The sequence below is a fragment of the Lontra canadensis genome, unplaced genomic scaffold (assembly GCF_010015895.1).
Source record: "Lontra canadensis isolate GAN:19392208 unplaced genomic scaffold, GSC_riverotter_1.0 scaffold47, whole genome shotgun sequence".
In the NCBI taxonomy this organism is placed as follows: Eukaryota; Metazoa; Chordata; class Mammalia; order Carnivora; family Mustelidae; genus Lontra; species Lontra canadensis.
Window position 1 is genome coordinate 7,211,852 of NW_022631041.1, and position 72,089 is coordinate 7,283,940.

The window sequence follows — 72,089 nt, forward strand, 5'->3', positions numbered from 1 at the left end:
ATCCAGGCATAAAATTTGTTGCTACGTTTCATGGTGACTTTGGATCAGAGCTCCAGAGAAAAGCAAGCAATTCTATATTAGTCAATAACAAGATGTAATGGTAAACAAGGGTACCTGAGCACATATTTCAATGGTCTTAAAGACACTTGCTTCTTAATAACTTCCTTGCTTTGTCCTGAGTTTATCTTTTATGCTTCCAGCCATCACTGTGATCAAACCCCTCACCTCTCACTTGTTGTCAAGGTATCTCTCACATCTGCTCATTGGAAGTTTATCTCATAGAAACTATCTTAACAGGGACAACAGTTCTGCTTGGGTTTCTAAGTCTGTCTGAGATGTATAAGAAACATTCGGAAGTTAAACTCACAAATATATCTTTCTAATGAGGATATGCCTTACAATGGCATAAAAATATTAACAAATCAATCTACTCTGTTGAATGCCAGTTTTTGATATTCCTGAAGGGCTTCAGCTTTTACACAAATGGGCTAATTTCTTTGGAAACCACCCAAAGTATCACATCACTGATCAGAAACAGCTAAAAAATGGTTAGAGTAATTGCAAAAAGCAAATAAGCTTTTCTGCTATTTTCTGCAATGATTTAGGATAGAGATCATTGCATTTAGGTAAAAAGTGTTAAATTCTGCAATTCATGTAAGTGGACTAATGAGATTTAAGTTTCAGGGACCCCAAAGGTATGGGTCCCTGCCAAAGCCACAGAAGGTATCTTCAGAATTTTATACATTGTTTCTAACTTTTTACAAGCTTCAGCCCCCATAAATCTAAACGTACCTCTGGGTGCAGTGATGAGGTGTCTAAGGGATTAATATAATAAATGTCTATGTTTCTCGTGCTCTAAAAGATAACAGTACTCTTGAAGAATTAATGCACATCAAAGAACCATCTGTTGTCATGTGAAAGGTATGGGGTTTAGAGTCAAGACATGAATTAAATATCCAAATCTCAGCTCTGCCACCTATATTCTGTTATGTGATTACAGACAAACTGTCTTCTCTCTGTTCACACAAAAAATAGAGACCTGATACTTAAATGACAGGAACGTTCAGAGGATTAATAAAACTAAATATGTGAGTGCCAAATGCACCACATTCACCATGTCCATGTGAATGTCATTTGAATCATTAAATCCCAAGTTGCATGGGTCCTTAAAGAAGGTTTTATTTAACCCTACCCCCTTCTCAATGTTTGGATTTTCTCTACAATATCCCCAAGACATTGGTATAGACATAGTATAGACAACCATATCCCCAAGACATTGGGGATATTGTAGGTATGGTTGTCTATACTCACCTTGAATACATACAGTGAAAAAGATAAGATAGTTCACTTCTTATCATTAATATCTTAAATATATGGCATAAGAGTTTGGGGGGTTTGTTTTTCAGTTTTGTTTGTTTGGTTTTGGGTTTTTTTGGTGTTCAGGTATAGGTGTGTGATTCACATTAAAAAGAAAACACTAGCACTGAGGATTGAGGAATAGGCTAGAAATTTCCTTTTCTGAGTACTATCATGTGTGTGATAGTCAAAACCAATGCAGCAGCACATGTCTCAGCAGGGGAATGAGAGGTTCCCTGGGATGTAACCTTGGACCAATAAGGAATTCACAACAGGAAAGTTGGAGAAGCCTAGGAAGGAAGGATCAGAGAGAAAAGATGCAACCAGCAGAGAGTAGTGTTGTGGAAACCCAGAGAGGAAAAGGAGGAGAATTTGACATTAGTAATGTCAAATGTTGAGGAATTATTCAAAAACATGTTCTGATTATTACAAAACATATTTGGAATCCAGGACATTGTTAGTGAGGTGGTGGAAAACTGAATGGGAATGACTTGCAGGAGAAGAGAATGGACACAGAACGTGTGCTCCCTTGGCCTTGCCTAGGAAGCCCAGGTCAACCTTGAGCAATTAAAAGGATGTTTCTGCTCCTGAGATTATAAGCAAGGATGAGGGGGCTGGGTACTAGGTAGACAAAAATTGATAGATTTGGAGATAGAAGCCAAGAAATGTCATGTTTGCAAGTCTCAGGTGGGCTCAGAGTTTTTAAGTGTCTACTAATACAAGGACAAAGGCAACAACTGCAGCCAGTGTCTGGGGGTCCAAAGAGAGCATTACTGAGAGCTTACCCAGAGATAAAGCTGAAGATGGTCAGGTCCAGCAGGTTGGGGGTAGGGAATATTCCCAAAGAGGACTCTGTCCTGGTTTTGGAGGTGGGAGATACTAAGGATACTTTCCTCTAAACTTTATCTTCTAAATATCCATAAAATTCCATAAACTTCTCTCTACCCAGACCTACTTAAAACTCCACTCTTCCTTTCTATAGACAACTGACTACAAAATGCCTCCTCACTAGTAATTCCCATCCACTTTTGATGCCTCCTACTAATGAGTTACACTATAGTCAGACTCATTTTTAAATATACAAGTCTGGTTATGTGTCTTTTTGAAAAAATATATATATACATAATTATATAAATATATATACAATTGTCACGTTGCTCTTAGAATGAGGAAAAACCCTGAACATGACATGCAAGGCTATTCTCAATCTGATGCCTTGCCTCTGACCCCTTTCCTGTCTTACCCCCTGCCTCCTCCCTGGTGAAGTTCCTATCAAGTTGGTCTTTTTCAGGATCACAAAGCATAGTATGTTTTTCCCCTACCTCATGTGTTCTCTTGACCAGCTCTGCCCTAGGCAAACCCTACTCATTATTCAGACTAAACCCAAAATTCATTTCTTGAAGGGAACGTTTTCAGTACTTTTCCCATATACTGTTATAATCTCTATACTTTCAAATCTTAAGTTTACCATGGCTTATAGTTATCAACTTTTATTATTATTATTTTTAGAGTAAGGGGGAAGGGCAGAGGGAAAGATAGAGAATCTTAAACAGGCTCTGTGCTCAGCACAGAGCCAGACTCAGGGCTCAATCTCACAACCCTGAGATAATGACCTAAACTGAAATCAAGAGTCAGACACTTAACCAGCTGAGGCACCCTGTGCCCCATCAACTTTTATTATTAATTGATTAATGTTTGTCTCCTCAACTGGACTACAAGGTTTTTTGAGAGCAATGCTCAGATCTGGTTTTGGTCATCATTCTGTAGAAGCACAAACAGTGCCTGGTGCATAGTAAACAATCAGAAATATTTGTTTCATGCGTGCATGCATGAATAAGTGAGTGAATGAATGAATGAATGAATGAATGAATCGGTGTTAGCACCATGACTTTGAGATCTGAGTCTTTACCTAATGGAAGAGCACAGTTTCTCCTTTTCCTATTTCACGACTTTCTTATGAAGATCAATAAAACTCAACAGAGGAAAGTCTTTTATATATTATTGTCTTTATCACGGTTACAGAGAAGACACTGACAAAAGCGTGTACTTTGGAAAAAGGAATTAATTTAACCAAGATAAAGAGTTCCGTTAGGAATCAAGCTGAGACTTGTAGTGTGCTCTCTCTTCTGGGTCTTTTCTCTCTGTTCCTTGGAGCATGAAGGCAAAGGAGTTTGATTGATGAGTGCCTTTCTGCTCACATCCTGATGGCATAAAATGTTCCTTGGTAACATCAAAAGATACTTCTTTTAGCCCACTGGCATATGAACTCAGAAAAATTTGAGTTCCCAAGTGAAGTCAACTTCAGTGTAACAGACATCTGTTTATGTAACAATTTATGTAATTAGAGCTCGGGAAAAGAACTTGTGAGCTGGTATGACAGAATTTTCTTTAAAGCTGTAGAACAATCATTTATATGGATGTTCCAACCGTTCAGAGAAACAGTCATCAAAACATCCCTCATCAAAACCCTTTGAGTGAAGAAAATAAAACAGGAGCAACAGTCTTGTTCCAGAACATGTAAATCCTGCTCTGTTTGATTTTCTATGGCTTGCATTTTGATGTTAAAGTCCAGGCAAGCCTGAGAAAACTATAGAGGAAAATGCTTCGAAGTTATGCCTCCAGCTACACCATCTAAGCAGTGAGGCTGGCTAAAGACAGATCTGATTATCAGGTAACGATACTCAGACCTGTGGAACAGACGCGGCCACCAGCAAGGACATAGAGGACTACTGTCCAACACCTGTCCTGGTCAACTCCCAGGTGGTGCAGTAGTATTTACCAGACTATTCAGTAGACAAGACAGGGATGAGAAGAGGAAGTTGTTTTGTCAGCTGTTTCGGTGGACACTACTTCAAATCTGCTTACGTAAACACCTGGCTCCTGAGATCTCTGGACCTTCTGTGATAGATATTTCTGGAGCCCTCCTCTGGTTCCTACAGGCTCAGACTCCTATCTTCTAAGGATGAACAGAATTTATAAAATTTAATCCGGCATGGGATAAAATGACTGTAAACTATAGTGAAGCCAAGCGTAGTGGAATGTGGAAATTTGTACTCAAAAATTAGTTGCTCACACAGTTTGCCTTGACTTGCCTTCTCCCTTCTAGCAAAGATCCTTAATTCTAATAAGGCTGAAAAACTGAGAAAGGGCCCATACCTGCCGCTCCACTTCCTTATAAAGATAAACAGAAAGGAAACAAAGGAAAAATCAGAGTAGGCTGGCTTTGATGAAAGCATTCAGAGTATAGAATCGTCACGTGGTTCTACCAGATTCTGTGTAGCCTGAAGTTGGTAAACTAGCCCTTGATGATGGGGGCTGGCACAGGTTTGGTTTGTGGGAAATGTTAAGTAGCTGATATATGCAAATTCAATTTATTGGTAACTGTGTAACTAAGGATGATAGCGTGCTCTGACTGGGTTCATCAAGTGTTGGGAGGAGCCACATTTCACATGTGGCAGGATTCAGGGATGCATCTGACATTTGTGATAATAATAACAGCTCACCTTTTCTGAGCACAGGCACTGCAGTATTTGTCACTTAACTTTTCTAAGTGGATGTTGTATCTAACAATACAAAGATTCAGACTCCCGTGACTACTGAGTCCTAATAAGAATCACAACATTTTTAATATTCAGATGAATTTGGAACAAATCTGATCAACAATAACAACAACGACAACAACCAAAAAAATCCTGAAACATCCCTTTGTGTCCAAATTACAGATCTGGCAACATTCCCGGGGCACCAAAGAAGGTTGTACAATACTCAACCTGTGTGGCCATGTATTTCAAGGTAGAATAGCCAGGAAGAGTCACATGTTTTCTTTCCTCTTGTCCTCTTTGTTGTCCTAATTATCTTACTTCCTGAGAAGCTTCTGCCTGTAGTATATTGTGGCCATCTGGTGGAACTCAGAGCCATTGCCTCTGGCCATACTGATAGAAAAAATTGAGGTAACTGTAGACCCATCTGTCCTAAAGCACAAAGTTGAACTTCACTCCAGAAACTCTGGAGGAGTAACTTTCCGTTTGGTTACAATTATTTACAGGGTGCCTATTATTGCAGAGTGGCAAAGAGTAGAGGAGGAAGGCTTAGTGAGAGGCTTTGTTCTGTTCGGTAAGAACTTATCTACACAGGGCTTATGAAAGTTTTCCACTCTGTGGGAGCCTATAGCTATCACCGTCTATCACCTACCTTCTGAGACATACAATAAAGTCAGTGAAATCTCCTAGTTGTTTACTGAGTCAACTTAGTTTACTTGTGTCTGATCAAGAATCCCAAGCACAAGGTCCTAAAGAAGAGAGGTATAAGTAGAAGTAACTGTTGTAATAAAAACTTATTTTTATTTTACAGATGTGAAAGCTTAGGCTGAAAGAACTTAAATACTTGCCCAGGGTCTTCAAGCTGGAGTAGAAGAAAGAATTTGGAGCTGAGCCCTGAACCACCGAACTCTTGCCCCCGGTCTCTGAAAAAAGATTTTTATTACCTGATTTAGCACTGAGGCAGCCGCCTTCCAAGCAAGACAACAAATGCCTGAATACAGGTCAAGGTAAGCCTTTGAGAGTGGGATAAAGACCACAGGAAAAGCCTTCGGAGTCAGTGAAAGGAGGAGCAGCTGTGAATTGAGATGATTCAGGGAAAACTTTGGAGTCAGTAAGTGTCAGGCTAGATTAAGATGGCCAGGAGAGAGATGGGAATCCCTCTGCTGTCTGAGCATCTCCTTGCTGTCCAGGGTTGCCAGCCAGACTGAGTAGGGCCAAGCCTCTTGCCTTTCATAGCTGCCATCTGCCACACAGCTCCAGAGGCCAAACTCAGCCGGCATCTTTTCCAGAGTTCTTTGCTTTTGCAAAGTCATCTGGAGGCAAGCCACAGAGCAGTGTCCTCTAAATGATGCACAGCCCCAAATAAATGAATTTCCTGAAGAAGAGATGACAGCCAGCCCAGCCGAGGAAGCTGCTTTCAGGGAGGAGGTGCACGCACGCTCACCTGCGCTCTCTTCATACGTCCCCAAGCAGCACATGTCATCCGCCCCCTCCTCCCCATCTGGAAGAAGGAGGAGAGGGATGGTAGCCTTATTAAAGCCTGGCACAGGGCCAGCCTTGCTCAAGCTGTCTTTAATATTCAGTCTTTGGAAAGCACCTTGAAAATAAACAGTGACTGTCTCCTATCACGTATGTAGCACTGAGCAAATTGGAAGTGCTTAATAAAAGCCAATGAACCCAACATAAACCCTGACTCTTAATATATATGTCCGACACACACTGAACGTGCAAATCATTAAGAAAATTAGCGTCTTGAAATTTTCAGGATTTCACTGAATAAACATTACATTGAATTGAACAATGATTTTAATGCAGATTTGTGGTAATATTCACTACAAATATGCATTACAATGATTTCTGAATGCATAATTATTTCACAGAGCACTGATTCTAAATGCAAGGACAATTAATTTAGGCTTTAGCCTTGTCACATCTCATTTAAATGTTTCTAGTGATGCTCCCATTATCATGATAGCATATAACTTAAAAATAAAAATCTTTATTGCAGACTATCATATATCATTTCTACTAAAACTATTAAATAAATGCTAGTATTAAAATTGTGCAAATAGGTAGAGGAAAACTTTAGTGTGGGAGAGGTTTTTATTTCTGATCATTGATTATTTTCTTTGTAATTTTTATTTTGAAATAATTTCAGAAAATTTGCAAGAATAGACAAAAATTCCTGTATATCCTATACCCATATTCCCCAAGTGTTAAACTTTTACCATATGCACTTCATCTCTCCCTGTATATATGTATGCGTATGTACATATATGTATATATGTACAAATTATTGCTTTTCTGAACCATGTCAGAGTAAGTTACAACTCATTAAATAACCACCATAATTACTAAAATCAGGACATTAACAGAATATTAATCAATTACTATTATCAAATCTTCAGACCTTATTTATATTTTACCAGTTGTCCCATAACTACCTAAAAAGCAGAAGAAAAAATGAACGCTTACCTTCATTTAAAAAAGTCTTAGTTACATATTATATCTCTCTCAGAAACATGTGGATTAATATAAAATAGGATTCAACCAGGTCTCATTGGAGGACCATATAAGGATTGAAACGTTAAGCAATGTGATCATTTCCTTAATAAAAATCTCAAAACATTATTTTGATTGAGTCCCTCCCTCCATTAATAAGTGTGGTTGTAATAAATGAATGCAAGACAAAGTAAATTAAAATTTGATGATGCTACTTTATTTTTAAACATTTTAAATTATCATCTGCTTCTAGAGACAAAATCATTTTCAAAAATCTAACATAAATCTCCAGTTGGCTAAAGGTAAGTGAGAAAGAATTACATGGACAAAGGCCCACTGGAAAGAGATCACACGAGGAGTAGGTTGGCTTTGACCTCTGCCATGAAATCAGCTTCCTACCCGTGGCGTTATTATTTACCATGTGCAACCTACCCTCAAGAAGACTGATGGAAAATGCAACAGGCCCAGAGGCAGCATACTTCACACGAGAATAGTAAAATAACTTCCAGCACCAGCAACATGGCATGATTCATGCTTTAGCAGCATGTAGAAGGTGATGTTTATTTTTACTTTTTAATGAATTCCTTGTAGTATGAAGAGGGGACTCTAGTCACTGATTTTGGCATAGAAATTATCAGATCACTTTCAGAAAGAACTTGCAATATTTATGCATCAGCCTTATCCCTTGATCCAGAAATTCCACTCCTGACATGCTTCCCCCAAAATAGTCTTCTCTCTCTCTTTTTTTAAGATTTTATTTATTTATTTATTTATTTGAGAAAGACAGAGAAAGAGCGTGTCTGAGTCGGGGGAGGGACAGAGGGGGAAGGAAGAGAGAATCTCAAGCTGACTCCATGCTGAGCACAGAGCCCCTCCTCAGGGCTTGATCTCACAACCCCGAGATAATGACCTGAGTCAAAACCAAGTGTAGGGCACCTAACCAACTGGGCCACCAAGGTGGCTCAAAATAGTTTTAATTATAGCAAAATCTTAGACACAAAGTTGTTCATTACCTCATGACCAACAGTAGTAAAAAAATTAAAAAAACTAAAACTAAAACAACAAAGGGAAAAAAAAGAAAACCTAAAAGTTTAAAAGTACAGGAAAGGCAAGGCAAGTTATTATATACTGTAAGATAAAAATGGGATACAGATATAAATAAAGAGTGTTAAGTAAAAAGACAGTAGCAATGGAAAGCATATAGGTTGAGAAATATAGTAAAAATTAGTTTCAAAATTGAATATATAACATGATCTCAAGCATATGAAAAACAAAAAAGGCATGGAAAAGTAAGTCCACCTGCTAACAGGGGTGGTACCTGGCTTGTCCAAACCCTCCACTGGCAATGAGCAGGATTTAGTCCAAGGGGCCTTACCACCCAGAGCATTTCTGATCTCCTTTCAAATTCACCTAGTCTTCAGTTCCAGGCTTTATGAAATAGAGGAAGAGGAAGCAAATCAGAAACAAGAAAGTAGGCTCCAGGATGCTTCCTTCTAATACCACAAAGAGTGGCCTTAAGTGCTGGGTGGGTGAAATTGTTGAGCTTGTTTATAGATACAGAAACTTGATAGACGGGGTTGGTGTTGCAAATACCTTTTCCCTGTTTTCATTAAGTTCCAATTTTCAAGGCAGAACCATTATTAGTTTTATAATAATAATTTATAAAAGATTTAAGAAAATTAGCCCTTTGCTAAATGTCTTTATGGTACATAAAATGATGTGAATTGTAAGAATAGAAGAAAAAAATTATCTATTGAGTTATGATGCAGCTGGAAGTGAGAAAAGTACTCTCACAAATGAAATATAAATACAATCTCACTTAATACCATATTCTATTTCTGTATTTTGATTATATGCCATGCATACTTGCTCGAGCCTAACATCTACAGCCATTTATAAGCTCCCTTTTCCTAATCCCTCCATTAAATCAATTACAAATGCTGCCAGTTTGATATTAATTTTTTCTAATTTTCCCTCTCTTTTTCATCCCCGTTTTGCATCCCTCATTATCTAATGAGTCAGTTGGCTCTAGGCTAGGCTGGGTAAGAAACTAAGTCTGAAATCTCCTTGACATAAGAGAGTACAGGTTTATTTCTCTCACGCACGAGGGCCAGTGGGAGAGAGTTAATTTTCGACTGTTGCTGTCTTCCGTGTCATGACAAGGGTTCAGGCTGCTTCCACCTTGGGAGAATTTCATCTCAACAGTGGTACCCACAACTGCTCTGCAGAAAAGGAAGAGATAGGATAGAGAAACTGCACTCATTTTTCTCTGATTCAGCCTCGAAGTGACAAAGTTGACCAAAACTGGTCATAGTCACATGGTCCTAACCTAAATGAAAAGGAGGCCAGGAAGCGAGGGAGCGAGGGGCACTCATGGGCATCCAGTGAGCGTCAGGTACCCCACCACAGTCTCCTCTGTGTTCTGTCTTAAATCTCCCTTTCACGCTGCTGCTAGACTTCTCTCTAAAATGCAAGCTGACCAGGTAGGTCTTTTCTTGATTACAAAAACATTTGGGGGGCGCCTGGGTGGCTCAGTTGTTAGGCGTCTGCCTTCGGTCCCAGGATCCTGGGATTGAGCCCCGTGTCATGCTCCCTGCTTGCTGGGAAGCCTGCTTCTCTCTCTTCCACTGCCCCTGCTTGTGTTCCCTCTCTCGCTGTGTCTCTCCCTGTCAAATAAATAAATAAAATCTTTAAAAAAAATTTTTTAAATACTTGTGTATTATCTAGAGTAGAATTTTTCAAGCCCCCATTATTTGGTAGAAGTAAATTTGTCCACCACTTGATCTGAGTACACACATGAACACATAGATACATTTAAAATATTTTAAACTACTAAAAATGCACAAGCAAGTATCTTACATACAGTTTCTTTCTTTTTTTTTTTTTTAAGATTTTATTTATTTATTTGACAGAGAGAGATCACAAGTGGGCAGAGAGGCAGGCAGAGAGAGAGGAGGAAGCAGGCTCCCTGCTGAGCAGAGAGCCCGATGCGGGGCTCAATCCCAGGACTCTGAGATCATGACCTGAGCCGAAGGCAGCAGCTTAACCCACTGAGCCACCCAGGCGCCCCTTACATATAGTTTCTTATATGAAAGTTTCTGTTTCATAAAAATACACATTATTCTCATTGTCTTCTGAATTATATAAATGTCAAACCTTTTAAAATATACTAATAACATTTCATTTTTATTGGGTTTACACACTTGGCATTCTAGGTTGGATTTTATTATGTGGTGAGGAAGAGGGTCAGAGAGTTAAATACAGTTGGGAAGCACAGACCAGTGCACTGAGCTCCAATGGGGAGAACAACTTCTGCTTGCTTCTGCAACCTAGCACCTTGCCCTTTTCACCTTCCAACATTATTCTCCAAAACTTCTGAACTCCATGTAATTTCTCTAGGGCATTATACTATTTCCTCTTCCTAGAGCAATGCCCTCTTTTCCCACCACACTTTACCTAGAAACTTCCTGACAATTTTTCAAGACTCGGATCAGATATAGTTTGGGCTGCTTCTGCATTCGGATGGCTCTCTGTATACAATGCGTTCAAAATTTGTGTTTATAAATTTTCCCCCTACTTTCTTTCTATAATTCCTTAGGGTCATCTTTATTCCTTGTACTATAGTCCAGAGCTGGCCGACAGTGATCTTTCATCTTTCTAAGATGCTGAAGTGCACATTTATTTAGTCAGTCGTTCAATAAATTTTAGTGAACACATCATATTCCAGGCACTATTCAATACACTGTGAACTTGGGAGTCAAATAGACAAGTCCATTATCCTTGAGAAGAACCTAGCGTAAGATGGCAACAATCCTAAGCATAAAACATCCTCCATATCAATCATTTTTATCATGTACAGCAAGCATTTAAAATCTAAAACTTTCTCCTAGTCAATAAGATTTTAATAGCGATTCACACATCAATAGATGCAGGAAAGTAAACAACCGGTATTCACAATAAACCTAGAACAGAATACACAGGGAAATACTTGGCAAAGGTTGGATTTCACAAGTCAATTGGCAAGTCAATTCCATCTCCGATCTAGAAAATTTCAGAAGTCTGGGAACCATTTCTTCTCCCAGAATTCTTTGCCAGCAGGATTCCTTAGATGAAGGTTGCTTCCCCTGACCATAACTATTTGGTGTTAGAAGGGATTCTGGGAAGTAGACCATCAGATTTAGGCACCTAGGACTGTTTATCTAACCTAGTTAGATTTGAAGGAAATGATGACTTCAGCACCAGAAGAAATATGAATGTTGATCGTTCACGGCATGCAAGTGCCAAAGTACTTAGTTAAATTATCAACTGTAGTTTCCAGGAAGAAAATACCTACTAAAAACCTCATTTGTCAACAGAAGCTAGCCCTCTCCCCTATCTGATGGGGCTTCCACTCCCATCACTGAAAACCCTCAAACGGCCTCACTTGATTCATAGGGACAGGATGGGCTATGATGTAGTAACAACAACCATAAGACTTTAGTGACTTAACATAACAAGAGTGTGTTTCTCTTTCATGTTACCTGTCTCGTACAGATAGCAGGGACTTTGTTCCACACAGACGTTTACAGCCCAGATTAGTTGAAGCTCAATCAACTTGCAGGGGGACTGGTGGAGCACATGGTAGCCATTGGTGGGGAAGAGGCAAAGGGAGATGCCCAAACCAGCTCTCAAACACCTCAGCCTAAAAATATCACATAGTCCTCCTTGTTAGTTCACAGCCTCAGGAAATCAGAAATCTAAAACCACCTCCTTACAAGGAGGGCAGGGAGAGGCCAAAGGAAGAAGGAGACCACTCCAGATTGGTAAGTGGCAGGTTTAATAAGCAAGGGAACTTACTATGAGGCTTGTCTCAGGTGGCCACAAGATGAGTAGATCTCCTCACTCACATGCCAGAATCTTAAAAGTTTATATAGAGGCTTTAGCTGGGTTTGGTTATATATACTGTCCAGGTGATCCCAAAACTACCTTACTATCTCAAGGTGGGTCACTGGGCAGCTCCCACTTGCAGAACAGTAGGCAGACGATACATTCCAAGGACAGGTAAGGGGATGAGGAGTATCTGATTGCCCAAGTTCAGCTCATGGGCCAACCAGAGGTCATGTCCTCACAGTGACCTCTTCCAACACTTCTGTTCACAACACATTTACCAGAACTAGACACACCATTGTTGCAAGGAGACTAAAAAGTGTGATAGGGCATGTAGTTATTTTGTGAGAAAAAAATATCTCTTCCACATCACCAGAAGCAGTTTCCTTACAAGGAGTAATAGTGTTTCTCTGGACCTACCTACAGCCCTCCAGATTGCCTCTGGATTCCATAATTAGAGTCAGATACCAGCAAACCTCAAAGCCTTGCTTACACATTTCAACCAAAGAGAAACAGGTTATAGGTGGAAATAATTAAAAGATTATTCCAAACTATATCAGAAAAAATATAGGGAGTATGATAAGACTGAACTCTAAGTGTAGTAGACCAGGCAAGAACAAACATGATGTACTAAGTCAAATTTGTTGGTATACATACATTTACTAAAAAAATGTGGATTCAGTGTGTTAACTGAAAGGGCCAGATATTTTTAACAATTTGCTGTAATGTTTTTTTTTTTCTCTGATGCCTGGATTCAATGATAATTTTCTTCATTAAAAAGAGCAGTATTTCTCAACCAGGGAATATTTTGCTCCCCTGGATCCTCCCCATCGGACATTTGTCAATGTCTCAAGATAATTTTGATTGTCATAAACAGAAGGGAGGAGCTACTGGCATCTAGTTGGTAGAGGTCAGGGATGTTGATAAATATCCTGCAATGCACATGGCAACAAACACAACAAAGAATTATTTGATCCAAAATATCAGTCATGCCAAGGTTGAGAAATCCTAATTATAGAGAAATTTGGAAGGTTAGTGAAATTGGGAAGCAACGAAGAGGTTAGAGCAGATTTATAATGGAGAACACTTATTTATTTCTAACTATGTCCCCTAGGATGGCCCAGAAGACACTGCCTACTCCAAGGCATTAAGGAATACATTGCTGGGAGCATGGGATATTTGATAAAGCTCTGCACGGGCTGTCTTCTGACAACTGGCAATGACAAAGGGACAGATTGCCACTGAGAGGGGCTTCCTCTTTTTTTTTTTTAAGATTTTATTTATTGATTTGACAGAGATCACAAGCAGGCAGAGAGGCAGGCAGAGAGAGAGAGAGAGGGAAGCAGGCTCACCGCCGAGCAGAGAGCCTGCTATGGGGCTCAATCCCAGGACCCCGGGATCACGACCTGAGCTGAAGGCAGAAGCTTTAACCCACTGAGCCACCCAGGTGCCCCTGAGAGGGGCTTCCTAATATCAGTGTGGATGATGGGATCCTGTAGTGCAGATGTCACTTGATAGCCAGAGAAAGAGAGGGCATGGGTAGGGATGCAGCAGCAGGACTGGGGTAATAATCAGGGATCTGGTAGTGACTACAACTGATTGTGGTGTCTAGGACTGAAATTGAGGGGCAGCCTACTAAAATAATTACATAGTTTGTAGACACCAAAAATTCGAGCTACTGTAAACACAGCTGAGATTGAGGCCCCAGTTTTTCCAGCCTTTCACCAAATTCTCACACTAGAGCCAGGTTCCCTTGAGGAAGGAACCAAAGGCACTGCCTCATGTATACACAGTAGGCTGTATAAACGTCCTCCTAGGCTTCCCAAAGGAATGTGGATCCATTTCCCAAGGGACTATGCATAGGTGAAAGGGGACATAATAATATTTTTGAGGTTTCTTGAGCATTGGCCCTGAACTGACACTCAAACACTCAATGATCCAATGTTAGTAGTTGTTAATCAGAGTAAAGTTTCACAGACCCCAGTTATAACTCCCTTTCCTAACGGGATAGCCGACCAAATGTTACTGTATTCCCAGGACAACTGCAGTGACTACTGCCACCATCACTGACTTGCAAGCTGCATGGATGGTGATTCCTAACACAGTGCCATTAACTCACCTAACTGAATGTATGAATGAGTTTTTTATATTGATGGTGAAGTATCATAAATCCAATCAGGTGGTGACTGCAATTATAGCTATTGTTCTCCAGGCAAAGTCCTGGAGAAGGTGAAAGAATTTCCAGGAGAGGAACTGAACCTGTAACTAAGTAGAATATTTCAGAGACCTGACTAGAAACTCTCCTTGGCTTTCTGAGGACCTACAAGCCTAGATCAGCTAAGAGCCCAGTCCATACCTAGTGATAAAATTAAGGAGGTTAGGGTTGGTCAGAAAACAATAGTTATCCCTAAAATCTTAGTGAGGACAGAACAACAGAAAGCATCAAAGAGATTAATGCCACTTTACATTTGTACCACCATTGTAGGACTATGAGAACATAGGGCTCACTTAAATGTATGTCATGTGTATCCAGAGATTCTCTCACCTGCAAAAAACAAATATATATGTATAGAGTCTCTGGGAGACTGTAATAGGGAATGATGTGGCCAGATAAGAAAGACCAGGCAATAGGGGCACCTGGGTGGCATAGTTGGTTAGGTGGCCAATTCTTGGGATTCTTGGTTCAGTTCAGTTCATGATCTCGGGGTCATGAATTCAAGCCCTGCACTAGATTCTGTGTTCAGTGGGGAGTCTGCTTAAGCTTCTTTCTCCCTCCCCCTTCCCCCCCCCCCCCACCCGCCCCAGCCATCCATGCCCTCAAATAAATACATAAATCAAAGGGAAGGAAGGAAGGAAGGAAGGAAGGGAGGGAGGGAGGGAGGGAGGAAGAAAAAAAAAATAAGCAATGAACTTTGGTTCCAAAGGTCTCAGCTTCAGATAGCCTTGTCTCCCAGGAAGGGGCATAAAAGGGTTGACTTAGGCAAGTAGCAATGTATACCTATCTAAAGGAACCCTGTGCTTGGGGGCTCCCCAAGGAATATCTCGTGTTATTATAAACAGAGCTGCCCAGAAGTGACATTCCCAAAGACTTTATTATTTTCATATAACCCATTATCACAAGCAACAGAGCTTCAAAAGGCATAATATAGGAACTGTTTAAATGGCAATATATATAAATTATGTCTGTCATTGCAAAAACACTACCTAATTTATATGATTGGTAGGCAATATCTTTAATATGCTCACTTCAGCGGCATCTGTGGAAGGGAGACAATGAAGCATTAAGTGGATAGTGTATTATCCCCCGGAGTCAGGCAAGCACTTAAAGATGCACATTAAAAAATTCCATGTCCTATTTGGACAGAAATATGGGTCTTCTAGGATTATGGTGGATTATCATAAACCCATTAGGTGGTGTCTCCTACAGAATCATGTGCTACACTACCCCAATTAGATTTCTACATCATCTATGAGATATAAAAATAAAACTTGGAACATTCACTTTATAAGAAGTCATTTTGGTATCCTATGGAGAAGTCCCTGAGGCCACTCCAACTGATAAACCACTTAAAAGATTTACCTACTATTTTCATGTAGATACAAAGCCCATAAACTATGCATAACATTAACTCAGTGTTTCTCCAAAGGCTTGAAGGACTTTGTAAATTGTCTTAAAATCACAACTTACTACTAGAGAATGACCTAACATGAAGGTGAATATGGTAATGAACCATATATCATTTTTCCAATATCCTAGTTACTTACATTAGAAGGTTTTGGTTAGGACAAAGGTCAGTGTTTTGTGTTCTCAGCAAGAGAACTTTAGCTGATTCCAGAGAAGTGGAGAAATGTACTTTGTTATTGGTGCCATTTATTTTGGGCACCTTGAGTTTTAGACTTCATTCCAAAATGGACTCATCTTGTCATTTAATAATATCCTACCATTCTAGCTGCTCAGCCAATTCTGAGAAAGGACTAATCCATTTCAGCATCAGCGGCAAGATGGACACTCTAGTAGAGCAGATGTGCACTCTTCTTTGTAATTACTTTCAGCTCTTGCTTTGCCCTTTACTGTCTGTTTGAAATTTAACCTTAATGGAATCAAAATGGCATTTACCCAGGGATCAGCTCCAGATTGTATAAAACTCACAAAAACAAAGGTTATAACGTAGTAAGTCTACTAATCACTTTCTGTGACTAAAATTGACTAACGGGCTTCTTTGAGGAGAAGAAAATAAGAATACCACATATTTCTCTTAAGGTAGGAGAAATTAATCATTCCTCTTCTCATTTTGCCCTGGGCCATCAACCACCATGTTAGCCTGTACTATGATCTCAGAGTAACAGTCCAGGACTCTGACACAGCATAAAGGATGGCCCATGCTATTGAAACAAATGGTGTAACTATGAGATGCTAACCTGATAATCGGAGGTAGAGACTAAGATGGCTGCTGGAAAGGCAGGGCTGGAGCGTCAGAGAATACTAAAGATAGAGTGTCCAAACACAGCAAACATGGAATCAAGAAGTGTTCCAAATCTTCCATACTCCGCTGCCAGAGCCCAGACTTAGATGAGAACTAAATGCTCATTTTCTTTTTAACAATAATAGCTAGATTTGCTTACTCAAGTACTTTACAAATGTTGCAGGAGAAAAAAAAATTATTATTTAAATAGCCAACAAAAGTATAAGCCATATTGCCCTAGAACTTGATAGGCAGGTAGGTCTCAGGTTGACATCTAAGTAGAGAAACCATCTCATTCAATCCCCATAATAATTTGTATGAAGAAGATTCTGTTATTAGCTTCATTCTGCAGATGAGGAAATTCAGACCCAGAATCATCTCTAATGTCACATATCTAGCAAGTGGCAAAGCAGGATTATAATACTAAATCTAACTACTGGGGTCATAATCTCAACCAGTATAATACAAACTTTTTGTCTCATATTTTGAGACTGAATGAATCCTTACACAGCCAAACCCTACCCATCCATTAAGATTCATTTTTCCTCTCCCAAACTACACTGATGTCTCCCACTCAGAATTCCACATCCCTTATAGACTGTTTAAAGTTCTTTCCCTTCAACATATAAACATAATCAGATCTTGCCCATTTTTATAACAAGGTATCTTCTTCAACTATGTTTTCCTAATTCCATTTGTTTCTAATCAACTGTCTTGAAATGCTGCCTGTACTTTCTGCCCTCTTATTTATTCACTTTTCTGCCTATTGTTCCACCTTGCTCTGTGATATCCTCCTAATCCCAACACTCAACAGTCACCATCAGCCTTCACCTCAAAAATTGTTTCCTCTGTAGCATCTGACACTGTTCACAAGGACCCACCTCCGCCTCTGTGGCATCTTAGACTTGGCTTCATACTTGCATCTCTGACCCTCCATCTATCTCCTTCCTATATTCTTCTTTTTTCAGCCATTCCTAAGATGCTTATGTGCCCATTGGTTTCTGCTGTTCTTAATTTCTACATGTGTACTTATCCTAGAGTCATTAGATAAGCCTCATATGCTCGTAAGGGAGCCTCCTGTAATGACTACAAATTATTTTGTATATGTACATATTTTTCTGAGCAAAGGGTTCTCTCATTCAGTATTATTTATTTCCATAAATATTTGTGGAGGATCTACATTGTTTTAGGTGCTCTTCTAGGTTCTTGAAATAAAGGAAATTAAAAGAAAAAAAAATTGAAGACCCAAAGTGACAAATATAAGAAAAGAACAGAGAAAATGTCCAGAAATGACAAAAAAAGTGAAAAATGACACTAAATACCAATCTATCAATAATGACTCTGAAGTAAATGGACTAAGTGCTCTAAGCAAAACACATAGGATCTCAGAGTGGATTAAAAAACAAGAGCCAGGTATATGCTGCCTACAAGAGACTTGTTTCAGACCTAAAGACACCTGCAGATTGAAAGTGAGGGGATAGAAACCATTTATCATGCAAATGAATGTCAAAAGAAAGCCAGAGTAGTGATACATCAGACAACCTAGATTTTTTTTTTTAATTAAGTAGGCTCCACACCCATCATGGAGCCCAGTGTAGGGCTTGAACTCATGACCCACAGATCAAGACCTGAGCTGAGACCAATAGGTGGATACCTAAATGACTGAGCTACCCAGACACCCCAGAAAAACTGATTTTTTTTTAGATATTTATTTATTTATTTACTTTGGGGATGGGGTGATGGAGGAAGAGAGGAAGAGGGAGAGAGAAAGCCATGCAGACTCTGGGCTGAGCACAGAGCCTGATATAGGGCTTGATCTCACAACTTTGAGATCAGACCTGAGTTGAAACCAAAAGTTAGACACTTAACTGACTGTACCACCCAGGAGCCCCCAGACAAACTAGATTTTAAACCAAAGACTATAACAAGAGAGGAAGAAGGATACATCATAAAAAGGGGACTATCCAACAAGAAGATCTAACAATTGTAAATACTTATGCCTCCAACATGAGAACACCCAAATATATAAAACAACTAATAACAAACATAAAGGAACTCATTGATAATAATACAATAATAGTAGGGGATCTTGACGCCCCACTTACATCAGTGGATAGATCACCCAAACAGAAAATCAATAAGGAAACAATGGCTTTGAAAGAAACACTGGACCAGATGGACTTAACAGATATATTCAGAACATTTCATTTGACAGCAGCAGAACACACATTCTTTTCAAGTGCACATGGGACATTCTCCAAAATAGATCACAAACTAGATCACAAATGAGACCTCAAAATATACAAAAAGATTAATACCACACCATGCACCTTCTCTGACCACATGCTATTAAACTTGAAGTCAACCACAAGAAAAAAATTTGGAAAGACCACAAATACACAGAGGTTAAAGAACATGCCACTAAAGAATGAAAGGGTCAAGCAGGAAATTAAAGAAATAAAAAAATACATGGAAATAGTGAAAATGAAAATCAACAGCCCAAAACATTTTGGATGCAGCAAAAGCGACCATCAAAGGGAAGAATATAGCAAGACAAGTCTACCTCAAGAAGCAAGAAAAACTGCAAATAAATACCTAAACTTATGCTTAAAGGAGCTAGAAAAAGAAAAACAAATGAGGCCTAAAACCAGCAGAAGAAGAGAAATAAATGATACAAAAACTAAAAAACAAAAAAACAAAAACAAAAACAACAACAACAAAAAAATAGTAGAGCAGACCAATGAAACCAAAGCTAGTTAGAAAAAATTAATAAAATGGATAAAGACCTAACCAGACTTACTAAAAAGAAAAAAGACTCAAATAAACAAAATCACAAATGAGAGAGAAGAAATAACAATGAACACCTCAGAAATACAAAGAATTAGAAGAGAATATTACGAAAATTATACAGATTATACCAAAAAATTATACAAATTAGGCAATCTGGAAGAAATGGATAAATTCCTAGAAATGTATAAACTACCAGAACTGAAACAGGAAGAATTAGAAAACTTGAACAGACTGATAACCAGCAAAGAAATTGAATCAGTAACCAAAAATCTCCCAACAGGGGCACTTGGGTGGCTCAGTCAGTTGGGTATCTTTTGGCTCAGGTCATGACTCTGGAGTCCCAGGACTGAGTCCCACATCAGGCTCCCTTCTCAGCAGGGAGTCTGCTTTTCCCTCTGCCTTTCATTTCTCTCTCTATTGCACTCTCTCTCATTCAAATAAATAAATAAAATCTTAAAAAAAAAAAATCTCCCAACAAACAAAAGTCCAGAGCCAGATAGATTCACAGGTGAATTCTAACAAACATAAAAGAAGAGTTAATACCTATTCTTCTCAAACTATTCCAAAAAATGGACAAGAAAAACTTCTAAACCCATTCTATGGGAACACCTGGGTGGCTCAGTTGGTTGAGCATCTGCCTTCGGCTTAGGTCCCAAGTCCTGGGATCAAGTCCCACATCAGGCTCCTTGCACAGTGGGGAGCCTGCTTCTCTTCTCCCTTTCCCTCTACTTGCTACTCCACCTGCTGTGCCCTCTCTCTCTCTCTGTCAAATAAATAAATAAAATCTAAACTCATTCTATGAAGTCAGCATTACGTTGATTCCAAAACCAAAGACTCCATTAAAAGAGAAGACAATTAGCCAATATCCTTGCGAACATAGATGCAAAAATTCTCAAAATACTAGTAAATTCAATCCAACAATGCATTAAAACAGTCATTTACCACAATCAAGTGGGATTTATTACTGGGCTGTAGGGGTGGTTCAATATTCACAAATCAATCAATGGGATATACCACATTAATAAAAGAAAGGATAAGAACCATGTGATCCTCTCAATAGATGCAGAAAAAGAATTTGACGAAGTACAACAACTATTTATGATAAAAAACCCTCAACAAAATAGGGATAGAGGGAATATACCTCAATATCATAAAGGCCATATATAAAATAATGCACAGCTAATATCATCCACAGTGGGGGAAAACTGAGAGTTTTTCCTCTATGATCAGGAATAAAATGGAGGTGTCCACTCTCACCACTGTTATTTAACATAGTACTGCAAGTCCTAAACTTAGTAATCAAAAAAGAAATAAAAGGTATCCAAATCAGCAAGGAAGAAGTCAAAGTTCACTCTGTGCAGACGACATGATAGAAAACCCAAAAGACTCCACCAAAAAATTACCACTACTGATACATGAATTCAGAAAAGTTGCAGGATACAAAACCAAGTACAGTAATCTGTGATATTTCTATACACCAATAACGAAGCAACAGAAAGAGAAATCAAGGAATCGGTCCCATTTACAATTGCACCACAAACCGTAAGACACCTAACAATAAACCTAACCAAAGAAGTGAAAGATCTGTACTCTGAAAACTATAAAACACTGATGAAAGATACTGAAGATGACACAAAGAAATAGAAAAAACAATCCACAATCATGGATTGGAAGTACAAATATTGTTAAAATGTCTATACTACCCAAAGCAATCTATACATTTAATGCAATCTCTATTAAAAGGTCACCAACATTTTTCACTGAGCTGAAACAAACACCTAAAATTTGTATGGAACCACAAAAGATCCCAAGTAGCCAAAACAATCTTGAAAAAGAAAAGCAAAGCTGGAGGCATCACAATTCCAAACTTTAGGATATATTACAAAGCTGTAGTCACCAAGACAGTATGGTAATGACACAAAACAGACACACAGATCAATGCAACAGAACAGAAAAACCAGAAATGGACCCTCAACTCTACAGTCAACTAATCTTTGACAAAGCTGGAAAGAGGATCCAGCAGAAACAAGACAGTCTCTTCCACAACTAGTGTTGGGGAAACTGGATAGCAACATGCAAAAGAATGAAACTTACATCATACAGGAAAATAAATTCAAAATAGATGAAGACCTAAATGTGAGACAGGAAACCATCAAAATCCTGCAGGAGAACACAGACAGCAACCTCTTTGACATTGGCCGTGACAACTTTTACTAAACATGTCTCCAGAGGCAAAGGGAAACAAAAGCAAAAATGAACTATTGGGATTTCATCAAGATAAAAATCTTCTGTGTCGTGAAGGAAACAGTCAACGAAACTAAAAGGCAACCTTCAGAATGGGAGAAGATATTTGCAAATGATGTATCTGATAAAGGGTTGGTATCTAAAATATATAAGAACTTAAAAAACTCAACATCCGTAAACCAAACAAACCAGTTAAAAAAAAATGGACAGAAGACTGGAATAGACATTTTTCTGAAAAAGACATATAGATGGCTAACAGATACATAATATGATGCTCAACATCACTCATCATTAGGAAAATACAAATCAAAGCTACAGCGAGATAGCACCTCCTACCAGTCAGCATGGGCAAAATTAACAACACAGGAAACAACAGGTGTTGGGGAGAAAGGGGAACCTCTACACTGTTGTTGGGGATGCAAACTGGTACAGCCACTCTGGAAAACAATGTGGAGTTTCTTCAAAAAGTTAAAGATAGAACTACCTTATGATACAGCAATTGCACTATTAGGTATTTACCAAAAGGGTGCAATAATACTTATTTGAATGTACACATGCACCCTGATGTTTATGGCAACATTATCAATAATAGCCAAAGTATGGAAGGAGTCCAAATATCCATTGATTGATGAATGGATAAAGAAGATGTATTGATGTATACACAATGGAATGCAATGGAATGGAATATTACTCAACCATAAAAAGAATGAAATCTTTTCATTTGCAATGATGTGGGTGGAGCTAAAGAGTATTATGTTACGTAAAATAAGTCAGCCAGAGAAAGACAAATATCATATGATTTCACCCATGTGTGGAACTTAAGAAACAAAACAGATGAACATGAGGGTGGAGAGGAGAGAGGGACAAACCAGAAAACAGATTCTGAACCACAGAGAAGAAACTGAGGGTTACTGGAGGGGAGTAGTGGGAGTAGGTTAAATGGATGATGGGTATTAAGGAGGGCACTTGTTGTGATGAGCACTGAGTGTTATATGTAAGTGATGAATCACTAAATTCTATACCTGAGGATAGTATTACACTGTCTGTTAACTGACTGAAATTTAAATTAAAACATGGAAAAAGAAAATTTTTTAAAATGCAAAGATCCTTGTAAACTTATATTAGGCAATAAGCTATGAAAACAATAAATAAGTACATTACATAATATTTGAATAATGGTAAGAGCTTCATGAAACGTAGAACAAGGTAAAGGGGATCACAAGGGCCAGCACAGTGGGAAGGCAGCTGGTAAGCCTAAATACAGTAGTTAGGGTAGATTTCACTGAGAAGGTAGTGGTTATTCAAAGACTTGAAAGACATGAGGAGTTAGCCATGTATCTAGCAAGTAAAGCAAAAGGAACAGCAAGTGCAAAGGTCCTAAGGTATGAGCATACTTGAAATGCAAGGACCAAAAGTAGGAAAAGGGGAGCATGGTAAGAAGATGAGCTCAGAAAGATGATGGTGACCAGGTCATGCAGGAAATTTTAGATTATTGTATTTTTACTCAGAGTGAAATAAATAGCCATTGTAGTGTTTCGAGCTTAGAAGTTATGCTGTATGGCTTGTGTAGAAGAATCAGTCTGGCTGGTATATTCAGGATGGATGTAAAGATGCAGGAGTAGAAGTAGGAGACAAATCAGGAGGCTATTGCAGTTATCTGCACAAGAGATGATAGTGGTTTATACAGGATGAGAATGCTGATGTGTGAGAAGCGGTCAGTTCCTATCTATACCCAATACCCAATTGTATACAAAACCCAACAGTATTTCCTAATAGGCAAAAGAGAGTTAAGGACAACTCAATATCTAGAACTTAGTATCTAGAAGAATGGAGTTGCCATCACCTGAGATGAGGAAAACTGTGGGCAGACAATGTTGAGGGGAGACAGATGGTTGGAAGATCTGTTTGGGACCTGAAAGCTTGAAGTGTCTACTACACAACTAACTGGAAATATTAAGGAAGCAGTTGAATATATAAGTCTGGAATTCAGAAGAACGGTCTAGACAGAAGTTATAAATTTAGGAGTCATTAGCATACACCCAGTATTTAAAGTTATATAACAGGATGATATGACTAAGAAAATGAGTTTTGATGGGAAATAGAAAAGGACCAAAAACTAAGACCTAGGGCAATCAAATATTAAGAGGGAAGACACCAGCAATGGCAATTCAGAAGGAGGAATCAGCAATAGAGGAGAAAAACAAAGAAAGCTGGGATGCCAGAAGCCAAAAGAAGTTAACAAAGAGAAGGGAGTCATCGGCTATGTCAAGTGCTACAAAAAGGGACAATGAGAGCTTTGGTTTCCATGGAAGTCCCTGGTTTCCATGGAGGTCCCTGGTCACTTTGACAAGGGCAATTTTGGTGGAGATGAAGACCTGATTGAAAAAGGATTAAGAATGAAAAGAAGGAGGGAAACTGGAATGTTGCAGCAAAGAGGAGCAAAATGACGGTGAGACAGAAGGTTATTTTTAATGGAGAACTATTTCAGTTTGTGTGTTGATGAGAATTGTTGAGCAGAGAGTGGAAAATTGATGAGATAGAGAGAGACTGCTGAAATGATGTCCTTGAGTAGGCAAGAGGACACAGGATCTAGCGCATACATATTTGGGATGTCTGGCTTTCAATATGAATGTGGAGACTTTACTTCTGGCAATGGAAAAGAAAGCAAAGTATGTGTGCTAGATTCTGATGGGGAATAAAGGTGATGGAGGGATTCTGTCTATGTTTTCAGTAAATTTTCCAATTATCTAATTTTCTCAGTGAAATAGAAAGTAAATTCATCTCGTGACAGTAAAGAAGAGATTAGGGATTGTTTGGGGAAGGGGGGTTGAAGACATGAAAGAAGGTATAAATAGCCATCTTATACAATAAGAGATAAAAATATCTTATCTGATTGCCAGGTAGCACTTGAAAGACCCACCTGAAATTCAAGGTCAAGAATGTAAAAATGAGACCAGGTAGTGTGGTCGTGCGCATGCACGCATGCGTGCGTGTGTGTGTGTGTGTTCCATTCACAATCAGTTGCACAGGCACAGGCACTGAAAGTAGGCAAAGGACTGGACTTAATCAGAGTTACTATTTGTCAAGTTAGTACAACAAAGCAAGAGGGAGCAAGAAAGTGATTAGAATGATTGACCATAAATTTAAGGTGCATAAGCAGGGACCCTGAGCATAGAAGGAGTAAGGGATAGTGAAAAAAATGGTGAAATACTATTTAAGGAAAAAGATGTAAACACAGGATTGTAGGCCCGGGTAGGCATAGACACATCATTGGAATTAGTACACTAGAGGGAATGAGTTATAAATTTAGGAAGTAGTGGTCAGAGAGTAGGATGGATGAAATTAAGATTTTGGAGGAATAAGATGTATTGATAATGACGATGTCTCAGGTATGAGCATAAGAGTGATCAAGCTGTCAAAGAATTTAAGACCTACAAAATGGTCCACATCATTTTGTAGAGGATCCACATCTCTACATCTTTTCTGCTTTAACTCTAGCCCTAAATACTGCATGTTTTGAGATGATGTCCTGTCTGTGTTACTAGCTAAGATACTCTTTACCTATTGGCTATCTCCATTTGGATGCATAAAAAATACCTCAAAATTAACATGCTCTGGGGTTAACGCATTGTTTTACCCTTTCCCTACCCCCTCCACAAGCAGACCCAGAGAATGTGTCATTTGTCTATTCTAGCTAAGGCAAAAATCAAGACTAACTAGACCTCCTTCCCTAACCAGCAACATTAAAAGAATTTACAGTCTCTGTTGATTCTATCACCTACATCTACATTTTAAGCTGTCTTTCTCCAGTCACACTCTCACAGGCTGAAATTTATACCGTCAACATTTCAAAACTGGATTACTGATGCAGCTTCCCAGCCTCTTTGCTATGGTTTTGTCCATTTTCAAAGCCATTATCCACATTCCTTCTGGAGTATTATTTCCTAAACGCAAACCTGCCTAAAGTGCCTCAGTGGAGGCTTTATATTACCTTCAGGATGAAATCCATATTCCCAGGCAAAGCCAGGCAGCTGCTTGTCTCATGCCTGCCTGCCTCCAACCTCACATTTCACTGCTTCTCAGCACACGACATCACCTTTTGCTCCAGCCACACAGAATTGCAGCCAACTCCTCAACTCTTTACCTTTGCAAATGTGTTTCTGTCTCCAGGAATGCTCTTCCCCATTCCACCACCTTTTCAACTAGCTAATTATTGCTCTTTCTTTACAGTTAACTCAATCTTGCCCCCTTCTGAAAAGCTTTCTCCAGGGTTCTTAGTAGGTTTAGAATTTCCACCTATGTGTTCTCAAAGCATCCTCTTCCTATCTACATCAAGACATTTTCCTGATTGCAAATTAATCATTTTTAATTTGTCTGCTTCTCTTCTGAATCTGAGCTCACTGAAGGCAGAACATTGGGGGTTTTTTTAGTTAAACATTCTGTAGTTCTTAACACAATGTCTGGGTACATAATAGGTAAATAGTATGGACTTTCTAAATGAAAGACTGGTTCTTAATTGAATCCAGCCATTATGGTGGTTTCTAAATATCTGTTCAAATCCTGAGATCTCCATTGCATGAAATTTCTTCAGGACAGTAATTCTCTTGTAGCTCCCAAAGTATATAGAAAAATGTTAGCAACACAGAACAAGCACTTGGTGAACAGTGAACTGCATGAGTCCTGCAGTTTTTCCCTTAATGATGCAGCAGGGTCAGGACCTGCAAAAACCCCCCTCAGGCCAGCTGACCTCAGTTGTATTAGAACAGAACACAAGTAAGTGCAGTGGGCTAATACAGCACAGACAAGGTACAATATACAGGTTTCATTCAGTTACAGCAAATATTTGCCTCTAGATTCAGTAGCTACCATTCTGGCAACTGGACAAAATTGTTTCACTATATCAAATTTAGGTGAAACTAACAAATGAGTATATTTGATGTCTGTGATCAATACCAAAGATCCCCGCCCCCCCAAAAAACCTTCTATCTTTTTTGCAAATAGATTGCATGAGGTTATCACCATAATGTGAAAATTTAGCACAATTTCCTAAGAAGGAAAACTGCCAAACAAAAGGAAATAATCATTTTGATGTTAAACAAAGAATTACATTCTGACTGTGTAGTTGCCACACTGCAGCAAACCATGTTCACCTACTTAGCCAAAGGTTCTCCCCTTTCCACTGTCCCTTCTTCCTAGGCAGTTCTCAAGTGGAGCTTCACCAGTTGCCAACATCAACTCAACTAACCTCCAGCACCAGCTCCCGCATTTCTTTCTCCTGATCAAGAAGTACAGCAGGATTCCAGGGAAGGACCAGTGTAGGCTTGAAAACAGGGATATTCGCCCTACATCAACGAATGGAATATAACATCAGAAACAAGAGAATGAGAGAGTAATCGAATTACAGGTTTTAAGGCTTATTACTGTAGCTTTGTTTTACTTCACTCAACCATTACTGAATTTCAGGTTAGCATGTGCCTGATGGGTTACTGTGCTAAGTGGGCACCAAGATACATAGCAGAACACATTGAAATAGAAGTGTGGCAAGAAGTGTATGGTTGAAGGGCAGGCAGGTCTGCACTTGAATCTCAATTCTGCTTCCAACCCAAAATATTGTGTGTCAGTTACTCAGTGTCCTTAAGCCTGAATTTTTCATCTGCAGACTGGAGAAGATTATGTCTTTCATAAAGGGCTATTGTGAAGGGGGACTAAGATCATACACATCATGTGCCTAATAAAGACTTGACAGAGTTGACAATTAATAAATGATACCTGTTCTCCCAAAGAGTTTACTATCCACCTGAGAGACAGAAATTTACATAACTTACCATAATAAAATGTTATTAAATACTATTGAGCAAATCCTATGAGAGTAGGGACAAGGAAATAATTAATCCTGCTGGAACACATCACACGGAAGACTTTACAACCAGGCCTCCAGATTTTGCTGTTTGACACTAACATTGACCAATTCACCTCTATAACCATTGAACATGCTCTAACAGCTCTGCTGTAAAAGGAAACAAATCAATCTTCTCTTGACCTTACACCACTCCTTCCAGCTTCTTGCTCAGTTCTCTTAGATGATCTCATCTAGTCCCTTGACTTTAAATACAATTTATGCCCTGATGACGCCCAAATTTACATCTTCAAACTTGTACATTCAACTGCTGATTTGACATGAACACATCAGTAGGGTTCCCATACTTAATGGGTCTAACACAACTACTAATCCTGTCTAGTCTCCCCACAAAACAAAACAAATTAAAACAAAAATACTTGCTCCTTATTTGTTTTCCCCTGTCTTGTAAATGTCAACACCACAGTCATCTTTGCTTGCCCTTGGTCCCTCACCTTGTTTCTAATCCATCAAGTCCCTGGACTCAACCTCCTTGTTCCTTTCCCTCCATCTTTACTGCAACCACCATCAACTAAACCCCCACCATCTCTCAGCTAGACCTTGCATAGCCTCCTAACCCACCTTACAGTTGCCAATTCAGGTTCACTGCTCTGTCCACGTTCCACTAGTCTTCACAAAGTAATTACAGTGATTTTCATAAAATCAGCATGCCCCTTTTTTAACGCTACAATGCCTCCCCATTTCACTTGGAAAAAGTTCTCAGTGCCTTGCCATGACCTAGGAAGCCTTGTGCTGTCCAGCCCCACTTAGCTCTCTGCCCCCCTCTCTTGCCTCTCTCCAGTTCACTCACAATGCCCCAAGCACAAACAGCTTCTTTCCATTTCTCAAATGCAGCAAGTTATTCCTATTTGGGGAAAAAATGAATTTGTTCTTTGCTCTATGCAACACTTCCCCCAATCTCTGCATGGCCCAGTCTTTCCCATATTTCAGATGTCAGTTCAAATGGCCCTATCTCAGAAAGGCGATGCCCCAACCATCCATTATAGAGGAGCCCAGCCCTCCCTCTCACGCCAATCGCTATTATGTCACTCACTTGTCTTCTTCACAACACTAATTCTTTTCTGAATTTGTGCTTGTTCGTTGTTTACTCCTCTCCCTCCAAAATATAAGACTCAGGTGAGCCCGGCCCTTGAGAGCTTGTTTACTGCTCTATCTCCAGGGTCGAGACCAGTGTGTGGCACTTCATAAGCATTCAAATATATTTGCTGAATAAATGAACATAGTTCTGGAAGTGTTTGGTAAGAGGAATTGTCAGATTTAGTAATTAAAATTAAAGGGGAGGGGGAAAGATACATAGAGCACAGAGGACTTGGTGCATGAAATGACTCTGTATGACACTGTAAGTATGGACAGGTGTCATTATAAATTTCTCCCAACCCACAAAATGTACAACACCAAGAGTAAACCCTAATAGAAACTATGGACTTGGGGTGATAATATAAATTGCAATAAATGTTCTATCCTGGTAGGGGATGGTGATCATGGGGGAGCTAGGCATGTGGGGGCTGGGAGCAGGAGGTATATGGGAAATCTTTGTATTTTCACTCAGTTTTGCTATGAACCTAAAACTGCTCTTAAAAAGAAGTCTATTAAAATTTTTTGAACTAAAAAAAATTAACTCTAGTATTCTTTATGGCTTCACTTGCCTTCTGTGCCACTAGCAATTGTCATTGAGAATTTGCTACAGGGTGAAACCAGGGTAATGTTGGAGTGACTTTACTCACAGATGAACTTTGTGCTCTTAGAAAAATGGTCCTCAGAAAGTCAACAATAAAGGTACAATTCAGCCCGCCAGGGCCCCTCTCCCAGGTCTGAAAGGGATCCTGCACAAAATGGTACATTTAAGGCACTTATTTAACTTGAGTGAGAGTGCATATTATTCTGAACCTCTTTTCTCCTAAATCAATGAGAAGTTTAAAAACAATGAGAACAATTAAGAGGAGTAGAAGAAATTAAGAAACTATTCAAAGCAGTCATTTCTACAAAAACATGTTCAAAGTAAATCAGGAATGCAGAGGCCTTTCTAAGTTATGTGCCTGTCAGGAGGCCCCAAAGGCTGTCCCCAGGCATATCTGTTCAAGGAAAGGTCCAGTCAGCAGAAGGGGGAAGGCCAGACCCTCCACAAACACAGACTGGTAACGGAGACGACACTCCTGCTTTCCTCCTCTAACTGCCCAGGTACTGAGCGTTTTTAAGTCTAGTACCTCATTTGTGGTCTCATGAATTCTAGAAAACAAAGCCCCTCATATGGAGTTACCCAGTGTTATTTCTGCATTGAAACCCGAGACTGGAAGGCACAGAGTCCATGCCTCCAAATCTGTTTTTCAAGGCTCTCTCTAATCGTTAGTGCAAAGGTGCCGCCACACCTATAGGCCCATCCCCTGGGTGGTCACTATCACTGGTGACAGAACACTCTCCTTCCTGATAGAACCAGCATGTGTCCTTCCTGAAGAGTCATGCAACCAACCTGACATATGCCCACGCTTCATCTCTTTGCCTCCTCCACCAGCTAGTTGATCATTTTCATACCGAAAACTGAAGCAACAGAGAAGGAATAGAGGAATCTGCCTTCCCTTGTCCCATTCCCCCCAGTCTGGTGAGGACCAACCCCCACGACCACCGCCACCTTGGATCCTGGGACAGAAGCAGTGAACAAGCCAGGCAAGGCTCCAGTGTGTAAGATCGGTGTTACCATCTCTTTAAAAAGGACAAGGTAAAAGTTGCTTTATTAAATTTTGACAACTTTTAAACAAAGCAAACACAGCTCAAGGTGACACTGTCAAGGAAATCTTGTCTCCTCTAGGAGTGTTTTTTCAACACTCTGCACACGTTTGACTCACCTGGGGAGCTATTTTTATAAACTCACTGAGAGGTTATGATTTAATTGGTCTGAGGTAGGATGGTTCTAATGAGCTGCTACCGTGAAGAACCAGTAGAAACCTCCAGATTCTTAAAGAGCCAGGGAGGGCTCCCGGCATTGCAGTGCTGACCTTTGTAACTGAGAGGACACAAATAATAAATAACAAGAAAGCAAATGAAGAAACACATCTCAATTAGCGCTGGAAATCGGTGAGGTGAGGAAGGTTCATTCTACAGTTACAAGGTCTTAATCACAATTGTGTCATGTGTACAGTTATTTTTGGTAAGTGAAACAGTAAAAATGCCTTGTTGATAATAGCTTCAATTGGGCTTTGTTTCTTCTGATGATACTTTTGGTAACTTCACTTTGACTTTGTGAATTTACCTTTTCCAAATTCACTTTCATAGGAGTAAAATTCCCTGAGTTATTTCTTTGCCTGAAGCCCTGCTTTGATGTGTTTAAGGTAGGGGGAAAATCCTTTTAAATGAATTTCAAGGCTATGTCAAAAGCAGTTTTAAAGTTAGAAAAATATTGTCATAAAATTGCTAAAGTAAATAATTTTTTGAAATTTAACAGCAGCACATCGGACAGTTAAAAGTACAGCTTGGTCTGTATGTTGTGGGTTTTTGTGAGCTATTGGCTTTCTACCTAATCCTCTCAGACTCCTTCTGGAAGGGCTGTGCTGTTTTGGTTTTGCCATGTCTATACCCAGTCCCTCAGGTTCATTGCTAAGATGTGAAGTTTGGTTGCCTGTACACTCTCAAGGTCTTTACCATCACTCACTCACACACAGATCCACTGGGCCACTGGGCTGTCCACTAAGAGACAGGTGCCATTGCCGACCCATGGCAATCACCGAGTTCTCCCACAGTGGGGAGCGATTTGTATGGAGCCACCCACACTCAGCCGTCTGGTCCTTCTCAGAACTGTGGAAATAAATGAGCACCAACCAATGAGGAAAGTAAAGAGTATTTATTCTGAACTAGCTATAGCAAGGGAGTCAGCCATTATCACTTGCGTTTGGGTATAGACTCAAAGACTGGTAGGGGAGTTGGAAATTTTAAGGTGAAAAAGGTAAGGTTTCAAGGGTGCCCTGATTGGAGGCTATTGGCACAAGGAAGCTGCAGGTGGGCTAACTATATGTGCTTCATGATTGGTTAAGAATACATATTTGGCAGGGCTCTTGGGTGGCTCAGTCAGTTCAGTGTCTGCCCTCAGCTCAGGTCATGATCCCAAGGTCCTAGGATCGAGCCCCACATCAGGATTCCTGCTCAGGGAGAGCCTGCTTCTCCCTCCCTTTCTCCCCCTGCTTGTGCTCTCTCTCTCTCTCTCTCTCTGTCAAATAAATAAGTAAAATGTTAAAAAAAAAAAAAGAATACATATTGGGCTTTCTCTTGTTGGTCATAAATGACATGGGGGCAAAAAAAATAAGGAAGGTCAGTTACTTTTTTAAATTAAATTTTTAAAGATTTTATTTATCTATTTATTTACTTGAAAGAAAACAAGAGAACATAAGCAGGGGAGAGATAGAGGGAGAAGGAGACTCCCCATGAGCGGAGAGCCCAATGGGGCTCCATCCCAGGATCCTGGGATCATGACCTCAGCCAAAGGCAGACACTTAACCGACTGAGCCACCCAGGCGCCCTGAGAAAGTGTTAGTTATTAATCAGGTTTTGGCTCTTTGGGGCCAACTATTGCAGAACTTTTAATTTAGCTTCTTGAATTCTCACTAGAGATAGAAATCTGGCTTCTTTCAAGTCTGAGTTACAGCAGGCTGTCTTCCTGGATTGTTTATTGTAGATAAGGGGTTGGTTTCCCAGGCAGGTTGCTGCAGGTTGTGAGTCAAAGTTCTGTCTTTATATATGGTCTGGCCATTGTCCCTTCATATATTCAGTCTCTCTGAACCAACAGAATATGGGTTATGGTGGCTTCTCTGTTTTCCAATCTGTCCTACCTCCTGCCTGCAATGATTAGCCACAAATACACAGATACTTTTACTCACTAAATATAACTTATATTTATAAGGCAGAACAACTAGGGAATGGTCCAGAAGGATACTATTAGCTACTTCTTTTATTATGATCTCATATTTCTGGGAAATCTTAAGCTTCGGATTTAAAGATAGATAAAGGCTTTAACGTAGAAGCTGTCCTATGACAGGCCTTTCTTTATTTGGTTTGTGCCAGGCACTGTGAGAGCTGAATACGTTTCATCATTACTTAGAAATAAGAAGGAAGTAGCTATGGCAAAATCAAGGTGTCTGAGCAGTATATTCCTGATTTCTCTGGATGGAAATCAGAGAGCAGTCCTCTGGCAGCTCTTCTTCAAGAATTCTTCACTCTGCATTCTCTCTCTCTCTCTCTGGTTCCTGGAAGTGCCACTTACCTGTTGATGATGAGGCCTAAGCAACAGTCAAATCCGGGCTCCATCAGGAGGAGCATCCCACACCCTATGACTTGATTGCCCCTCCAGTTCAACTCAAGACGTCTGTAGCTGATCAGAACACATAGGCCAATATATACTTAAAAAGTACATTTCTGTCCAATTTCTTTTTTTTTTTTTTTAGAATATACAAACTTGGGAACAAATATTATGTCAATTAGTTTCAGGCAAATGAGAGTGTTATATTATGCTGAGATTTAGTTTCTCATTGTACTTGAGATCCATTTAACCAGAGAATGGTAACCACCACCAATACTAAAGTCAAGGATGAACACTTCCATACATTCTTTAGAGGAATTTGCAAATTATGGGATATAGACATTATTCCCATTTTGTACATGAGAAGAATGCAAGCCCCAGAAAGACCCAAGGGAATGCAACAAACAAATTGCACAGCTTTTATTTCGCGTACCAAGAATCCTTGCTCCCAGTTACTCATATGATATTAGTTTTCCAGAGAAATGTGATCAGTAGGGAATCAGGAAAGCCGGGTGTATACTTCAGACTAAATCTAGAGGCCCAAGATTCAGAAGCACCAGTGTCAGAGACAGGAGAAGGTAAATGAAGAATAGATGAATATTTCAGCTCAAACAGAGAACAAATTTGCCCTCCCTCTGCCTTTTTGTTTCCATCAGGACTTCAGAGGAGTGCATGACACGTACTGACAAAGTGGGAGTGATCTTTCCCCAGTTCATTAATTCAAATACTCTCTGTTCTAGAAACACTCTCACACACACACCCAGAAATGTTTTACCAGCTCTCTGGATATCCCGTAGCCCGTTCACATGAACACATGACATTAACCATCACACATGTCCACACATTTCAAGATGCTCCTAGGTCATTTTCACAGAATAACCAGAGGCACGTGTCCTAAAGACAGCTTCACCCCTCAGAAGCCAGGGTTTTGGGCACCCAGGAGTCCTTTCTCATGCTATATAGCAAACCATCCTTGGTTCCCCCTAAATGATATAACACAAATTACCTTGTAATGATGCCAGTATATGTGATAAATTCCTTCTACACAAGCTCACAGATCACATCCTGCCTCAGGGAGCAAATTCTTGGTACGTTCATCAAAGCTGTTGCCAAAACTGTCACTTAGGATTCAATGGTGCCACATTCTCCATGTTCTTTTCAACTTTATAGTTAATATAAAATCACTTCTTGCTTTTGTTATTTTCAGCTCTCCTTCAGCCCTCTTATCAGTTTGATGCTTATATATGTTTATGATGTTATCAGTGTGAGATAGGGCATTTTTATTTTCTTAGTGGTTGACAGAAGTATTTATCATCAGAAGAAGAGATCCACCAGTGCTCAGAAAATGATTTGAAGCTTCTGGTTGAGTAGAAGCTAAGACCTTGGAGGGACTAAATGTAAGAATTTGCCCGCCAGAGGCAAGGAGAGGAAATTGTTTTCACTGGAGAGGGAAGAAGGAGCCAGGCAAAGACAGGAAAAGAGAGAACGTCACAGTTGTTTATAACTCCTTGTAGCTCTCCACTAACACTTCAAGCCTACACTAATAAAATTCTGATTGTGATTAGAACTTTGTGGACACTGAGGAAGGATATTCTCGGTCTCAGTCTATAGGAGGAAGAACCAAGACAGTGAGCTAGACCTAGTTGTATGAACCTTGTCTTTTTAACCATGTATTCTGATGTTTTGACATCTGGGGTCTTGCTGACCCTCCTACAGCTGGCCAGTTCCTAGAAATAGGAAACCACTCTTTTACTTCAAAGGCAAACCAAGTAATGCAGAGCATAGAGCATACACCTCCAACCATCTCCTTTCTTGCTCACACTCTGGGCCACTCTCCACCTACTTTCATCTCCTGAGACAATGAGGGACAGCTCCTATGCCCTCGAGCCTGATGAAATTGTTCGATGGATGTGCCAACCCCAAGCCTGCTTACCCTGCCTTGCCTGTTCCTTCCTGCAGAAGAGTTGGGGGAAATCAGAGGGGGGAAATGAACCATGAAAGACTGTGAACTCTGAGAAACAAAATGAGGGTTTGGGAGGGGGTTGGGGGGTTGGGTGAGCCTGGTGGTAGGTATTAAGGAGGGCATGTATTGCATGGAGCACTGGGTATGGCGCATAAACAATAAATCTTGGAGCACTGAAAAAAATAAAATTAATTTTTTTAAAAAGTTCTGTGAAGTAATTTGCAAAGAGCAGAAATTTTAAAGCACATTAAAAAACACACATACACACACAGTGTTTCTCCTGCTTTCTCTCTTCAGGCTGACTCTCATGCTTCCCCGTGCAGGCCCACAATGCTTGGCATGACTCCTCCTCTTGGGCATTTTGAGTAACTAGTTTTTCAAAGGCAATCATCTCCCTATCTGTTGGCCTTACTCTACCTCAACTTTTCTATTAATATGCTATGTTTTAAAACACAGTGGAAAAATCCAGAGGAGACCACAAAGGAGAAATATGTCAGAAGTTCCTGTGTGGTGTGAAGAGCTCGGAATTCTCACTGAGCTGGGGCTGAGCCAAAATTACTTTAGTCTCGGAGGGGCAGGAAGGCTTCCCTCCTGGATATATCTTTGCCTCACCCCCAGCATTACACACCTCCCTTCTCCTTTTACCTGGTTGAATTAGCAAACCAATAAATCAATCCCTAACAGTTTGCTTTCATAACACGAGTGATTCTCTGTGAGAATCGCACGGTAGGAAGAGATATGAAAATACGTATTTTCAGCTCTGAACAAAAACAAGAATCTCCAAACCGATGTCCATGGTCAAGTTTTATCTGAACTGGGTGGTAGATAAAGGGTAAAACATTTTTCTCTTTAGGGAAATTTCTCTTTCCAGTATTAAGGACACACTTAACAGAATAAACATTATACATGACAGGAAGGGAAGAAACATGAAAAAACAATGTGAAAAAAATTCAACCTTTCAGAAGATCTCTTGACATCCAACTAACCTATATGTTTAGGCTGTTAGAAATTCCCGTTGAGCACGTCCTGAAGCTTTAAGAAAAATGTAAACACTAAGATTTAAAATTATGTTTATGGTAAATCCAGAGTCCTAAAGTCACTTAGAAATAATATAACTCAGAAGACAGGTGTGTATGATAGAAATTATTTTTAATTTCTATTTAAAATAATGTATTAAAATTTAGAATAATTATAATTATGCAAAATCTCTTCTTATTTTTATTCCATTATAAAATAAGAATTAAGCAATTCAAAGTCAGATACAAATTATGGCCTATAAAATATAGAGCTGGCAGCCACTTTGGACTATATGTGGGGATATAACACTCAACACACACACACACACACACACACACACACTCAATTTTTTTTTAAAGGTGTGAGCAGATTCTTTGTGACCAATAAATTAAGCATGCATGAAAACAGTTTTGTGAAGAGCTAAAAATAAGTATTAACTGTATTTAAGAAAATATATATATTGGTGTTGTTCTTTATTAGAATAATCTTTCATAGAAAGCTAGTCTTGTAAATTAAATACTTTGAATTATTTTCACTCTGTAAGCCAAAATTTTCCAGGACCCTTTTGCATGCAAACAATCCATGGAATTTAAGTAGTAAAAATTAAAGATTTTAAAAGTACTTGACCTAATTTTCAACAGATGCCTCCATATATGCCAGTTGAAGGAGTCAGAGTGAGTTAGGCATCTAAGATTTCATCTTTGTGCCCTCAGCACTGGCACAGTATCTGTCATCTTGTAGGTTCCAAACAGGTGTTTTAATAAATGAACAAAGGAGAATTAAGAATTCAACTGTAATGATAGCCATTAAATTCCAAAGATCTTCCAGAGGTACGTGCTAGACAAATTAACATCAATTTCTCTAAGTGTGATGTATTAGAGAGGATTACTATGCACAAAAATCTACCGAAGCCACATAGGATTCCGGTTGGTTTCTGCCCCTTGGAAGTTACAAGACATTAAATGGCAAAAACATTGAACATTTCCAAGTAACATGCACCATGTTTTAGACTTTCTGTCCTTAAACACATTTATTTTTCTTTAAAAACTCAGCTTTCTATATGAGACACTGACAGTAAATAAGGCTAAGTCTTCGTAGATAAAACAGAGAGTTATTTCAAAGGAATCTAAGACAAATGTACAATTCGTAAAAAACATTATGAGACTATAAAACAATTGGCTGGAAGGAAAACAATCTGAAAGTTAAGTCTACATCTTAATAAGGATGTGGTTCCAAAAGTTCTGACCACTTTCTAACCATGAGGGACCATTAAGGATTCTCCACTAGCTGAATCCACTTGGGATAAGGGGATCCTACCTTCCTGATCCCCTCTGCCATTACAAGTGTCCAAATTCACTCCTCTTCCTCTATCAGAGGCCACAGCTAGGGTTTGCTGGCAGAGTGACTCCTGAACTTCTCCTGGTGGACAAGTGGGATTCAGGTATATGGGAGTGAAAAAAAACTTCTTCCTCTTCCCTCAAGTTCAGTGACTGGGACCTGAGAGTTAAACAAAAGGTAGACTAACAGTATGATAGAAAAGGCAAAAAAAGTTTATCAATATTTAAAATTTTGTGTGCATGGGGACATCACAGAGAAGAGGTGAAAACCCAAAGGAGCAGCTAGACTCAGGGGCTCACATACCATGTTAACAAATGCAATGAACTGCAGATACATGACTAGAAAAGAAAGGAGTCTGGGCTGCCGGGACTCACAAACTGTGGGAAGTCAGGAGGAAATAAAGGGGAGAGCTAATCGTGGAAGACAGGCATTATCTTAGTAAGGTTTGTCACACCGACCAATCTCAGTGCCAGCTCTCCATCTCCAGTGATCAGTGTCTCTCTCTTAGTCCTGGTATGAGATGGGGGTGGGGGGGTGGGGATTTACTCCCTCTTTTCAGACAGATTGGGGGAGGGCAGGAAGCTCTTTTTGTGTCTGCTATTTCATAACTGACTTTAGCTCAAAATAATCAAATATGCCAAAGTGCAAAATTTGGGGTGGCATATTCTGGACCCCTTTACAGGAATGGGTGAATTGTCACATATTCCAGGGGGGCACTGCTCAAAGTCCTCCTCAGTTCTATCTGAAATGTCCTTTGAGGTATCCATGGAAGGGCAACTTAAGAAACTTACACAGGGGCACCTGGTGGCTCAATCAGTTGAGCATCCAGCTCTTGGTTTCAGCTCAGGTCATGATCTCAGGGTCCTGGGATCAAGCCCTAACATGAGGCTCCATGCTTGGAGGGAAGCCTGCTTGAGATTCTCCTCTCCCTCGCCCTCTGCCCCTGCCCCCACTCACATGTGTGCTCTCTTTCTCTCAAATAAATAAATAAATCTAAAAAAAAAAAAAAAAAGGAAAGAAAGAAAGAAATACTTGTTTTGTATTTGGTTTTACCTAAAAGGAGGAATTTTTTTCAGGACATGACTTGGAGATTTTTGAGACCACTTCCTACATTGATTTTTGTTCTTCCCCTTTATTGGGCCATATTTCCCCTAGACTATGAAATGAAAAAGGGAGAAATACATATCAGTATATTTTAGTCCTTATCAGCTGCTCTGATGGAAATCTTAAAGGAATGTTGAATGTGGGAGATCAAATGGGATCTTACACATCCCAGCTTTACCAACTTATTAAAACACTTTTTTAAGTATTAATTGTAATTAATCTTCCTAATTCTGGTGTCAAAACACACAGACACCCAAATATATAAAAATATATATATACATATATATTTATACACATTTATACACATATATACACATATATAAAACATATATATGTATATATATACACACATTTATACACATATATAAAAATATATATATACATATATATCTATAGCTATAGCTATATATTTTTAAGTAATTCCTGTAATGGCTGAACCCCATTGAAAGGAGAAGGGAGACCAACCGCTAAGCTGGAGTTCAGTCTAACCCGGGAAATGCAGCAGGCAGAATGGAGAAGATCAGACAGAAGAGGCTACGCTACCTGATAAATGACTCCCAAATGGTTGTGATGCCCTAACCTCTGTCAGGAAGGCCACACAGCCAGCTTGCTGTCTCCACACCCTTGCGGACCGCGAAACCCCGCCTGCTCAGTGACAGAGTGAGTCACAATCGGCCTGGATTCTTGACTTGGTGCAGTTTGCTACCTCATTTTTGCAACAACTGAACTGCCAACATTTATCTTCTCACTATGTTGGTGAAAACCAGGATGCTTGCAGCTCGCTAACAGACAGAAAATAGTTTCTTGCTTCTCTGAAAAAAAAAAATAATAATAATAAAATAAAAAATAGCCAGCCATTAGAATTACCCAGAACGAATTATGAAATTGTGTGGGGAAAGGGCAGGCTACAAGGCTGTGGATCCAAGTTCAGGCATAAAGTGAGCCTTGGGCAGAAAGCCAGATAAGCATCCTGCACTAAAATGTAATAGATTGGGGTTTTTGTTTTTTGTTTGTTTGGTTTTGGGGGTTTGTTTGTTTGCTGCCTTGTAAAAGTGATAGGTTTAGTGTTTCTTAAGAGCAAAAGTTGGCATGCTGGTAACAGCCTCAAAGCCTTAATAGGACATTAGATGACCAATCATGTCAGAAGTCAGGGCCTGTCCTCTGTCTAGCACATGGTCGCAGATCCTCTGAAGCCTGGGATGGGATTACCTCCGTGAGAGGAACAGTGCATGGGCAGCAGCCTGCAGCCTCCTCTGTAGGCTCCTAGGAGAAGGTGTCTTGACTATAGAATTTTTTCACATAGTCATGATCTTTGTAGTCACAAATAAAATGACATAAAGCATTTGAAAGCTTTGAGCATATTCAATTATCTTTAGTACCATAAGGTTAGAGAATACTGCAAGAACCTTTGGTTGAAACATCATCTTTGGCATTTTCTTTCCCATTATCTCTGCATTCAGTTGGTCATCCATATCACCAACCCAAAAGCCTAAATATCTCTGAAATCTATTCAATTCTTTCCGTCATTTCTGCACAGCCATTATCCCAGTCTGATCCACCATTGATTCTTACCTAAGCCATTAATTTGTCTCCTTACTTTCATTCTGATGCCCTCCTGTGTGTTAGCAAACCCCACCGTGAAATCTCAGTGGCTTACGGCACCAGGCATTTGTTTTTCTGACTTGAGGCCTTGGGGGTCGGCTTAGCTCAGGTCTGTCCGTCTCATCCTGGGACCAGTGGCACATGGACATGCAGTCTCATGACTGACAGAGAAGCAAGAGGCCAAGACAAACCTTGGAAGCACATCCAGAGACTCCACCAACGTTCCATTGGGCAATGCATGTATTACTGCCAAGCCTAACATCCCACAGGCATGTTCATATGCTCCCCCATCTAGTGGGAAGGGGTACAAAGTCACAAGGTAAAAAACAAGGATCTGCTATTCCAACTGTGGAAGGAATGAAGAAGTGGAAAAGATAATACAGTACAACACACTACCTATTGTGTCTTCTCCCATAAAACCAGAGAGGTCTTTTAAGTAAACAAATTCAAATAAACGTGCCACTCCCCTTCCCATACTCTTTAATGACTATATTACCAATTGCAAAAAAGTGCCCTACAGGATCCAGCAGAAAAGCCCCCTGCTTACAGCTCCAGCCTAAACCTCTTGCCATCTATCTTCCTCCTCCATTCTAGGCTCTAGCCATACTGAACTTCTGCCCCGCCAGCCTCTCCCCCACCTTGGAATTTGCTCAACATGATCCCTTTTCCTGCCTGGAATACATTCCCTCCCTTTTCCTTCATTGAAACTTGTATCTGAATGATGTCACTTCTTCTGAGAAATTTTCCCTGACCAACAAGACTGGATCAGGTCCCCTTATTAAACATTAATTCCTTCTAACTTTCCTTATAGCACTTATCCCAGTTGAAATTAATTAATACTTGGTAGTCTAATGATTATCTCCCTTGCAAAATTATAAGCTCCATGATTGTAGAAATAGTACTTACTGTGGGGGAGGGGTGTTATTTTCTTAGCTTCAGGGTTCTGCATTATGAACACTCAAAACACACATACATACATTCACATACAAACACACTCACACACATACACTCACACACATATATTCCCATATGAAAAGTTTTTCTTTAATGATCTCTCCCAAGAGCAAGAGCCCTCAATTTCCACAAAGGCCTGCCAACTTCACTCTCTATCCTATTCCCTCTATAGTATTTTAATAAGCTCCTAATCAAGTGTTCAGTTTATTTAGACTTCAAACACCTGAGAGAAAATATACCCTCAAGCATCCTCTCTGTAACTTTGATTAAGAACCCAAGTAGGAAAAAAATTACCTTTCACTCTCATTACAACCCTATCCATTTGTTATCAGAGACTAGGTCTCTGGAAACACCCTTGAAGTAGGACGCTGATAGGTTTAATTCTGGAATACATTAAAATAAGGGGATATTTTACCAAATATGTCATGGTAATATGGGAAAGAAGATTCACATCATAGAGGCACCTGGGTGGCTCAGTTGTTAAGCATCTGCCTTGTGATCCCAAGGTCCTAGGATTAAGCCCCGTGACAGGCTCCCTGCTTGGTGGGGAGTCTGTTTCTCTCTCTCCCTCTGCCCCTCCCCATGTTCGTGCTCTCTCTCATTTGCTCTCTCTCTCTCTCAAATAAATAAAATCTTTAAAAAAGGATGCACATGGTAACAAAACCTACCCCAAACCCAATGTGATTCCCCATTGATCTCCCTTTTCTCACCCAAAACCTCTTCCCTGAAAACACATTTGTTTTCCATATGTTTCCTAAGAACTAAATTCAGCTCACACTCACTTCACTTGTTCTACACAGTAAATCAAAAGTCTGGTACATAGCCTGCACCTAAGCAGCCTCAGAACCCCACCCCAAACAGAATTGTCAGAGTATTTATCAAATAAAACAAGGCTCTTCCTAGAGGAAAATTCTACTGTTAAGAAAACGGGTTCTCCACACTAGTATGCATCCTTTGAAGATCAATTTAAATGCCATGTCCTTCAGAAACCTCCTCTAACTCAACAAAATGGATAGACTCTTTCATATCCAGACTTCTGTGTAGTGGGTTGACTGATACACTCTGTAGACTTATATTAAGAATTTTTACTTTGAGGCATCTGGGTCGTTCAGCCAGTTAAGTGTCTAGCTCTTGATTTCAGCTCAGGTCATGATCTCAGGGTCATGAGATCAAGCACCGTATCAGGCTCAAGCTGGGTGTGAAACCTGCTTAAGGTTCTTTCTCTCCTTCTCCTTCCATCCCTCCCCCACTCCCTCTCTAAAAAAAAAAAAAAAAAATAGTGTAAACAACATTGAGGACTGAGTAAAGAGCTCAGAGCAAGGGAATATTTTACTCTTCATATTCACTGACAATAAATTGTTACACTCTTTAATTCCTTGCTCCTCCCCGCCCCCCAAAATTTTTTTTAAATCCTAACATTGTAAACACTTATATTACAAAATATTCCCAAGGAACAGATGACAGAAATCTATCCATTATGGTAATGGACCTGAGCATAGGAAAATTGCTAAGGGAAATTGCATCTGGATAAGCTGTCCCAGATGGTGCCTTATGTTGAGCAGCCTGCCCTTCCTAGCACAAACTTATGGTCACAGGGTCCTCCATCCCAGAGGGCGAGTATGTGCAGCATAATAGGAAATTTTGCTAAGCCATATGGCCCTGTTTCTCTGCTACTACCTCACGTACCATGTACTTCAATATTCTCCATCACCTGCCTGGACATGATCTATAATATGCATCTATAAGCTGATGGCAGTTAAAATGACTCCAGGAGCTTTCCAACCAGAGTTAATGTGAATTTCCTTTTATTCATACATTGTAGAGTCCAGGACGACAAAAAGTACATAAATTGGTAAATGCATTTATAGCTTTCAACCACCAAGTCAGAGAACCCCCTAAATACCTTCAATGATTATGGTTCTGTGTGCGTGAAGAGATTTTCATGTCTTTTAGTCAAATAACCCTGGCAGAAGTCTAAGTAAAACACAGTGTAATAAAATTTGATTTTGACTTTTTAGTAATATAACTGGTTATACAACTCAAAGAACTTTTCTGAATAAGATAGATAAACTATTTTCTTAGGAATCATTTTAAATGCACTGCTGAATTAGCACACACAAAAAATAGGAATCAAAAGATCCTAAAAATTAGGGGTAATAGTAACTAAGGAAGTTAAGTAAATACCAAGACTGGCTTTTGTCCCAAAGGTTTTTGCTGAATGATGGAAAGCTAAGCTTCTGATTTGTTAGTTTCTTTGTACATGAAGGGAGGTAGGAAAAGTCTAGTACCCACTGAAGATGGGGAAGCCAAAAGGAGACCATGTATAAAGCGGGGACCCTAATGACACTAAAGGAGAAAGTAAGGGTATTTGCATGTCTTGATTATGACCCTGGAAGAAAACACTTACCTGAGAACTTGAGAGCTCAACCTGTCCTTCAAATGGGTTTGGGCACAAGTTCATGCTTTTTAGTCCAAAAAGTAAGAAATAAATTTGAAATCATTTTGAGTCGGATGTGTCACACAAAAGAGAATGGCATAAATAAACATTAAGTCAACTTTTACAGTGTCAGTTTGAACTCTGACCAAAGACTCGACACAGATACAGACCAAGACAATAAATAGTTCACCCTACAAGAGCCAAGGACTCACATGAACAAGTTACCATAATGAATAAACCATAGAAAGAGACTAAAAATAATTTCAGACATTAGAATTATTAAATAAAGAATGCAAAATCATTATGTTTAGTATGTTTAGATAATTTTTAAAAATTAAATAAACTTGAAACCATGAGCAAAGAACAAGACATGATAGAGAATGACCACATTTGATGAAGAACCAAATAAAACTGCATTTAAATAATACACCCAAAATAAACACAAAAATCATATTTAAATAAAAAACAAATAAATAAAGCTTTAATGATCAAATTAGAAATTTAAGAGTGATTAAACAGCAGATGAGATGCATGTTCACTGAGAATCAGAGAACTGAAACACAGCTATGAAGAAATTAGATGTAAAGTATGAAAACCAGACTGAAAGACATGGAGGATAGAGTGACAGGGCTATAATAATACCTCATTAGAGATTCATAAAAAGATGAATAATTGGGAATAGATAATATTTGAAGATAAAAAGGCTGAGAACTTTAAAGAAGTATTGAAAGACCTCCAGATGCAGGACTCCAATACACCTCAAATAGAATAAATAAAAACGAATTCAATTTTAGACACATAATAGTGACACTGAAAAGTGACAAAAGAAAAATATATTTAAAACACTCTAAGGAGTAAGACCAGATTATATGCAAGAGAAAGATAATTAGAGTGCTTGCTGACTTCACATCATAAAGGATGGAAACCAGAAGAATGCAGAAATACAGACTGATGGAAAATCACTGCCAACCTAAATTTCCATACCAAGCAAAAGTATCTTTCAAGAATGAAGAGAAAACAGAAACATTTTCAGATAGAAGAAAAAGTGAGTTTACCACCTAAAGATCCCTACTACCATGGATTCTAAACAATGTCTAAATCTTAAACAGAAGTAAAGTAATCCCAAATGGAAGATTTGACATGCAAAAAGGAATAGTGTGCAAAGACATTGACCAACCAGTGACTGTATAAATCTATGAAATTATCATCTAGTTTATGGTGAAATGTAGGTGAAAAGTAAAATACCCCATAACAATAATATTTTCTTCTTCTTCTTCCTCTTCTTCCCCTCCTCCTCCTCCTCCTCCTCCTCCTTCTTCTTCTTCTTCTTCTTCTTCTTCTTCTTCTCTCCCCCACCCCACCAGAAAGAAAGAGAAGAGGGGCAGAGGGAGAGAGAAAGAGAGAATCTTAAGCAGGCTCCATAGGCAGTCCAATGCAAGGATCAATCTCATGACCCTTAAATCATGACCTGAGCTGAAATCAACAGTTGGATACTTAACTAACTAACTGAGCCACCCAGGTGCCATAATAGTATATATTTCTATCCTGCTATCCTACCTTTGGACCGGGCTTTGACAACTTATTCTTCGAGTCCAGCAAATATGTCCCCCAAAATGGTTAATTTGATTTTATCTGATTTTGATGATTACAAGGAAAAAAATGTGGAATTTACTCTTTGTTAAAGACAGCACCAAGGAGATTAATCTTCACCTAGGAACTCCGAATGCTTTACCTGATTCAAGAAATTCATTCTGGCTCCCTTTCAAGTTGAACTTTTCTTCCTGTCCTCCTTCAGAACAGTGAGCCTTGTCAATTCACAAAAACACTAAAGGGACTACTCTTGTATTGTTTAAATCGGGGTGGGAGACAAAATGGCACTTGTGTTGCCCATCCCCCAATCCTCTGCCCAGGGTGGACCTTGTTAGTTAATCATGGCACTCTTTGCTAAGGGGCGAACTGCCTTCACAATCTTCTCAAGGGTTGTAGACAGCCCCTCCAGTCATTCAAAGCTAACATTTGACATTGAACCTACTTGTCTTTTCCAACTTAAATGCTGCTGGCTCTATTCTATATGGAAAACAGTCTGTGATTGCTATTTCTTTCCTTAGTTGTTACAGAGAGAAATATAATTTTATTTTCTATCCTGGAAATATTCCTTCACTTCTGGTTGCTGGCACGGGGTAAAAATTATAACAAGTAATAATACCAGCTTAGATGTTCACACTGGCTTAGGCATATACAGTCTGGTTATTTAGGTACACGCATTCTATATTTGCTTATAAATAACTGAACAAGAATTATGTGTTTGCCACATAACAATAAAGTCTCATATTTTGATAGTGCTTTACAGTTATCAAAGCACATTACCATAAATCTTTTGTCTCAGATTCTAAAACAAATATGTATTGTGCAATGGCATGTGACAGGCATTGTGCTAGGTGTTGGGGATATAAAAGTTCTTGTTCCCTTGAGTTTATAGCTTAGTAGAGGAAACAGACACATAAACAAATGATGGGAACATAGGATGACACTTTCATAATGAAAAATAAGGGGGGGCAGTGTGATGAAGTGATTAAAAGTACAGACTTTGGAACCAGAAAAACCTTGAGTTCCTGTCCCTGCTCTATAATTTTCCAGCTCCCTAAATAAGGCTCTGTATTAGTTAGGGTTCTCCAGAGAAATAGAACCAATAGGATATGTATATGTACATCATATATAAGTATTTATTATATATGCTTATATATAATATATATCTGATATACTTCAAGTATATCTTATATGTAATATATATTTTTATATAAATGTATATATGCATACAGGCATAACTTAGGGATATTACAGGGTCAGTTCCAAACCTTTGCAATAAGGTAAATTCATAGTAAAACACATTGAATGATTTTTGTTTGTTTCCCAGTACATATAAGGTTAATATGCTTACACTACACTGTAGTCTATTAAGTGTATAATAACATTACGTCTAAAAAGAATAATGCACACACTTTAATTTAAAAAATACCTTATTGCTAAAAAATGTTAACTATCACCTGAGCCTTCAGCAAGTTATAATCACCAATCACAGATAACCATAACAAATAAAATAATGAAATATTTTGAAATATTAAGAGAATTGCCAAAATGTGACAGAGACACAAAGTAAGCAAACGCTGTTGGAAATATGGTGCTGACTGACTTGCTCAATGCAGGGCTGCTACAAGCCTTCAGATTTGTAAAAAACAAGATCTGCAGAGTTCAGTCAGTGAAGCACAACAGAACAAGGTATGTCTGTGTGTATGCGTAGGGGTGGAGAATATATACATATGTATATATATATATGGTATATATGAGAGACAGGAAAAGGAAGAGACAAGGAGGAGAGAGAGAGCGAGACTGAGTCTAAGGAATTGGCTCACGTGATTGTGGGGGCTGACAAGTCTAAATTGAAATTCTGGCAGGAGCCATCTGGAGCCAGAATCCCTTCCTCATAAGGGGCCTTCAGTCTTTTCTCTTAACACCTTCAAATGATGCGATGAGGACCACCCAAGCTATGGCGGGTAATATGCTTTACTCAAAGTCTAATAGTTTATGTGTTAATCACATCAACTCAGCAGACAGCCCAGTCAAGTGGACACATAAAATTAACCATCTCAGGCTTATTTCTTCATTAGTCAAATAACAATGAGAATGAGGCAAACTAATAACACCTGCCTCGGGGAGCCTGAGTGGCTCAGTGGGTTAAGCCTGGGCCTTCAGCTTGGGTCATGATCTCAGGGTCCTGGGATGGAGTCCCGTGTTGGGCTCTCTGCTGGGCTCGGAGCCTGCTTCCTCCTCTCTGTCTCTCTCTCTCTGCCTGCCTCTCTGCCTACTCGTGATCTCTCTCTGTCAAATGAGTAAAATCTTTAAAAAAATAAAATAAAATAACACCTGCCTCATAGGACCCCTGTGAGGTTGTACTGGACTCTGTACTATCAGCGCTTGGCATGGTGTCCGGAAAAAAGTGCTTGCCAGGGAGCACTGGGGTAGCCTCAGCATCAGGTCACCTGCCACTCCTCTCCAGGGAACCACGAACCAGCCTCAGGCGCAGCCCTGCCTTTCCTCCCCACTGCCTTTGTGCCTGTGACCTCCTGTGGCTGGAACACTTCCACCAGTACTTGTATAGACACTAACTCACTCCAAACACAAGGTGGCCCAGGAAAAATCAGCAATATTTGACTGTCGTTGATATACAGAAATCAGCCATTTCACAGGTTCAGCTTACTATATAACCAAACTACTTTGTAACACTATCAGTGTCGTTTAAAAAGAAACTCCAGAATAACATCCAAAAACTATCAAAAATCAATGGGGGTGTTACATTTTTAATCCACAAATGAAATCTCAAAAGTTCCTTTTCTTTCTCTCAGTCTCTCTCTCTCTCTCTTTCACACACACACACAGAGCTGTCTCCGTGGCCCAAATGTTCCTCTAACCTAGCCTTGCCTCACAATCTTAACTTCCTTTTTCTTCCCCTCCCTCCTTCTAGATTATTCTTTTGTGCTCCCATAAGTAGTTCCCTGACCTTTCTGATATAAACAACTAAAGCTCATGCTTCCTAAGGAAGGTGCAGTCTAGCAAAGACAAGACTCTGTAATGGAGAACATTAATTAAACTACACATTAACCTTTTTTTGCAGTCATAGCATTTTATGCATACATAATCTATTTCCAGATTCCATTACTTTTGTGTCTGCTGGTACTTTGCATTCTACAACTAAAGCCACTCAATTAAATGGGGGTCCCATTTAAAAATGCAATATGTAAAACTCTGAGGTCCCTCGCCCGCCTAGGGACCTCAGAGTTTTATATATTGCACTTTTGTCCCAGAACTGTATTTTTAACAAATAATTCTTATTGTGAATAGAATATATAAAAAGCTTGCCATGATTGCCCAGGCCTCAAACTGTATACTTGTGGAGATACCTTCAACTAATACCTTGACGAACATGTTCTTCTCTTCCTTTGGGTGACTACCACTGACGTGTTTTTATTTTTTCCCTCATCTTCTCATGAAAAGCCAGAAGGTTCAAATGTGTTTCTGATGAGCAGAGATCTTACAAGTTACTTGACCCCGATATGATAGAACTTTCTGAGCTCAGAAGATGAAGAGTCCTTCCAAATTCCCCTGCCAGCCTCACCACAGCTTGGAGGTTAATAAGAGAGTATTTAGGAGGCAGAAAGTATTTAGAGCTTGGGGAAATTAGGTAACAAGTGGAGGAGGACAGGCACTTACAATTATAAGGTAATATTGTGAATACAAGAAGTAAGTGTCAGCCCATTTTCTAGAGAGCAGCCTTTGGCATCAGGCTCTCTGAAAGGCTCTCTGGGAAACACTGAGCAGCAGGGCAACTTGAAGCACTCAGCTTATCCTCAAGCAGTATTCTCTTTGTGGTGACTGTCACCTGTCTGCTGAAGAAAGCTGACTTTCCTTAAGAATATATGCAGCCATACCACGCAACTGATTGCGTCTCTGATTCCCGTTCTTTCTTTGAACACATCCAAAGTATTTACGATGATTTTCATGAAGACTTTTTGTGTTTGTAGTTATATTTTTCATAGCAATCAAAGAAACTCTGGTGGTGTATATATGCAAATATTGTACAGAATCATGTTAAAAAGCAAGAAAGACGTTTTGCTTAGAGCAAATCATGGTGTGCCTGAGGTATGTTCTATCTCCAGTGTTCTGTTACCTCCATGTAAAAATAGAAAATAAAAGTATAGCAGTTTTAACAGTTCATCTGTGTGTATTTCACCATACACACAGAAAAAAAAAGTTGTCCCTAGGGGCATCTGGGTGGCTCAGGCAGTTGAGTGTCCAACTCTTGATTTCAGCTCAGGTCACGATCTCAGGGTCATGGGATCAAGACCAGCATGAGGCTCCATGCTCAGCGGGGAGTTGGCTTCTCTCTCTCTGCCCCTTCCTGCTCTCCCTCTCTCTCTCTCTCTCTGTTCCCCCTTTCCCCCCTAAAATAAATAAATAAAACTTTTTAAAATTCCTCTAAATATGCAGGCATGGTATCATTACAGCAGTGTTTCATTACATCTTTAAATTCAGAAAGTATGTATTTTGGGAATAATCTTCCATCTGCCCATTTTCTGACAGGAGTTCACAGAGCTGAAGGCGGGGCGGGGGGGGGAGTTTTCTTCAACCCTCTCAGGGTCCTTGCCTGGGTCTGAAAATTGAACTGTCAAAGACAGGTTAACAAGAGAAAAGCATACAAATTGTATTGAATTTTTACATGTACATGGGAGCCTTCATAAGAGAAGGAAGACCTCAAAAAGTCACCAGAGCAGGGAGCTTATATGTCTTTTAGATAAAGAGGCAATAAATTGGTAAAGAATTAGGACAAAGTGGTACGGACTCGGGGTAGTAAATAATGGGGAAGAAACTAGGTGATAAGTATTAGTTTAACAAGGTTGGTTTTGGGGATTTCTCATTCCTAAATTCCCTTTCTCTGATGATGAGAATGTCCTCCCTTCTCCTGATACAGGGAGGGCAACTTCCACATGGGAGACTCATCTCCTGCATTCAGGTAAGAAAATGAGATGGTAGGGAGGTGTGACCATTCTGTTTCTACTATTTTCTCAAACTTCATTGGCTTGAGATATTTGATACATCAAAGTGCCATATTTTGGGGGTACTCAATCCTGAACCCCACCAGAGTGACTACAAGCACTACTCTCTAGACTGGCTGCAGGAAGGAGTAGAGAGAAGGGAACAAGAAACCTAAAATATCAAGGGGCGCCTGGGTGGCTCAGTGGGTTGGGGCCTCTGCCTTCAACTCGGGTCATGATCTCAGGGTCCTGGGATCGAGCCCCGCATCGGTCTCCCTGCTCAGTGGGGAGCCTGTCCCCCCCAGCCCCACCTGCCTCTCTGCCTACTTGTGATCTTTGTCTGTCAAATAAATAAATAAATAAATCTCTAAAAAAAAAAAAAGAAAGAAACCTAAAATATCAAGATTAAAGGGTCACGTCACCTTTCTCTTCAACAAAATTGTGATTTGCCAAAATTGTCCTTGAGGAATAATAACTTACTAGGCTGCATTTTAGAATTTAGATTTATATATGAGATAAATCTTCATAAACTTCCCAAGTACTAATATTGTAGGCATGGTAACAGTCTAAACTGGACTACTTTCTAACAGGATCATCCTTATGCAGAAGCTACTACAGGTCCTAGGGTTGCCTGGACCCCTCACCCCCACCCTCTATTACACTTGTATAAGGCCGGTGGGCCAGTGCCTAAAGTTTCATCATTATAACACTATCCCACTTAAAATGGATATATATATATATATATATATATATATATATATATATATATATATATTTATATTTTGGAGGAAAGGTAATATGTGGCCATTATTTGTCCAGTATATACATCTGCAAGCCAGGAGCTCCTTGAGAGCAGGCATGTTGTCTTCATTTTTAGAATCCAGACACAGGCAAAATATTTGGTATACAGAAGTCATCAACAATTTGTTGTAGAATATATAAATGAATCAATCCCAATTAGCTCTAGTGTGAATTATTTTTCCCATTTCTTACAATTCACAATCTATCTGGGAGCTGGCTGTCATGGGAAATAAGAAGGGGACATGAACAGGGAATGCCTAAAGCCTACGGAATTACCTCAAAGGACTAGAATTGAGTGGGTGTCCTGGGAAGCCTATAGACAATAAAGGCAAAGGATTTGGAAAAGTAAATAAAGCCAGTGTTCATCTCAACTTCCTACTTGTTAACTATGCAATTTGGGTCAAGTCCCTTTGCTTTCTTCATCTCAGTTTCTGTGACCAAAATAATAAGAGTTGTGACAAATATAGCATAAGCTTATATGTAGGTAATAAATAATGGATAGATATTAACTTGCAGCCATTTTAAATGATTTATAATAACCACTACAGTTATCCAATACCATTAGTGTCAATTAAAAAAATAATCACCTCCAGGAAAGGGGAAATTTTTTAAAGGATAGTAGAAGAGAGACAGAGAAATTTACTCCTTCATATTTTGAGGATGGCCCCCCTCTCCAACTACATTCACTCCCTAAAATGGATGGCCTTTTAACAGGTAAACACCAAATCGATACAGTAAATTAATTGATCCTGACTTCATAAGAAACAAATCTCTTCACCACAGCTAATCTGAGGCTGACGGACACAATAATTATGTTAAGAAGGCATTATCTACTCTTCTTTCTGTGGTCATAACTCAAACACTTCAGATGTACAATTTACAAAGCCAAGATTAGTTTTGCAATCCAAGTAGTTGTGCGAAAGGAAGAACAAGAAGTAGCTTCATCCAATTGATCATCCAAAATGATAAAAGGCCCCATCCATGAACAACACAAGACCCTGATACTGAACAGGTGATAGGAAGACCACTTCTGGAGCACCACTGTCCATCTGGCTGGTTCTTATCCACATCAAATACTTGGTCAACCTGGCACAAAGTGCTATGGATAGACCCAGACCTTGGACATCAGCCCAGGAGGCAAGAGTGAGGTCAGGAATGAAATTCATCTAGAAAGACCAATTTCCCTCCATTGTAACTCTCCTCTCAGTAAATCAGTTCTGTTCAGTATGTATTCCACCAACTTAGAATTTCCTGATACAATCCACACTTTCCTTGAACTGAAATCATTGGAGATGTCTTAAAACATAAAAGTCATAGAGCACTCATCATATAATAAATAACCTGGATCTTATTTTTCCAGTTGTTCAGGGAACCTTCCGATCAGTGCTCAAGATTGGGATGGGGAGGACAAATGTTTTCTGTAAAGAGCCAGATAGCAAATATTTATGCTTTCCGAGTCATATAGATTCAATTCTCACAAAAGCAACCATGGGCTATATGTAAATGAAAGAACATAGCTGTGTGCTTACAAGAACAGGCACAGGGCAGGGTCCAGGCCACAGGCCATAGTTTACTAACCCTTGCAAACTCCATATCAACATCTAAATCATGCCATAAAATTAAATACCCATGTATCATTCTCTCTGGTTGGAAACTTCATCAAACGAATGTGAGGAGGAGTCAAGATGGCAGAGAAGTAGCAGCTGAGACTACTTCAGGTTGCGGGAGATCAGCTAGATAGCTTATCTAAAGATTGCAAACACCTACAAATCCAACGGGAGATCGAAGAGAAGAAGAACAGCAATTCTAGAAACAGAAAATCAACCACTTTCTGAAAGGTAGGACTGGCGGAGAAGTGAATCCAAAGGGACGGGAAGATAGACCCCGGGGGGAGGGGCCGGCTCCCGGCAAGCGGCGGAGCAACGGAGCACAAAAGCAGAACTTTTAAAAGTCTGTTCCGCTGAGGGACATCGCTCCAGAGGCTTAACTGGGGTGAAGCCCACGCGGGGCCAGTGTGGCCTCAGGTCCCGCAGGGTCAGAAGGATCGGGGTGTCTGAGCGTCGCAGAGCTCGCAGGTATTAGAACAGGGAAGCCGGCTACAGAGACGGAGCCGAGGAGTGAGCTCACAGCTCGGTCTTACCTTGAACCGGTCGCAGGCTCGGTGAGCTCGGAGCGCGGCCGGAGGCCAGGCAGACGGGAGTAATTGGACGCTGTTCCCTGAGGGCGCACTGAGGAGTGGGACCCCGAGCTCTCGGCTCCTCCGGGCCGGAGACTGGGAGGCCGCCATCTTCATTCCCGTCCTCCAGACTCTACGGAAAGCGCTCAGGGAACAAAAGCTCCCGAAAGCAAACCCGAGCGGATTACTCAGCCCGGCCCCTGGTAAGGGCGGTGCAACTCCGCCTGGGGCAAAGACACTTGAGAATCAATACAACAGGCCCCTCTCCCAGAAGATCAACAAGAAACCCAGTCCGGACCAAGTTCACTTACGAGGAGTGCAGTTTCAATACCAAGGAGAGCAGCGGAATTCCAGAGGAGGAGAAAGCGAAGCACGGAACTCATGGCTTTCTCCCCATGATTCTTTAGCCTTGCAGTTAATTTAATTTTTTTTTCTTTTTCAATTTTTTTCTCTTCTTCTGCTAAATTTTTTTAAACTTTTACCCTTTTTTAACGTTTTTTAACTAGTTTATCTAATATATATATATTTTTTTTCCTTTTTATATTTTTTTCATTATTGGTTTTCTTTTTTTATTTGTTTCTTTTTTCTTTTTTCTTTCTTTTTTTTTTTTTTCTTTCTGAACCTCTTTTTATCCCCTTCCCCCACCCCTCACGATTTGGGATCTCTTCTGATTTGGCTAAAGCATATTTTCCTGGGGTTGTTGCCACCCTTTTAGTATTTTACTTACTCCTTCATATACTCTTATCTGGACAAAATGACAAGGCGGAAAAATTCACCACAAAAAAAAGAACAAGAGGCAGTACCAAAGGCTAAGGACCTAATCAATACAGACATTGGTAATATGTCAGATTTAGAGTTCAGAATGACTATTCTCAAGGTTCTAGCGGGCTCGAAAAAGGCATGGAAGATATTAGAGAAACCCTCTCGGGAGATATAAAAGCCCTTTCTGGAGAAATAAAAGAACTAAAATCTAATCAAGTTGAAATAAAAAAAGCTATTAATGAGGTGCAATCAAAAATGGAGGCTCTCACTGCTAGGATAAAGGAGGCAGAAGAAAGAATTAGCGATATAGAAGACCAAATGACAGAGAATAAGGAAGCTGAACAAAAGAGGGACAAACAACTACTGGACCACGAGGGCAGAATTCGAGAGATAAGTGACACCATAAGACGAAACAACATTAGAATAATTGGGATTCCAGAAGAAGAAGAAAGAGAGAGGGGAGCAGAAGGTATATTGGAGAGAATTATTGGAGAGAATTTCCCCAATATGGCAAAGGGAACAAGCATCAAAATCCAGGAGGTTCAGAGAACCCCACTCAAAATCAATAAGAATAGGTCCACACCCCGTCACCTAATAGTCAAATTTACAAGTCTTAGTGACAAAGAGAAAATCCTGAAAGAAGCCCGGGAGAAGAAGTCTGTAACATACAATGGTAAAAATATTAGATTGGCAGCAGACTTATCCACAGAGACCTGGCAGGCCAGAAAGAGCTGGCATGATATATTCAGAGTACTAAACGAGAAAAACATGCAGGCAAGAATACTATATCCAGCTAGGCTATCATTGAAAATAGAAGGAGAGATTAAAAGCTTCCAGGACAAACAAAAACTGAAAGAATTTGCAAACACCAAGCCAGCTCTACAGGAAATATTGAAAGGGGTCCTCTAAGCAAAGAGAGACCCTAAAAGTAGTAGATCAGAAAGGAACAGAAACAATATACAATAGCAGTCACCTTACAGGCAATACAATGGCACTAAATTCATATGTCTCAATAGTTACCCTGAATGTTAATGGGCTAAATGCCCCAATCAAAAGACACAGGGTATCAGAATGGATAAAAAAACAAAACCCATCTATATGTTGCCTACAAGAAACTCATTTTAAACCCGAAGACACTTTCAGATTTAAAGTGAGAGGGTGGAAAAGAATTTACCATGCTAATGGACATCAGAAGAAAGCAGGAGTGGCAATCCTTATATCAGATCACTTAGATTTTAAACCAAAGACTATAATAAGAGATGAAGATGGACACTATATCATACTCAAAGGATCTGTCCAACAAGAAGATCTAACAATTGTTAAATATCTATGCCCCTAACGTGGGAACAGCCAACTATATAAACCAATTAATAACAAAATCAAAGAAACACATCGACAATCATACAATAATAGTAGGGGACTTTAACACTCCCCTCACTGAAATGGACAGATCATCCAAGCAAAAGATCAACAAGGAAATAAAGGCCTTAAATGACACACTGGACCAGATGGATATCACAGATATATTCAGAACATTTCATCCCAAAGCAACAGAATACACATTCTTCTCTAGTGCACATGGAACATTCTCCAGAATAGATCACATCCTTGGTTCTAAATCAGGTCTTAACTGTTATCAAAAAATTGGGATCATTCCCTGCATATTTTCAGACCACAATGCTCTGAAGCTACAACTCAATCGCAAGAGGAAATTTGGAAAGAACCCAAATATATGGCGACTAAACAGCATCCTTCTAAAGAATGAATGGGTCAACCAGGAAATTAAAGAAGAATTGAAAAAATTCATGGAAACAAATGATAATGAAAATACAACAGTTCAAAATCTGTGGGACACAACAAAGGCAGTCCTGAGAGGAAAATATATAGCGGTACAAGCCTTTCTCAAGAAACAAGAAAGGTCTCAGGTACACAACCTAACCCTACACCTAAAGGAGCTGGAGAAAGAACAAGAAAGAAACCCTAAACCCAGCAGGAGAAGAGAAATCATAAAGATCAGAGCAGAAATCAATGAAATAGAAACCAAAAAAACAATAGAACAAATCAACGAAACTAGGAGTTCTTTGAAAGAATTAATAAGATTGAAAGAATTAATAAGATTGATAAGCCCCTGGCCAGACTTATCAAAAAGAAAAGAGAAAGGACCCAAATAAATAAAATCATGAATGAAAGAGGAGAGATCACAACTAACACCAAAGAAATACAGACAATTATAAGAACATATTATGAGCAACTCTATGCCAACAAATTTGACAATCTGGAAGAAATGGATGCATTCCTAGAGACATATAAACTACCACAACTGAACCAGGAAGAAATAGAAAGCCTGAACAGACCCATAACCAGTAAGGAGATTGAAACAGTCATCAAAAATCTCCAAACAAACAAAAGCCCAGGGCCAGATGGCTTCCCGGGGGAATTCTACCAAACATTTAAAGAAGAACTAATTCCTATTCTCCTGAGACTGTTCCAAAAAATAGAAATGGAAGGAAAACTTCCAAACTCATTTTATGAGGCCAGCATCACCTTGATCCCCAAACCAGACAAGGATCCCATCAAAAAAGAGAACTACAGACCAATATCCTTGATGAACACAGATGCAAAAATTCTCACCAAAATAGCCAATAGGATTCAACAGTACATTAAAAGGATTATTCACCACGACCAAGTGGGATTTATTCCAGGGCTGCAAGGTTGGTTCAACATCCGCAAATCAATCAATGTGATACAACACATTAATAAAAGAAAAAACAGGAACCATATGATACTCTCCATAGATGCTGAAAAAGCATTTGACAAAGTACAGCATCCCTTCCTGATCAAAACTCTTCAAAGTGTAGGGATAAAGGGCACATACCTCAATATTATCAAAGCCATCTATGAAAAACCCATCGCAAATATCATTCTCAATAGAGAAAAACTGAAAGCTTTTCCGCTAAGGTCAGGAACACAGCAGGGATGTCCGTTATCACCACTGCTATTCAACATAGTACTAGAAGTCCTAGCCTCAGCAATCAGACAACAAAAAGAAATTAAAGGCATCCAAATCGGCAAAGAAGAAGTCAAACTATCACTCTTCGCAGATGATATGATACTATATGTGGAAAACCCAAAAGACTCCACTCCAAAACTGCTAGAACTTGTACAGGAATTCAGTAATGTGTCAGGATATAAAATCAATGCACAGAAATCAGTCGCATTTCTCTACACCAACAAGACAGAAGAAAGAGAAATTAAGGAGTCAGTCCCATTTACAATTGCACCCAAAACTATAAGATACCTAGGAATAAACCTAACCAAAGAGACTAAGAATCTATACACAGAAAACTATAAAGTACTCATGAAAGAAATTGAGGAAGACACAAAGAAATGGAAAAATGTTCCATGCTCCTGGATTGGAAGAATAAATATTGTGAAAATGTCTATGCTACCTAAAGCAATCTACACATTTAATGCAATTCCTATCAAAGTACCATCCATTTTTTTCAAAGAAATGGAACAAATAATCCTAAAATTTATATGGAACCAGAAAAGACCTCGAATAGCCAAAGGAATATTGAAAAAGAAAGCCAGAGTTGGTGGCATCACAATTCCGGACTTCAAGCTCTATTACAAAGCTGTCATCATCAAGACAGCATGGTACTGGCACAAAAACAGACACATAGATCAATGGAACAGAATAGAGAGCCCAGAAATAGACCCTCAACTCTATGGTCAACTAATCTTCGACAAAGCAGGAAAGAATGTCCAATGGAAAAAAGACAGCCTCTTCAATAAATGGTGTTGGGAAAATTGGACAGCCACATGCAGAAAAATGAAATTGGATCATTTCCTTACACCACACACGAAAATAGACTCAAAATGGATGAAGGACCTCAATGTGAGAAAGGAATCCATCAACATCCTTGAGGAGAACACAGGCAGCAACCTCTTTGACCTCAGCCGCAGCAACATCTTCCTAGGAACATCGCCAAAGGCAAGAGAAGCAAGGGCAAAAATGAACTCTTGGGATTTTATCAAGATCAAAAGCTTTTGCACAGCAAAGGAAACAGTTCACAAAACCAAAAGACAACTGACAGAATGGGAGAAGATATTTGCAAACGACATATCAGATAAAGGGCTAGTGTCCAAAATCTATAAAGAACTTAGCAAACTCAACACCCAAAGAACAAATAATCCAATCAAGAAATGGGCAGAAGACATGAACAGACATTTCTGCAAAGAAGACATCCAGATGGCCAACAGACACATGAAAAAGTGCTCCATATCACTCGGCATCAGGGAAATACAAATCAAAACCACAATGAGATACCACCTCACACCAGTCAGAATGGCTAAAATTAACAAGTCAGGAAATGACAGATGCTGGCGAGGATGCGGAGAAAGGGAAACCCTCCTACACTGTTGGTGGGAATGCAAGCTGGTGCAACCACTCTGGAAAACAGCATGGAGGTTCCTCAAAATGTTGAAAATAGAACTACCCTATGACCCAGCAATTGCACTGCTGGGTATTTACCCTAAAGATACAAACGTAGTGATCCGAAGGGGCACGTGCACCCGAATGTTTATAGCAGCAATGTCTACAATAGCCAAACTATGAAAAGAACCTAGATGTCCATCAACAGACGAATGGATAAAGAAGATGTGGTATATATATACAATGGAATACTATGCAGCCATCAAAAGAAATGAAATCTTGCCATTTGCGACAACGTGGATGGAACTAGAGGGTATCATGCTTAGCGAAGTAAGTCAATCAGAGAAAGACAACTATCATATGATCTCCCTGATATGAGGAAGTGGAGATGCAATGTGGGGGGTTTGGGGTGGTAGGAAAAGAAAAAATGAAAGAAGATGGGATCGGGACGGAGACAAACCATAAAAGACTCAATCTCAAAGAACAGACTGAAGGTTGCTGGGGGGAGGGGGGACAGGAGAGGGTGGTGAGGATATGGACATTGGGGAGGGTATGTGCTATGGTGAGTGCTGTGAAGCTTGCAAACGTGGAGATTCACAGACCTGTACCCCTGGGGGGAAAAAATATATATATATATGTTTATAAAAAATAAAATTATAAAAAAAAAGAAAAAGGAATGTGCATAAAAAAAAAAGAATGTGATTTTTCACCACGTCAAGTAATATCAATAATTTAGAGCTAACACTACCATAGGTATTCTTAGTAGACAGTCAAACACTATTTGTTGAATGAATAAAGAGATATGTTAAAATATAGAGATATAGTTCTTCAATCATGCTGTATCTACAGAGGTTACAAGTTTTTAAATTCTCAAAAATACATCTGCCACTGTGCTATGCTGAGGTTTCTTTTATTATTATTATTGTGTGTTAATATGCATTTTCAATAAGTTTGCTTGAGAAAGTGTATGAGGTACATAATTATTTATCCACCTTAAGGATAGATTTTGGGGAAAATTTTGAGTTTTTCATATTTTACAAGATTCATGTAGGGCATATACTATATTATTTGCTCCCATTCCCTTCAACGTCTGGGAGCACACCAGGTAATCAAACACCATAGTATTTCTCCAGTGAAATATATGAACATTCCTATCAAGTGAGATAAATAAAAGATTATAAGAATCCCACTGTTCTCAAAGTATGATTTAGGGACTGCTGGGAATCTCTAAAACCTTTCACAGGGTCTATGAAGCCAAAATTATTTTCATAAAAATACTAAGACACTTAACTTTCTCACTTTCCCTTTCTTCTGAATGCATAGTGAAGTTTTCAAGGGGTTCCATGATGTGTGATATTAAGGGCAGATTAAATGTAGAAGCAGATAAAAGACTCTGGCTGTCTAATGTTAAGTGAGTCTATAAAGAGATTTGCAAGGATATAAAATAATCCCATTCTTCTTACTAAAATTTGGTTTGGGAAAGTATAGTTATTTTCATTTAATATTATTTCTGTCCTGACTCTGGGAAACAAACTGAGGATTGTGGAAAAGGAGGTGGGTAGGAGATGGGGTAACTCAGTTATGGGCATTAAGGAGGGTACATGATGTGATGAGCACTGGGTGTTATACTTAACTAATGACTCATGGAACACCACACCAAAAACTAATGATGTACTGTATGTTGGCTAATTGAATTTAAATAAAGACATATATATTATTTCTGTTAACATTAAATGGACTTGTTATTTGAGAAAAAACATGAATACATATTCATTTTTATTTCTAATATGGCAACCATTAATGAATACAACTCACATAAGCAAAAGACCATTGTGGTCCACAGTAATATTCAAGAGTGAAAGGAGTCTGGAGACAAAAACATTTGATGAGTGCTATAGAAGGTTAACTTCAGTTCAGGTCAAGGGTAGCTGCCCAATGAGCGCTGCCAAAACTTTTGCTATTCTGGGCACTTGCACATCCCAGTTAATAATGAGGGACTGTGGGATACCTAGGTGGCTTGGGGTTAGGAGATCATCTAATGTTTGTTCTAAAGCAAAGTCCCAAACCTTGGTGTCTTGGGTTTAGAGGGCTTTCATAGGTTGTAAATTGAAATGCTTTCAGGATCCAGGCAGATAAACAAATTGTGTGAAACAAGGCAGGTAGGGACCGTGATATCTGGCCCATGGCATGCCATGCAGGCAAGTGAGCCTGGTCTTTTTAAACCTTTGGAATTTAGGAAAGACTGGAAATCTAGTTGTTGTTTTTTTTTTTAATGTGAAGTTTCCTTAGTTTAATCAATGTTTAAAAAAAATACCACTTGGCAAATTAAGTCAGATCATCGGTTCTTGCTCACCTGTTACTCAGGTAGTTATGTGGACTTGGGTACACATAAGGCTACACCCCATCCTTGAGAGGTGTTGACTAAAAGTTAGCTCTCTTTCCCTCAAGGCATGGACAGATGGAAGTGTTGGTCAGATTTGGGAAACAAAAGGCATGGAGTAGCTCTACTATATTTACTATAGCATTTACATTTACTATAGCACCAAGAACTATAGGATTCCTGGGAATAAACCTAACCAAACAGGTAAAGGATCTGTACTTGAGGAACTACAGAACACTCATGAAAGAAATTGAAGAAGACACGAAGAGATGGAAAAGCATTCCATGTTCTTACATCAAAGGGTTTAAACTAAGGGCTTAAGACAGGCTTTGAATCCCTGCAGAAATCTCTCTACCCACCCCGACCCTCACACCATGGTGTTGCATAAATCATTAAACACAAATGTAGAAAATAAGAATAAAGTAAGTGATATAGAAAAGTAATAAACACATAACCATCCCTTCTTTAATGCTATTGAAAAGAAGTACGGCAAGTTTCAGTCCAGCTCCATCAGTGTCTCTTTCCCCTCCATGGTTACATCCCTTAGCTCCAGTCTATCAAGTATTCTTGGAGAAGAATGACTGGAAGTTAGAAGGAAGTTTCTGAAGCTCAAGATCAATAGCACGCACCTGCTAGAGAAAATCACGTACCATTGCTTCTTTAGGAATGCCTGCAACAAAACCTGTTATCACTTATTTTTAGCTAATATAGTTAGCCCTTGGTGATAGATGTGAAATAATCACCCATTTGTTTTCAAAAGCAATTGTTCAAAACCACTATTCCTTTAATAAGAATATAATGTAGTATTTTCCTGTTCATTTATTTTCTCATTTGGAGAAACATTTATGATTAGAATGATTTCTACAACCTTCGAAATGACTGCACTACATATTCCTTATTATCACAATATTACCTTTGTACCTGTGACTTAGCGAGGCAATAGGAAGTCACTGAACATCAGCATTATATCCACCCATTTGTACCTGGAAATAGGTAGCAGCCTCCTCACTGATGGGGTACGCCCATCAGTGCCCATCCAAAGGGCATCCTGTGAATTTTGCCTTTGAAGGCAATTAATCTATCTGAGAAACAGCTATGTTTCTGACCTTGCAAACTTCATTTTTACTGATTGTGTCTCGTTCTAGGCCTTAAATTTATCCTTAACACCATAAAATTTCAGAATTTCTATTCTGCTAAAATAAAACTATGTCAGTACCAAATTAGTTATCATTTTATGCTCAACTTCCTCTGTTGTTATTACCCAGAATCTTTTTTTTTTTTTTTACCTATGTTTCAAAATTGTCAATCATCAAGGAATACCCTGACAAACTGACATGTCTTGTGTGGGCTTTTATATGTTGACTTCAGCAAATGAATTTAAAACCTCAGTTCTCCCAGGGTTAATGCTCAGAGCAAGCAGATATTTATGGAATGTGATCTTGGAGGTGACAAGAAGTGCCTCTCTTCTTGCTGGCCACAGCGCTTTACACTTCCAACCAGCAGTCAGACCTGAACAAGACTGTGGTAACCAAGCTCCTAAGGCACAAAATCTAAAGGGGCACTCACTGAGTAGTGCAAGCCCCTCTTTCGATTTTGCCATTTAGGCACCTGACCTACCTCGCCCTCTTCTAGGCCCTGAAAGCAGCGCATTAGGGATAAAGCTCAGAAGGACTCATTGTATGTGAACATACAATTACATTCTCTACATTCTTTATTAGTGTAACACCAGAAGACATGAGCAACCACCACGGAGAACTAGTTTATTAGACTAGAATCAAACTCACCAAAAAGATTCTCAGGAAAATGGGACCCTGAACAGGTAAGTTTTGAGAAATAGAGGACAGTTGAGGTTTGGAAACTATGGCACTGCCCAAGGCACAGCATGTGACAGAAGAATCCTGATGACTATGGGGGAAGACGAGTGTGGGTGGGCACAGAAGGAGGAAGAGGAAAAATCATCCAGTCTCTGAAGAGGACACAAGCTCTGCAAAATCTGCTTCTGTATGGTGTGGATGTGGGGGGGGAGGCGGCGAGGGGGTTACTACATTGTAACTCATGTGATCATATATATATGTATATAAATATATGTGTGTGTGTGCACTCATACATAAATACATAAAGTACGTATAATGTCATATATGTAACTACTCATAGATATGAAGACTAAAACACATACACACAGCGTGTGCATGTGTATGTAGTGGAGTGTGTTGATGAGAAGTCTTGTATGAACCTTGACAGGACCAACTAACATCAAAGCCTGTGTTACATTCACATGGAAGGTGGCTTACCTAACCCACAGCCCTTTAAATTTGCCTGGAGCTTATTTCCGTGTTTGTGCCAAAGAAAGGCTTAAATCACCACTGCTACCATAATAGAAGCCTCAGGAAGCTTTCAGCTTCATCCCACCAATGACCATCTCTGTTTTGTTTGTTTTGATTTTTTAAGATTTTATTTATTCATTTGTTTGAGAGAGAGAGAAAGAGCTGGGAAAGGGGAAGAGGGAGAGGGAAAGAGAATCCCAAGCAAACTCCCCACTGAGCACAGAGCCCTAGGCCAGGCTTGATCCCATGACCCTGAAATCATGACCTGAGCTGAAATCAAGAGTTGGACACTCAACCAACTGAGCCACCCAGGCACCTCCTGTTTACCCCTTTCTTAAGTGTTAACCAGTGAAGTTTATTGAAGAGGAGCTGCTTTTATGTGGCCTGAGAGGAAGAGAGCCAAAAACCATTACCAACACCCAAAGCAGCAAAGAACATTCAGAAGATACTGCAGGCCACCCTTCAAAATGCTAGTAAACCTTTTGTTGTACACTCCAGTCAAAAAAAAACTATTAAATTTCTTAAAAGAAGACTTTCTCTAAGGTGTTTTGGACCAGTGACTTTCAGCTGTTGCCTGGCAACAACCCTAAGGCAAAAGTAGCCTAAGGTCTGAAGAAATCTAGTAAATTAGGAAAGAAAAGTGCCTGGTGCCTGTGTCAAAGTCATTCTGGTTTAGTAGTACAATAAAAGGACAGTGAAAATCCAATAAACAGAGTCTGGAATCTTCCTTAGAAATCACAAAACAGCAAGTTGACTTTGGCAAAGGGAAACATGTTCAGGACACTCCCTGTAAGCCCATCGTTTGTGAGTTAACACTGTCTTGGGCTCATGCCACCCTTCACAGGTGCTGTCTTAGAGAGTCTGTGGATGGTCAGGGAAATAGGTGCAGCAAGAGAACCCTGGGAGCCATTTAACAGCACCCCGTGCACACAAGCTCTTCTCAAACACCCAGACACGGCTAACTGACTCATTGGAAAGTCAATAACTTTTCTTGACCAATCTATTTTTGAAAAGTTTCCTTAGACTACTCTTCCTTGAGAACTGAAATTGTTTCTAGATAACGAGCTACTACAACACAGAACCCCCCAACTTGGATGACTTAAAACAACAAAGGTTTATTTCTCGCTTAGGTAAAGTCCAATCCAAATTGACCAGCCAGTTCCATCATGGAGCTATACCATCTAGAACATGCTGTCAAGACAGGATAAAAGAAATTGGTGGGAGCAGACTTATTCTTATTGTTTATGTCTGCAAGAGGAACCAAGACATCTGCTCCTAGCTCATTGGTCAGAACTAGTCAAAGGCCCCCAACGAAACTGCAGGGGAGCCTGAAAAATGTAAGAAAGTACATAAGACTTAGCGGGTGCTGTATCTGCCACACCCTGGTTCCCCAGCCAAGCACCCTGACTGGAAGATGGGGCAGATACCATAATTTAATCCAACATAAGGCTATTGAATCCTAAAGCCAGATCATGCCAAGGAATGTGCCTGTGCTTCTATGATCATACAGAGAGAGCCTAATGGTCATCCCCCAGAGTCTGACATCTGGCCCCCCATTCTCTGTGCAGTGCCCAGAATAGGTGACTTTCCCTCACTATAGGCTGGATATTTAGAGCCTAGTGGTATGGCCACTCACCCTTGTTGTCAACTAGAAGCACTTCATATTTGTATCTCCAGACCTAGAGATCAAGAATGTGACAGCATGAAGGAAGGCTGTCACATAATTAATGTCATTTTATGTTTATTAAGATTACATTAATTAAACTTGTTATTATAGCTCTATAATAAATATATCTGTTCTGCATTTCAGATTTTCCCAGGGGGCTAAGAATGAGATAATTGCCAGGAAATGGACTTCTCCAATAGGCCAAAACTCCTTGTTTTGTCATCTTACTCACAAACAGGAATCTGAAACTCAGAGACCGAGTGACTTATCTGTGCTTACATGACCTGTAAATGCAAAGCCAGGATAGGAGCCCGGATCTGTGACTCCCAATCCAGTGCAAGGTGCTTTGTTAAGGGCTTGCCAAGAACTAGATTCCAATCTCCTCCATGCTTTCTTTCTCTTTTCAAATGTCAGAATACCCACCTGACACTACAGGGAAGAAAAAGATGGACAGCCAGGCCCTTGCTGATAATAGCACCTGTGGTGTCTCCACCAGGCAAATAATAGGCAGCGGCAAATGCACATTTAAATCATGCAGAAATTAGCGGCATGATGAGGACAGTAAGAGTCCTCTGATGGAATAATTACTTCCCCCTGGGGTGTTCAAGCAGCTCCAGTGTTCTGGCGCCCAGACTATAAATGAGTTCGCACTGGAGGTGTCAACGTAGCCAATACAATGGAATTGAAGGGGGAGGAGGCAGCCACAGGCATGGAGTTTTCAAAACCAAGTGATATTTGAGTTGCTGAAATACTGTTCAGGAAAATTTACACCTCTTTAAAAGCTTTACACTTTGAGGGGCGCCTGGGTGGCTCAGTGGGTTAAGCCGCTGCCTTCAGCTCAGGTCATGATCTCAGGGTCCTGGGATCGAGTCCCGCATCGGGCTCTCTGCTCAGCAGGGAGCCTGCTTCCCTCTCTCTCTCTCTCTCTCTCTCTCTGCCTGCCTCTCCATCTACTTGTGATCTCTCTCTGTCAAATAAATAAATAAAATCTTTAAAAAAAAAAAAAAAAAAAAAAAAAAAAGCTTTACACTTTGAAAAGAAAAGGCAAAATGGCACTTCAGCATTGACTCTATCCTGACTCCTGCAAGGTTGGTGTAGTCAACATCTACTTTTGTAATAATAGCCTAGACAGATATTAAAAACCACATACCTGGCTAAGCAGCATGAATTTTACAAACATGTTTTGCTCTTTAGTGGTACTAGAATCATTCTACTGTACTATCTGGGCAATCCATGATAATGTGAAGGGACGGAAAGTTCAAGAACATTCAAGGGACCTCATAACCCTCCCCCCAACCCTGGCATGCTACCCACTGGCAGAATCAAGCATCAGATTATGGAAAGTTCCTGATGAAACCAGAAAACTCATGCACCCTAGTGGCAATGGCAAATGCACTGGATTGATTTTCATTCCTTTCTAGAATGATCAGGAAGTTATGTGAGATTGTAAGAGTATTATGTAGATAACATAGATGAAAATCTATGTCCCATCTCAAAGCATATATTCAAATGCATTGTTTAAAAGCCCCCTTTGGGGACGCCTGGGTGGCTCAGTCAGTTAAGCCTCTGCCTTCGGCTCATGTCATGATCCCAGGGTGCTGGGATAGACTCCCGCATCGGGCTCCTTGCTCAGCAGGGAGACTGCTTCTCTCTCCGCCTCTGCCTGCCACTCTGCCTGCTTGTGTGCTCTCTCTCTCTCTGACGAATAATAAATAAAATCTTTAAAAAAAAAAAAAAGCCCCCTTGACTTATGTAGTTTCTGACTTTTTATGCAGAGTAATAATTATTTACATTTGATAGTTTTTACACTTACACAGATTTTAATCGTATCTTGCTTGAGCCTCATATAGTGCTTGTAAAGTAAACTGGACAGATATTATTATCTCCACATTTTAAAATGAAGAAATGTGAGGTTCAGAGAAGTTACGTGCTTTCCCCAAAATCACACAGCTAGTAGGAAATAAAGCTACTATTCTTAGCCAAGGCTTACCTCCTGCTTCTTCTCCAAAGGCTGTAGGCTAGATTAATCTCATCATCCCAATATTTACCAACCAGATTCTTTTTTTTTTAAAGATTTTATTTATTTATTTGAGAGAGAGAGAGAGAGCACAAGCAGAGGGAAGAGACAGAGGGAGATGGAGAAGCAGGCTCCCTGCTTAGCACATAGTCTGACACAGGGCTCCAACCCAGGGTCCTGGGATCATGACCTGAGCCAAAGGCAGATGCTTAACCAACTGAGCCACCCAGGCGTCCTGCATTTTTTACAATATTCCCAGAAGCACATGCTGTATCTACAGTTTCTGGTACTTCCCGGAGGACATCTGAAAACAGACTGATTGAAGATATAGGCTACGAGCCTGGAATCTGTGGACATTTGGGGGCTGGATCTGTGGATCCCCTTACACTTCTACAAAACATTATGTGTGGATTCATTTTTCCAGGGAGAGGGTCTATAGCTCTCAAAACTTCAAAAAGTTAAGAGTCACTAAATAAAAAGTACTAAGAATGTCCTAAAATAGTGCTTCTTAATCTTATAAACTTTCTTCTCTTTCATTTACGTAAAAATCCAATGCCCTTCTTTAAAACTATTTAAAAACCAAAATAAGTAAAAATCACCAAAAAAGAAACCACAAATAGGACATAGATCTACTTTGTTTTTAAACTATATATCATCCTATTCTCCAAAGATTTTAATATACTCTGGCTTTCCATTCCCTCCCACCCCACAATTCCCACCCTGGAAGACTGTCTCCCCAGGCTGATTAAAAATATTTCTCCAGGGGCGCCTGTGTGGCTCAGTCAGTTAAGTGTCTGACTCTTGATTTTGGCTCAGGCCATGATCTCAGGATCATGAGCTGGAACCCTTAAGGTTCTCTCTCTTCCTCTGCCTGTCCTCCTATCCCACACCCCCACTTCTCCCACACCCCCACCCCCACTCACACGCTTTCTTGCTCTCTCTCAAACACACACACACACACACACACACACACACACACACACACACACACCCCAAAACAAAAAAACTGTTCTTCAGAAGCAATGCTACAAGGGGAATGGAAAGAATCAGTCCCTGGTGTTATGGATTTCTAGGGAAGGCCTACCTCTTCTGCACTTCCTTCACCTTTTGTTGTTCAATTAATGAGATTTATAGGAGAGTCTAGGTGTCAGATTTCAGGGGCAAGAAATACTGTCATTAAGACAACACAGTAGCAGTTTTTTCCTAATTTATACAATATCCCAAAGTACAAATTTGGCAGTTTAAAAGCCAATGAACAGGAATAAATAGCAACTTTTTCTTAAAAACAACTTTATTGAGATATAATTGATATAAACTTCACATACTGAAATGTACAATTTGATTAAGTTTTGATTCATGTAAACTCTGTGAAACTGCCACCACAATCAAGATAGTGAACATACCCATTAACCTCCCAAATTTCCTCATTCCCCTTCATAATCTATTTCTCCTACTCTGATCCCCATTCTCAGGCAATCACTCATTCATTTTTTATTTGTATTTTCTAGAGTTTTATATAAATGGAATCAGTCACATACGATGTACTTTTTTTTTTTCTGGCTTCATGTGCTGAGCATGATGATTATTTTGAGTCATTGCCTATATCAGCAGTCCATTCTTTCATTGACCTGTTGGTGGATAGGATTGTTTGGGTTATTTTCATTGGAAATATAGTATTATATTGGGTTATTTCCAGTTTGGAGCTATTACAAATAAAACTGTATGAATGGGGTGCCTGCGTGGCTCAGTGGGTTAAGCCTCTGCCTTCAGCTCGGGTCATGATCTCAGGGCCCTGGGATCGAGTCCCGAATCGGGCTCTCTGCTCAGCCGGGAGCCTGCTTCCCCATCTCTCTCTCTCTGACTGCCAGTCTGCCTACTTGTGATCTCTCTCTCTCTCTATGTCAAGTAAATAAATAAAATATTAAAAAAAAAAACTGTATGGATGTCTTTGTATAGCTATATGTTTTCATTTCTCCCGGGTAAATATGTGGGAGTGGAAAGGCTGGATCACAGGGTGGGTATTAGTTTTCAAATTTTAAGGCAGCACCAAATTGTTTCCTAAAGGGTGTGCACCATTTATATTCCCAGCACCATTCTATGAAAGCTCCATTTCTTCCACATCTTCTCCAATATTTGGTATGGTCAATCTTTTTAAGTTCAGCCATTCTAATAGGTGTATAGCAATATTTTATTAGGGTTTTAATTTGCATTTCCTTAATGGGAAATGATGCTCAGTATCTTTTCCTGTGTTGATGTGCCCTGTCTTTGGAAGATCTTCTTTGGTGAAATGTCTGTTCAAAACTTGCACATTTTTTTATTGAGTTGCTTACTTTTTATTATGTGTTGAGTTCTTTACATGTCCTGGGTGGAAGCCCTGTATCATAGATATCATTTGAAAATATTTTCTCCCACTCTATGACTTATGTCTTTATACTCTTAAAAGTGTCTTTCAAATGCAGAAGTTTTAAATTTTGATTAAATCCAATTTCTCTTTTTTATGGATCATGCATATGGTGTCATGTCTAAGGAATCTTTGTCTAGCTCAATATCACAATAATTTTTTCCCAATGTTTTCTTATAGCAAGTTTTAGATGTTCAGAATTTCTTTGGCATATTATCTAATTTTTAGTTAATTCCTTATATGGTGTGAACTATAAGTCAAAGATTTTTTGTTGCTATTTTGGGGCTTTTTTGCCCCTAGACACCCAACTGTTCCAGCACTATTTGTGGCAAAGACCATACTTTCTCTCCTGAATCACCTGTGTACATTGTTGAAGATCAGTTGTCATAGATATGTTAGTCTAATTCTCGACAACTATTCTGGTCCATTGATTTGTCCATCCCTCTCTATGCCAATAATACACTGTCTTGATAACTGTGGCTTTATAGTAAGCATTTTCTGTAGAAAACAACTATGAAGACATCTGGCCCTGGAGTTGCCTTGTGGGAAAATTTCTATCTACAAAATTTTGTTAACTGATAAAAGACTACTCAGATTATCTATTTCTTACATGAACTTTGGTATTCTTGCAAGAACTTTGGTAGTCTGTCTTTTAAGAAATCCATCCTTATTTGTCAACTTATGTTGTTTCCTTATTATCCTTCTAGTATCTGTAGAATTTATAATTATGCACCACTCTCGCTCCTGATCTAATTGGTTCCTTCTCCCTGCCCCCCACCCCAATCACTGGCTAGAGATTTATCAATTTCATGACCTTCTCAAAGAAGCAATTTGGGTTTAATTAATTTTTCTGTATGATATTTCTGTTTTCTATGTCATTGATCTCCACTATAATACTATTATTTCCTTTCTTCTAGTATTTAGGCCTAATTTTCTCTCTCTCTTTTTTTTTTCTTAGAGTGTAAGCTGATGTCATTGATTTGGGATCCTCTTTTCTAACACTGGCATTTAGTATTATTTATTTCCTGTGAACTATGACTTCAGAGACATTCCACAAATCTGGTATGCTGAATTTGATTTTCACTGAGTTTAAGTTGTTTATTGAGACTCTTCTTATGGCCCAGAATGTGGTCTGCCTTGGCAAATGATTCATGTGCACTTGAAAAGAATATGAATTCTATTTTGGGGTGGAATAATCTGTAACTGTCAATTGGCTCAAGTTGGTGGCATTGTTTGTTTTCTACATTCTTGTTGATTTTCTGACTACTGGATCAATTATCAAGAGAGAGACTGAAATCTCCAACTATAATTGTGGATTTGTTTGTTTCTTCTTGCAATCCTATTAGCTTTCTTTTAATGTATTTTGAACCTCTATTTTTAGATCCATTAAACATTAAGGATTGTAAAGTCTTCTTGAACCATCTACCCTTTTTCATTATGAAATGACCTTGTTTATCACTCATAATATTCCTGGCTCTGATATCTACTTCGATAAAATACAGCCGTTACAGTTTTCTTTCAGCTTTCTTTGGTAGTGTTAGGATGGTATACATTTCATATTTTAACTTTTTACTTAGGAGTGTCTTCAAATTTAAAGTACCTTTCTTCTAGGCAGCTTACAATTGGGTCTGACAATGTGTGCCCTTTAATGGAATATTTAGACCCTTTACATTTGTTGTGCTTATTGATATGACTATGTTTACTATTGCTATTTGCGTGTTTTGTTTTGTTTTGTTTTGCCACATGTGTTTCCTTTGTCTTTTTCTTCTAACTTTTGGATAATTGAATTTTATTTTCAATTTATTTCATCTTGTGGCTTTTTAGCAGTAACTCTCTGTACTGTTACTTTAGTGATTGCTTTTGGTTTATAGTAGAAACCTCTAACTTACAACAGTCCATATTTAGATGATATTATACCACTTCACATACAATATAATAACCTTATAGTATACTTCCATTTTTCTTGGCTTGGTCTTTGAGATTTGTACTTTTGTTTAGATTATAAACCATAGGCCACATTGTTATTATTTTTGTTTGAAGAGTCATTTTTTCAAAAATATTTTGATAATAAAAATGTCTTATAAATTTTCCCATGTAGGGAAAAATTTCATGTCTCTTTATTCCTGGTTAGATCCGATTTTCCATTTGGTATCATTGTCTAAAGGATGTTCTTCAACATTTCACATAGTGTAAGTCTGCTATATGACCATGATATACATCATCATTTTTTAGTTTTGTTTTGGCATACAATTAAGTTACTTGGAAAGAGTTTGATCTTTTTTGAGTCTTGTATTTAAAATATATTAAGCAGGACCAGAGTACACGTTAGCTAAAGCTAATTTTGCCTCAATTATGATGCAAAGTCCTTTTATGTACTTAACAAAATTTTCCATACATTAGATTTTCCAGACTGGTTGGTAGGAACGGTACAATTTCCAGGCCTGTGTGAATGCTGGGAACTTTCAAATCTCTTCCTTTTTTTTCCTCTCTCAGTCTAGTTCTCACCTCTTCAGGATTCTGTCCTGCAAACTGTAGCTGCTTTCATCAACCCAAACCCTCAGGGAGTCTCCTCAGGGGACAACCTAGATTTTCCCTCCCTGGGAGCAGGCTGGAATTTCTTGCTAGAGGGTAAGCTGGGACAGTCACTGGGCTTGAGTCACTTGTCTCTCATCACTCAAGGTCTTTTATTGCTTGATGCATTGTGTCTTAAAAATCATTGTCTTATATATTTTGTCCAGTGTTTTGCTTGTTGAATGTGGGATACTAAATCTTTTTCCTGTTACATCATCTTCACAATCCTTTAAAACAAAACAAAACTTGTCTTTTAAAAATTAATATAGAGATCTTATTCTTTTTTTTAAAAGATTTTATTTATTTATCTGACAGACAGAGATCACAAGTAGGCAGAGAGGCAAGCAGAAGAGAGAGAGGAAGGGAAGCAGGCTCTCTGCTAAGCAGAGAGCCCGATGCAGGGCTTGATCATAGAACCCTAGGATCATGACCTGAGCCAAAGGCAGAGGCTTCAACCCACTGAGCCACCCAGGCGCCCACAAAGATCTTATTCTTTCTACTATTTTTCTGAGCTAAACTATGGCACTCAGGGAGGAAGCAAGCAGCACACAGGTGTAATGGCATTGTGCTCTCAAATACCAAAATACACCGTCAGA